The sequence below is a fragment of the Myotis lucifugus genome, unplaced genomic scaffold, assembly GCF_000147115.1.
Source record: "Myotis lucifugus unplaced genomic scaffold, Myoluc2.0 scaffold_221, whole genome shotgun sequence".
Classification (NCBI taxonomy): Eukaryota; Metazoa; Chordata; class Mammalia; order Chiroptera; family Vespertilionidae; genus Myotis; species Myotis lucifugus.
In genome coordinates this window covers 1,213,177-1,285,265 of record NW_005871269.1, presented here as the reverse complement: position 1 = coordinate 1,285,265, position 72,089 = coordinate 1,213,177, and the positions used below count along the sequence as shown (strand labels likewise).

The 72,089-nt window shown below is 40.0% G+C and overlaps 2 protein-coding genes across 2 annotated transcripts; both read left to right on the top strand.

Moving 5' to 3' along the window:
* The first annotated feature begins 4,931 nt into the window (after positions 1-4,931).
* On the top strand, positions 4,932-5,492 carry IFNB1 (interferon beta 1). The gene has a single exon (XM_014463771.2). The coding sequence runs from the start codon at positions 4,932-4,934 to the stop codon at positions 5,490-5,492; it is 561 nt and encodes a 186-aa protein (XP_014319257.1).
* A 21,700-nt stretch (positions 5,493-27,192) lies between these two features.
* On the top strand, positions 27,193-66,028 carry HACD4 (3-hydroxyacyl-CoA dehydratase 4). Its single transcript, XM_023761867.1, has 7 exons — positions 27,193-27,302; positions 28,619-28,722; positions 31,625-31,752; positions 41,539-41,651; positions 45,498-45,604; positions 63,951-64,076; positions 64,979-66,028. The coding sequence occupies exons 1-7, from the start codon at positions 27,274-27,276 to the stop codon at positions 65,059-65,061; spliced, it is 690 nt and encodes a 229-aa protein (XP_023617635.1). The 5' UTR covers positions 27,193-27,273; the 3' UTR covers positions 65,062-66,028.
* Positions 66,029-72,089: the final 6,061 nt, after the last annotated feature.

Sequence of the window (72,089 nt, the reverse complement as noted above, 5' to 3'; positions counted from 1 at the left end):
AAAGATATCTCAGGTATAGGTCCATTTCAGCTGACTTCCTACTTAACGTCTATGTAGTATTCTATTTGGGTCTGTATTATAATGTTACTTAACCAATTCCCTACCGATGGGTATTTAATTTGTATTTTTGCTATGATAGCATTGCCATGAACATTCATATATGTTTGTGTAACATGTAATGTGTAATATTCATACATACAGACAGACATATAAACATACTTCTGCAGGAATATCCATGGTAAATTTTGTAAGGACAATTCCATTGCTTGAAATTTACAATTTTGAAATACATTGCCAGTTTCTGTGAGGTCTCTCCCTGTGAGCTGTTTGGGGCGTTCTCACAGGTTCAGGGCAGCCAGACCATTCACATGGTGGCTGATGGCTTCAAGAGCAAGAACTCCAACTGCCATGGCAGACACAGCATCATCTTTCCCGAGGCAGCCTCAAAGTTATACACCGTCGCTCTCCCGCAGAATTTTGCCCGGATTCCAGGGGAGGCACACAGACCCCACCTTTTGATGGGCAGAGTCAAAGCTATGCTGAAATTATCACAGGGGATGGGAGATACTACATTTGAAAAAACAATCTTTCCCATGCTCCAAAAAGTTTGCATAAATGTATACTTTTATTGAGCGTGATTAGAATACCATTTCCCCACACCCTTTGCAAATGGTATTGGTGAAAGGTGGCTACCTCGTTACTGGTTTGATTTACATTTTTAGTAACATTGAACAGATTTTTATATCTTTATTGGCCCCTTATATTTCTTGTCCTGGTATCTGGCTATTTATAAACTTTTCTATTGGATAGTGTTCTATTAATTTTAGGAGCTCTTTGTAAGTGAAGAAAAGTATCCTTTCCTTATTGTGTGTTATAACTATAATTTTTTATATTGCTCTTTCTATTTGACTTTATGTTCTTGCCATAGTGAAATTTATAGCTTGTTTATAATCATATTAATACATATTTTCTATTATACTTCCTGGGTTTTATATCTTCCTTACTCCAATATTATTATTTTTTTAATCCCCAAGGTTGTTTTTTTTTCTGATTTTGTTCATCTTACCTTATAATCTACTCTATAATGTTATATGGGCCACACACTATTGAAAACATCCTAGTTTCCTGACAATAACTCCCTTGGTCAATATATACTTAAAAAAAAATTCTCACCTGAGGATATTTTTTCCATTGATTTCTAGGAAGAGTGGAAGGCAGAGAAGAGGGGGAGAGAGAGAGAGAGAAACATTGATTGGTTGCCTCCTGCATGCACCCTACCGGGGGTGAGGAACTTGCAACTGAGGTATATGTCCTTGACCAGGAATCAAACCCAGGACCCTTTGGTCCACAGGCCAACACTCTAACCCAGTGGTTCTCAACCTTCTGGCCCTTTAAATACAGTTCCTCATGTTGTGACCCAACCATAAAATTATTTTCATTGCTACTTCATAACTGTAATGTTGCTACTGTTATGAATCGTAATGTAAATATCTGATATGCAGGATGGTCTTAGGTGACCCCTGTGAAAGGGTCGTTCGACTGCCAAAGGGGTCGAGACCCACAGGTTGAGAACTGCTAACCACTGAGAAAACCGGCCATGGCTATACTATTTTTAATGTACTGTTGGATTCCAGGTGCTAATATTTTTCCACGGATAGGATACTAGTATTTCTCCAGTGCCAGAGTTCTCCCAGACTTCTCATTTCTTATGACTGTATCTTATTCAACAAAACTTAGAGTTTTTCTTTTATTTCTAATTATTTCCTACATATATTACTTCATTTCCAAGTTTGTATAATTCTGATTTATGCTGTTTTATATAACTTAAATACTAGTATTTTTAGACCCCTTTGTTAAATACTATGTTAACATTTTGATCTATTTTGTGTGTCACTGTATTCCTGGTATATTTTCATTATCTGTAGAGATATTGTTCTCCTTATTCTTCTTTTTCTAAAAATAACTTTACATGAGACTCAATGTTAATACCATTTTGTTTTGACTGAATAGGAGCTTCTTTTTCCTGATTGGCTCACAGTGGTCCGAGTGACTTTTCTAACACCCCAGAGCTCCCTCTTCTGTTGCTTTTGCGAAGTGTTCAAACACACGAACGCTTGCTTTCTGAGTGGCCCACCCCTACACTAGTCTGATCTTCTCTGTCCTTGTCCCTATTGTTTCTGTCCTGCTCAAGTTGGATTTCCCTTCTGGAAGTTTCTCCTCAGTGAAAGGTTCTTTCCTCTGTACCTTCTTTGTTTGAAAATTACTCAAGTCCTAGACTGTTTCAGTGCCTTTCGGAACTTACGAGGCCCTCACATTCACCTGCTATTGTACTGGGCCGACCCCCTTCCAGTTCCAGCTGCTATATTCTGATTGGCCTGGATGGCCTTCCAGTAAACGTTCTTGGCTATTTTGGGGTTCTCAGGTCCATTGCTTTCCTCTGCTTTCTCCCACATGGACGGTGCTACCAGGTACGTCTTATGGCAATTGGTGGTTTGTCTTTACCTGCTTGCCTTTGTGGCTTATGTCGCCCAGTTGTATGTTAAAGGGGGCTTTGGTTTCTATCTATTTGCAGTGTCTGGTTTTCTGTGGGGACTGAGGGAAATTAAAAACTGCCACCATGGCCATCTTCCTAGAATCTCCTCCCAATATATTAGGATTGTGTGCTACATTTTCCAACTCTTTTTTGTGTGTGACTTAAACAAATAGGGGTTTGTTTTTCTCACTAAAGGAGAAATCCAAACCGTTGTTCAAAGGTACACTTTCAACTCTTAATGCTCGTCGCCCATTTGAATGAATGACACTGATATCTTTCCCACACCCCCAGTTCAGAAGGAAGATAAATTGCTTCTTTTGTACCCCAATCAGGAGACGTTGTATCAGCACTATTCAAGCACAAGTAGGTTTTGAGAAATACCTCATACATTACCAATGGATGGTCATTCCTGGGGAGAGCTGATCCCATACAACCAATGAAGAGGAAGGAATAGGAATGGAGGGCTATTCAGGAGATAATGCTGAGCATATTGTAAAGATGAGAAGATAGGACCTCTATTGATGATGGGAAGCCTGGAGCTCAGGGTTGCTCCAGGTTTATAAATCCACACTGACCCATATACTCCAACCTCCACTGCACTTTGGTACAAATAGAAGTAATGCCCCTCTATATTTAACCATGTTGAAATAATCACAACCAATAAAACCGATGCAGCTATCTGTAAAATGATGGCGAATTTCTTCAAGCGTTTGAATCTGGGTGGTCAGGAAATGAAAGAATTCACATAACTGAATTCATCTTTTTCTACCATGAACTCCCTGGTCTAAAATATTGATAAATACCTTAAACTGTTCTGTCTGTACTTATTCTCTTTTCCCTCTATTACTTATTGGTTCTTGTAGAGAGAATATTCCCCCATCCCCCAAACCAAACCAAATCCACTCACCTAAAGTCCTTCTATGGCTTCCACTGGTCTTAGGATACAGAAAAACTTAACATGGCCTCACAATCCCTTTGCTAACTGGCTCCCACATGCCCTCTGGCCCCGTCTTACCAGTCTCTGACTTGAAGGTTAATCACAGTGGCCTTCAGTCCTGTCCTTTGCCCTTATCATGCATTCTCTGACCACAGGGCCTTTGCACAGGCAGTCCATCTACCTTCCTTCTAATTTTAGCTCCAGTGTCACTACCTCAGGTCAGTCTTCTCTGACCTCTCCTACTACATCATGTTCCCACACAACCACAAACCTCTTCTCTGCACTTGTCACCGTTGCATATTACATTTGTGCATTTCTTTACTACTCTTTTCTCTAATTAATTACATGATCTGTGAGAGCGAGGATTACAGTCTGCAGCAGTTCATGCTATAGTTTCTTGCACATAGTGGGGTTTGAATTTAGGTTGAAAAAGAATGCAAGCTTTTCTGAAAACTGAAAATTAGTACCTTATATCATAATTATTATTATAATTTTATGTTTGTATTAAAATCTTTAAAAATATATCATGTCTCCCTGTTTATATAAGCACAATATAAAATTGTAATTAGATTTTTAAATTATACCTCTTATGAAAATTAGTTACTACAGTCTAACAAAAAAAATGGTCTCAGGAATATTGAGATAGGACCATTTACAGATGGCCAACAAGCATATAAAATAATGCTCAACATTACTAACCATCAGAGAAATGCAAATTAAAAGCACAATGAGATATCACCTCCACCTGTCAGAATCGCTATGATCAATAAATCAACAAACTGTAAGAGTTGGTGAGGTTTTGGAGAAGGGGGCACCCTTGTACACTGTTGGTACGATTGTAAGTTGGTACAGCCACTATGGAAAACAGTGTGGAGGTTCCTTGAAAATTTAAAAAATAGAACTACCATATGACCCAGCAATTCCACTTCTGGGTATCAATTTAAAAAAATCTAAAACACCAATTCGAAAAGATCACTCCCCTATTTTATTGCAGCATTATTTACAATAGCCCAAATTTGGAAATAATCCAAGTGACTTTACATATTTGAGTGAATAAGAAGTATTACTCAGCCATGAAAACAAATGAAATCTGGCCATTTGTGACAATATGGGTGGATTCAGATAGAAGGTATTATGTTAAGTGAAATAAGTCAGACAGAGAAAGACAAATACCATATAATTTCACTTATATGTAGAATCTAAAAAACAAAATCAATAAACACATGTCTAATCACTATGTTGTACACCTGAAACTACCATAATATTGTATGTCAACTCTAATTGAAACAATCTCAAGGAAAAATGTAAATGACAAAAGAAAACAGAAAGGAGAACTGAAATTGGGAATTTCCTGTGAACTAGAAAGATGGCCTTATAAATAGGCCCTACTCCTGGAGAGAAGGCATTCGCACTGCAAGCCCCGAAGCCTCTGCCTCGGACAGCACTGCTCCCCTTGCCATCATGACCAACAGGTGCACCCTCCAGCTCACTGTCCTGCTGTGTCTCACCGGGGCCGCGCTCTCCATGAACTATGGCACGCTCCGCTTCCAGCAGAGTAGCAGCAATTCAGCCTGTCAGAAGCTCCTGTGGCAGTTAATTACAAGCCCTCAGCATTGCCTGGACGACAGGATGGACTTCCAGATCCCCAGGGAGGTTGAACAACCACAGCAGGTCCGGAAGGAGGAAGCCATGGTGGTCATGCACGAGATGCTCCAGCAGATCTTCAGCATTTTCAGAAGAGGTTTCTCCAACGCTGGCTGGAATGAGACCATTGTTGAGAACCTTCTGGAGGAGCTCGATGGGCAGATGGACCGCCTGGAGACAGCCCTGGAGGAAATCACCAAGGAGGGAAAGTTCCCCTGGGAAAACAGGACCGTGCTGCGCCTGAAGACCTATTACTTAGGCATCTTCCAGTACCTGAAGGGCAAGTCCTACAGCAGATGTGCCTGGACAGTAGTCCAAGCGGAAATCCTCAGGAACTTTTCCTTCCTTAATCGACTTATAGGTGCCCTCCAGGACTGAAGGTCTCCCTGCCTGCGCCTCTGGGAACGAACAACCCTGACGGTGACTGCAGGCTTCTTCAACCAGTCACTCTGGAACTCCTCACAGCGAATGCACTGCCTTTGAAGGGACAGTTGAAGACTTGTAAATGTTAAATTATATATTAAGTTATTGTTTTAATTTATTTATTCTTTTACCTTGGAAAATAAATTTTTTTGAAACAAAGTCAACATGGCAGTTTGTATTTCAACTTGATTTCTAGAACCACCCAAGTTAAAAAAATGACAGGGCACCTATTAGCTGTTCTTTCTGAAACCTGCCTGCAGATAGTGCTGGCCCTCATCTTCAAGGAATTTAAAACTCAAGGAAGCCACAGGTAAGAGACAATAAGGGGGGCTGTATCTTAGTTGGGAACAAACGTGGCTTGAGCCTCTACAGAATGTAAATGGGAGAGGCAGGCAGGTGGAACCAAACCGGGGTCCCTACTGCTGCTCTGCAACCCGGCTCTGGCCCTCTAGTGTTAGAATTTGACTGGCTCTCGGGTTCACCATAGGAATATCTCAGCTCAGTGTTCACCCTTAGACTCATCCCTGTTATCTGGGGATGCCCTGCTCACCACCCCAGCCCTGCAGGGCATATCTATGTGCCTCCCACCAAGCCCACAGGCGAGACATCCCAGGCACTTCTGTAACACTATTAAGTAGCAGTTCCTTACTCTTCACGGACGGCCTGTGGGTTTCTTAAGGGAGTTGTGGTCTCTGTCTGTTCCCAGGGCACAGAACCACAGAGAGGAAAAACTCTGCTTTATAACCTGGCCATCTGGCTAGGTCCCCTGGCCCCTTTTTATAAAAGAGAAGCAAGTCTGTTCCTGGTCTCCCCTGCCTTGTTTATACAGAATTTCAGGAAAATTCTACATGATTTTCCTGCTGCTCTGCATCTCTGGATGCACATTCTCCCTGGAGCCAGTCCCAGGCAGCGCCCCCCCCCCCAACACCCCCCCCCCCTAGTGTGTCAGGGCAAGTGAAACAACAGGGTGCCTGGGGGAAAGGGAACTCAGCTGGGGTGGAGAGGGCTCGGACTTTTCCCAGGGCGCACACTGGGAACACCAAGTTTTCCTGGGAGCTCTTTGGCACAGGGCCAGCGTGGCTGGGCTTCTGGTTTGTGCTGAACCCCTTGGGTCCTTGGACTGTTGGCTCCTGGTAGGAGCAGTTGCCATCCGGGTGGTGTGCTGAGCTCTCTGCATGCCATTGGGTTGAGTCCTCTTCACAGGCACCCCTCAGGCAGCACAATTACATTATGGCTGTTTGCAGCTCGGGAAACTAAGTCTCAGAGAGGTTTAGTAGCTGCCCAAGGTTGCATAGCTAGTGAGTGGAGGTCTAAAAAGTTTCAAAGAATCACATGGGACTGTGTTTGTATCTAGGCACGTTCTCCTAGAGCAGACCGAAGTCTGACTTCCCTTTACGAGAGTCTGTGAGACTCTTCAGTCGCAGTTTCGAAGACACTAAGTATTGTGCAGACAGTGAACTCGGGGCTCCCCCTTCTGACTTCAGGTGGTAACACGCTGGCTGTGGAACCCCAAAGCGCCATCCTGGTGGGCCTGCTGCCATAATCCCCAGCCAGCCAAGGTCCCTTAAACCTTCCCTTTCCCTCCAACCCTCACTCTTTATGACCTCACACCGTGCTCCCTTCTGCTTGGGAGTCAAAGCCAGGACTAGACATGGAAATGCAAGGGAACAGGCGGAGGCTAGAACAAGAGGTGCTAACCAAGGTCTCTGCAATGGGCTTCTACTGCCCACCGCCTGCTCTGGGCCAAGCAGCTGAACTGGCCCAGAAACCGAGAGGCTGGGGCAGCTCTGGAAAGGCCCTGATGGACACAGGAGAGACTCTGAGGAATTATAGATAATTGTGCCACAGCTGAGCATGTCGACCCATCCAGAATACCAGGAGTATGTTCTTCACTCATAGTGGGTAAGTGTATGTGTATGTGTATTTGCACATGCTAAACGGAGAGCTGCATATGAAGGTGTAATTGATTAAATTATTCTGGAACCAGCATATCTTGCAAGGAGAGCACTCATTGCTTAGAAAAATATCGAATGTTGTAGGTGTAGCCACACAAAAGACAGTACAACACCAATGGCTTGTTTTTTGTGTAAAGAGAGAGAGAAGCTCAGCAGGTGGTCTGGAGTGGAATGCTCCGTGGGAAAGGACAGCAGCCATCCTGGTCGAGTTTTCTATGTGATACACCTGCGATCTACCCAGCAGAGAAGGCAGGGCCCCTCGCTGGGAGACAGACAGAGAGAGCCAGCAGTAGGCAGTGGAGTTGGAAGGTGGATGGCACCCAGAGTCAGACCTTGGCAATTGCAGGCATTTTCTCTAAATCTGTTGTACCAATGCTCATTGGGCCTAAAAATCTAACAATTTTATAAATGTATTCTTTTGTTTTCAATGTAAACTGTTACTTTTAAGCATCAGTTTAATTGTCTAAAGTCTGTGATTGGACTAGAATTGCCAACGCAGAAGCATACTCTCTCCTGCTTTAGTGGGACCAAGTTAATCACTTAATTGGTTAATTGACTTGATGGGGAGCACCCCAGAGACTTGTTCACATCAAATAAGTACCACCAAATCCAAAAATTCTGCTTCAGTTGGCATTCTGTTTCAAAATTCCTGCTTTGCTTTATTATTATTTTTATTTTTTTTAAAATATATTTTATTGATTTTTTACAGAGAGGAAGGGAGAGGGATAGAGAGTTAGAAACATCGATGAGAGAAAACATCGATCAGCTGCCTCCTGCACACCCCCTACCAGGGATGAGCCCGAAACCCAGGTACATGCCCTTGACCGGAATTGAACCTGGGACCCTTCAGTCTGCAGGCCGACGCTCTATCCACTGAACCAGACCGGTTAGGGCCCTGCTTTGCTTTATAATTCCCTGAGTAGGGTAGGTGTAGGAAACCCAAAATGCATTATTTGAACTATATCCCCAACAATTAACTTAGGAACAAGAAAAAATGGAGCTCACTTCAGAAGACCCTCTTTAGAAAATGAAAAGACATGTCATAGACTGGGAGAATATATTTGCAAGGCACATATCTCACAAAGGACTTATGTCAATACATAAAGAACTCTCAAAACTCAATAATGTCAAAACAACCCAATGAAAGGTGGACAAAAGATCTGAACACACACCTCACCAATGAAGAGACACAGATGGCTAATAGGACAGGAGAATATGATCACCATTATTAGTCATTAAGGAAATTCAAGTTAAAACCACAGTGAGATATCACTACAGGCATATTAGGATGGCTAAAGTTAAAACGACTGACCATATCAGGCATTGGCAAGGATGTGAAGCAACTGAAACTTTGATACAGTTGGAAGTAAAACATGCTACAACCACTTTGGAAAACTCTTGCAATTTCTTAAAAAGGTAAACTACGCCTTCTATGTGACCCAGCCACTTGGTTATTTACCCAAAAGAGAGAGAATAAGTAAAGCAGATTCTCATGCACAGACTTGTATATGAATCTTTGTAGGAACTTTATTTGTTATATCCCCAAGTTGGAAACAACTGAAATGTCCATCACAGAACGATTAAAGAAATTGTCATACATTTATGTAATGAAATATTGTTCAGTAATAAAAAGAAATGAATCCCCGATACACACAATGACATGGATGAGTCTCAAAATAATTATGCTGAATATAAGCAAACAGATAAAAAAAAGAGCACATTCTGTATTGTCCCATTTATATAAAATTCTAGAAAGAAAAACTAGACTATAATGACAGAAAGCAGATCAGTGGTTACCTGGGGTTAGGGACAGTGGTAGTGAGGAATGAATTGGAGAGATAAATTATAAAGGGACGCAAGGCCACTTTTGACAGAATATGAATATGTTCACTATCTTGATTGTGCTGATGGTTTCAGATGTGTACACATATGCCAAAACTTATCAAAGTGTTAACTTTAAGTATGTGCAGTTTACTGTATGCAAATTATACTTCATTAAAACTCTATATCCAGCTATCTATCTTTCTATCTCTCTCTCTCTCTTTCTACCTATCTCTCTATCTACCTATACGTAAAATGAAATCAAAGTATCTTATGTTCAGAATCAACATATTTTTTGATGTCCTAAGATCTATAATAATAATAAAAGCATAATATGCTAATTAGACCAGACAGCAAAACGACCTTCCGGACGTCCTTCTGAATGACCTTCTGGACCAAGCCGGGGCTGTGAGGGCTGAGCCCCTTGCATGAATTTTGTGCACCAGGCCTCTAGTTTCTTTATAAAATTCCAAGATAAAATTAAATCAATAGACCCTTAGGAAGAAAAAAATTATCTTATGGTTGAAGTTAATCATTGTCAGCAGTTGGATTGTTAGAGATTTTTGTCACATTTGCAATAGTTTTTCATATTGTAAAAGGTTGCCCAAGAAATTGATCAACATTGTCACGTGCTAAAACTATGAAAAAAGCCCAGAGCACTTTATACATTGCACACCAGCACCAGCTGCATTTCAAATGGTAGAATACAACGCCCAGTGCACAAGAAAACTATTTTTTATTTTTTATATTGTAGTAAAATATATGTAACAGCAAATCCAACATTTTAACCATTTTTACTTATACAGTTGTGTGGAATTAAGTACATTGCACATTTGTACAACCATCACCGCCATCCATCTCCAGAATATCTTTATCTTCCCCAACTGAGGTTTCACACACATTTCCCCCTCCCTCCAACCCCTGGAAACCACCACTCTACTTTCTGTCTCTATGTATTTAACCATTCTATGTACCTCACATAAGTGAAATCATGCAGTATTTGTCCCTTTGTGACTGGCTTATTTCACTTACCATAATTTCATCAAGTGTCATCCATGTTGTAGCATGTGTAAAAATGTCCTCCTTTTTTCTTAAGCTGAATAATATTCCATTGTATATGTATATTACATTTTATCCATTGATGGACATTTGAGTTGCTTCCATATTTTGGCTGTTGTAAATAATGCTGCTCTGGCTATAGGTGTAAGAATACCTGTTTGAGTTCCAGTTCTCACTTCTTTTCAGTCTACATCCAGAAGTGAAATGTCAGGATCCTATGATAATTCTACATTAAAATTTTGAGGCATGATCAAAGCAACTATTTTAAGCCATGTCTTCATAGTACAAATATTTGTGATCATAGCATAATGCAAACACAACAGCTACATTTCTTAAGGACATACGTTCTGCAAGGGACTCTGCTAAGTGTGTTATAATTATACTAGAGGCCCAATGCACGAAATTCAGCACCTGAGGCGCCTGGCTTCATCTGGAAGGTCATCTGGACGTTGTTCCGCTGTTCAGCCATATGGTCTAATTAGCATATTAGGCTTTTATTATTATAGATACCATATTATTTAATCTTCCTAAGAACCCTGGGATTAAAGTATTACTATCTCTATTCTATACATAATAAAAATTAGGCTCAGTAAAGTTAAGTATATTTCCATTGCCAAGCCTACAGTTGGTAAAGGGCAGAGAGCACACTCCCAGCTACCTGTAGGCATCGGCCAGCTCCCACGAGTTACTTTCATCCACCTGCACGGCACGGATACAGTGACTGAGAGGGAGCAAGAGGCTCTCCCTGAGCACCTTCTGCAGGAGGGGCTCTCCTCACCCGACCACTTCGTTTCCCTTCCACTCCCATTCGGAACAGGACTGCCCCCGTTTCTCTACAGAGATTAGGAAATTCCCATCTGCTCTCTTGCCAGACTCCACAGAGAATATTTTCTCTCGAGGGTTTTAGAGGCACTGCCTGGACCATGACTCACCGTTCTCCCTGGCCAGGCTGCATTTCCTCCTCCCGACCACTGTGCTCTTATCCCCAACGAGGTCTGCGTGCAGTTTCCTTTTCAAGTTGGCCCCAGCTGCTTTCGTTCTCTCCTAGGAATGTTCTCTCCTCGGAACCAAATGGCCTGCATTTTTAAATAATTAACACAAACAGTTTTTTATCTTTCCCATCGCTTTTAAATTTCTTGGCTCCATTTCATTTTTCTTTTTCTTTTTGTAAAAACCCAGAGGTAAAACAAATAGTTTTCAGAACCAAAAGTGACTTACTAATTCCAAATGCACAAGTTAGAAATCTGTGAACTTAAAGGTCCTAATATTAAAAAAATAAAGTTTACTATTTTTCTTAAAAAAAAATAAAGGACATGGAGTTATACAAACCTGAGAGCTAATGTGGGATTCTGCCATTTTTAAGTGTCTGATCTTAGGCAAGTCATATAAATTGAAGATAATCATACCTCAAATTCTTGAAGAATAAATGGACTATATGCTGTGGTCCAGCACAGGACCTTGCCTATGGTGATACCCAATACTTAATTTAGTTTAAAGTGAATAAACATTTTACACTTTTATTATTATAGACATCATATTATTTAATCTTCCTGAGAACCCTGGGATTGAAGTATTACTATCTCCTTTCTACACATAATAAAAATGAGGCTCAGTAAAGTTAGGTGTGCTTCTGGGGCACCCTTTCCAAAATCTCATACAAAAAGCAAATGTTACAAAGAAGGACCTGGCAATTCTGAAGAAATACAAAATGCTAATCTGAAAAGACATGCGCACCCATCTATTCACTGCAGAACTATTTACAACTAGAGGCCCGGTACATAAAATTCGTGCACAGGTAGGGTCCCTTGGCCTGGCCAGTGATCAGGGCCGATCTGTGAGGCGACTGGTAGGGCTATCAGGATCCCTCCCTGGCGCCTGCCTTGGCCTGGCACCGCCTGCTCACCTGCTCCACCATCCCGCTGTGGTTTCACTCTCGTCAGGGCCCGTCAGGGCCCTTCAGGACTGGCAGCGCCTCCATTGCTGCCCGCTGCCAGCACCGCATCACCGACACCCGCCATGTTCCATGCCGCCCAACTCCTGGTCTGTTGAACTCCTGCTCGTGGGGGAAAATTTTCATATTAGCCTTTTATTATATAGGGTAGTCTGTTGCTCTCCAGTTATGCGTCTGAACTGTGCTCTGCTGTTGCTGTATTACACTGGGCCTCTGCTGCTGCTGTGGGAGTGGATGCCTGACCCAGGCTGGGCTGCTGAGAGCGCTGGCATCTCAGGGCCACAGTGGCTGCTCAGAGGAGATAAGTGACTCACGCAGAGGCCATGAGCATAACAAGCAGAACTTGGCTGGAATGCTGGGGGGAGAGGAAGGGTTCTGTCTGTGGTGCAGGTGTCTTGGTCCACGGTGAGACTGGAGCCAGGGCAGCCACAGCCGGCTGCACAGCTTATGTTCTGAACTTGGTAAGTTGAGCCTGACATGCTCCACATTGGAAGAAATGTTTAAAAATAGAGCCAACTCAAAGGACAGCAAAGAAAGATAGACAAACACACATTCTTGCCCTGGCCAGTGTGGCTTATTTGGTAGGAGCGCTGTTCCATAAACAGAAAGGTTGCAGGTTCGAGGTCAGGGCACGTACTTAGGTTGTAGATTTGATCCCTGGGGCATGTGCTGGAGGCAACCAATCAATGGTTGTCTCTCTCTCTCCCTTCCTCTTTCTCCCTTTCTCTTTTTCTTTCTTTCATTCTTTTTATTTTTAAAATATATTTTATTGATTTTTTACAGAGAGGAAGGGAGAGCAATAGAGAGTTAGAAACATCAATGAGAGAAAAACATCGATCAGCCGCCTCCTACACACCCCCTACTGGGGATGTGCCCGAAACCAAGGTACATGCCCTTGACCGGAATCGAACCAGTCAGCAGGCCAACGCTCTATCCACTAAGCCAAACCGGTTAGGGCACCCTTTCTCTTTTTCTAAAATCAATAAGCATATCCTCAGGTGAGGATTAAAAAAAAAAAAGACACATTCTTGACAATATTGTTTCAGCCATGACTGAAGCCAGGTGAACTCCTAAAATGTTTGTTTTCTGAGCCATGAAATAGTGCTAGAGGGGACTGGAAAATCAACTAAAACTCACTCACCTTTTGAAGCAACCCATCTGTACTTCCTTCTCCTTAAATTTTGTGAAGTGTGCTCCAGTTAGGTCTGCCCATCCTTAGAAGCATGTGTGTGTGCATGTGTGTGGTACTCACAGCCCATGCCTGACTGGCTTTTCCTTGCTCTTCATTGTAACATGATGTTTATGTACTAGTCAAAGCCAGCGCTTTATACAGCTGCCTACAAGCTCACCACTGAATGCTTTAGATTGGGGTTTGGCTAAGCCTTTACAGGAAGATAGCCAGGGCTTCAGAGTTCAACTGCCCTCTCATTTCTATTTAAAAGCTGTGTCTTCTCAGAGACACATTGTTTTGTCCTTCGGTTCAGTTCAGCAAACATTTCCCAAATGTCCAATGCATACCAGGCACTGTGCTAAGCGCTGGGTTTATGCAGACAAACACAATACAGGCATTATCCTCAAGAGGCTCATTTTCAAGGGAAGGAAACAGATACGTATATGACTGAAAACGATAGCGTGATGATAAATGTCATTCTAACATAATGAACAGTTTCCTAGAGAAGCCCAGATGTGCTCTCTGTCTGACAGGATTTGAGCAGCCTTCACAGCGAAGATATCTGAGCATGGGTTTGAGGTGATAGCAGCATTTTTTCAAATGAAAAGAATGGGATAGAGGGCATTTTAAAAGAAAGAGCTATCTTAACAACAGAACCTCTCCTCAGCTCACAAGAAGGCTGGTGAGGGGTCTCTAAGCCAGAAAACATGCACAACTGCTTAGGCACAGAAGATCACTTGGAGAGATTAGCATCCTCTACTGACATGCAGGGTGTAAATGAATGTGTGTACGAGACAGAATACTGTTCCTGTCTGATTGTATTTCAACTGCTTTTCCTGGGAGCGCTTCGAAGGCTTTCCCATTCAGAGGGAGGTGTTGCCAGTCCTTCAGCTGCCTGGGTAGGGTGTGTGCCCTGCTCTCTGGCTCATTCAGCAAAGCCATGACAATTCTACTCAGTGTCCCCTCTCTCATCTGCAGGTGACAGTCTCATAACCCTGGTGAAATCCAGACTTTGCCAGCAGGGTGTAGTGGTTGGTTAGGGCTGCTGTACCAAAGCACCACAAACTGGGTGGCTAAGACAACAGAAATGTAGTGTCTTACACTCTGAAGGCCAGAAGTCCAAGATCAAGTTGTCAATAGAGTTGGTTCCTTCTGAGAGCTGTGAGGCAGAATCTGTCCCAGGCCTCTCTCCTGGCTTTGGTGGTCTGCAGGAATCTTTGGCTTCTGCTACATCTCCCTAATCTTTGCCTTTATCTGCACAAGGCATCCTTCCTGTGTCCATGTCTGTGTCCACATTTCCACTTTTTATAAGGACATCGGTCATATTGGGTTAGGGGGTCAACCCTACTCAGTATGACTTCATTCTAACTTAACTAATTACATCTACAACAACCCCATTTTCAAATAAGGTCACATCTGAGGTATTGTGGGTTAGGACTTCAACATACCAATTTGGTGGGGGTGGGGGATGGGGCACAATTCAACAAATAACATGGGGAAGATGAAGCACCCCTTTCTCTCCTCTCCACTACTTTGTGTGGAATGGGAGGAAATTTATCAACTCTTCTGTCGGGGTTTGCCTTGAAAGAGGGTCCCCCTCCCTACCTCAGGTCCTACCAGCTGCAGTAGACAGAAGCACAATTTCAACTGTCCTTCACATGCTGCTATGAAGCCTAAATGAAAACCAGTCAACGACATGCCACAGAAATCTTCAAAGGCTATTAAAATCATTCCTTCCATTTTATTTGCTGTAAACTTTATAAATAGTTTACAGGACAGGAATATATCTGTTGAATTGGCTTTAGAACAATTGGCCCCTGTTGGGCATGTGCGGACCTTAGCATCTGTGGAGGAAGGGGAGCCACTGAAAGAGTGGGGACAACATCTAACATGAGGTCCTTTCCCTCCAGGCTGCAACTTGAGCTCTCCTACAATTTAACATAGCTGAATCCCATGGGTTCATTTTCTATCATACACCCATCCCTGAAACAATAAATGTGGTCTGCCTGAGAGATTCATTTCCTTCCTGTTTACTTTTTTCTATTCTTTATGGCTCCATAACAGTGGATTTACTAAGTCAAGAGTGCTTAGCCTCTCTGGGCTACATAGTAATAGTTTCTATGCTAATCAAAAAAGCAAGTTCCACTTTCAGATTGCTTCATTCTAAACCATTGGTTTTACCCCAGGCTCTGTAGACTTGGGGAAGTCTGTGCGAAGGGACTGTGGCAGACAATTCCATTCTGTGCCCACCACCTGTGGAGGAGTTGTTCAGCACATGCCTGCATACAGTAAGACCTCAATAAATGGTGGCTGTTTTGTTTTTTTTTTGTCTTTATAGACAATTGCTATCTATTATTCTCTTGCTGAAATATAGGAGCCTCAGAATTTCATAAAATCTTAGATAGCTCAAACAAGAATTCTCTTCTATGTAGTTAAAAGGAACAACATGGTTATATAGTCGGCTTGCCAATAAGGCAGAACTTAGCATGAAGCCCATCATTATCTCAAATGTATTTTTAGAAATAAAAAGTAGACTGGACTCTTATCTTGTCTTATGCTGACTCCATGGTCAATACAGTTTCTGTCTCTCATTGTCCAGTTTCACAAACCCAGCCTCCCACTGGAAATCTCTTTAGGTTTGGTTCCTCATAATGGACTTCGAGGCTGACGCTCACTCCCCACTCACTGGGAGCCCAGCCATAAAAACCAAAATGAAAAAGATGACAAGAGCAACTTTCTATCTTTAGCTGTCTTGTCACAGGGGACTGTTGCTAGTCCCTTGTGAGCCTTCCCCCCTTACCCCCCATTCCCTGCTCCCCTTTTAAATCTAGCTTTCCTCTCTGATCCTCACTTGACAATGGAGGAACACAGACAACCTACAAACTGAGTCACCGGGGACACTCAGTCGGGGCCAAAGTCTCTGAGTAAGGATGGTAGACTGTCTAGCTATGATACTATGCAAGGAGACATCATCTCACTCATCAGTAATAAGTTTTCCACCAACAAGTGTAAGAACTTTCTTGAACATAAACACACACACACACACACACACACACACATACACACCACACAAAGAGCTTTCCTGATTGTTTTTCTTTTGACTTGTTGGAAGTGAAAACTGGTGATAACTCAAACAGAAAATAGTAGTGGAGGGAAGCAGTGGGAGAACAATTCACAATTCTGATTTGTTGGCCTTCATGAACTGCTGTCCTTGATCACCTTGGAGAAGACTGTCCCTGCGGACCCATAGTCTGACTGCACCTTGCTGTGATACTAAGTGCTCACCTACCTGGTTGTGTGTGAAACACAGTTCGCCTCCATTAGAACATGGCCCATTGGTAACCTTGCCCACCATTATCCAACCAGAAAAAGGAGGAAATATATTTTCATCGACTTTTCTCCAGGTTTGACCATGCCGTAATAAGGTTTGCATGAGCTCAAAAAAACAATAATCCTCAACTAGTTCTAATATTATTTCCCTCTTGGTTAAGACAACTAATCTAAGGGCACACCATCTAGTCACAATGGCTTCTGGGTGTGTCATATGTTTCTCAATATAGTATTTTAATTCCAAAAATTAGACTTGGCAAAAAGCAGAGGAGAGACCTGAGCATTGCCTTCCCTCCCCCGGCCTTCATTATTCCCACTCAACAATCCACATGCCCTCCGCAACAGATAAGGATTTCAGCAACAACCCTTGGGACTTTTTCAGCAGTGGTGAATGCCCTAGGGTCGGCAAACTGCGGCTCGCGAGCCACATGCGGCTCTTTGGCCCCTTGAGTGTGGCTCTTCCACAAAATACCAACCTCTGCGCATGGGCCACAAAGTTTCAATTGCACTGTACATGCACGCCCGCACATGGTATTTTGTGGAAGAGCCACACTCAAGGGGCCAAAGAGCCTCATGTGGCTCACGAGCCGCAGTTTGCCGACCACTGCCCTAGGGGAAAGGAAAGAACATGATAGGTCACGTGAAGCTTGATCCAATATACTTAAATATCAAAAAGAAATGTGAAGTTCCTGGTTCAAGATGGCAGACAACCTCCTTTTGTCCTCTTCCCATATGTCCTTGAAAATAATAGTAAACAAGTGTTTAGTCATGAGATATTCTCTAACATGAATGAAATAAGACATATCATTTAAGTATGTAATGTATACTCGTATTTATTCTCACAAGTATGTTATATTATGCTTACAAAGTCACCAATGAAGAATGAAAATAATATAATTTTTTCTGTTAACAATGTTTTCAGTAACATGTAAGCAAATCCTTATTAGCAGTAGCTTAAACAGAAAAGGCCTTATTATTCCCACCTACAATAGATCCAGAGATAGGCAGTCAGGGCAGGACAGATTTCAACAATGGTACCTGGGACTCAGGTGCACTATTTCTGCTCCATTGTTTTTATTGTCACTGATACATTTGTCACCTCATGGCTGTTGCACCTGAAGGCATTGCCTCCACACTTCAGCAAGAAGAAGCAGAGCCCTAGCTGGTTTGGTTCAGTGGATAAAGTATCGGCCTGTGGACTGAAGGGTCCCAGGTTTGATTCTGATCAAGGGCACATGTCCAGGTTGCAGGCTCGATCCCCAGTAGGGGGTGTGCAGAAGGCAGCTGATCAGTGATTTTCATCATTGATGTTTCTCTCTCTCTCTCTCTCTCTCTCTCTCTCTCTCTCTCTCTCTCTCCCTCTCTCTCTCTCTCATCAATAAAAATATATTTAAAAACAAAAAAAGAAGAAGAAGCAGAAATGGGTGTAACCTGACTCAGGAGAGCAGAAGCTTCCCCAGAATTCTTTATCTCCCAAATGGTCTGGGATGTGGTTGTCTTAGTTGGACATATTGCCTCTGTTAGGATGGCAAAAGAAGGGTTGGGAAATGGTAAAAATGTTTTAAAAAGTATAACTGCAACCCTATCTAACACAACCTAGAGAAAAGAAGTGGCAGTGATATAAACAAACTATCTTACTATATTTTAAGACATGATGTAAAAAGTTATAATCTAAATCAATCAATCAATAAGATTGCAGTACATTATTCAGAATTGCAGAGCTAATAAGTTGTAAAAGAAAATGAATAGAAAGCAGGTTGCCTCTGTAGTTCGGAAGTGGGGATGATACAGTGAGACGATATTTTTTCATTTAATTCCATTCTGTTTGAACCTTTTTTAAACTCTGTGCATGTGATACAGTTATAAGAACTATGAAGAGAGAGAAAAATGTGTGCTGATTTTGTACTTCAAGCAGGTGAAACAGAATAGATTGGTTATAAATATGCCTAATACCTAGCACAATGCCTACCTAGCCCATAGTATATGCTCAACAGATATCTTTAAATAAAAAATTGATTTTTAAAGTAAAATTAAATATTTATACACTCCAAAAATATCACAAAAGGATGACAAAAGTTAAGTTATATTATGCTCTTCAATTTGATGAGACAATGCCATTGTTTGCTTCAAGGATTTGTGGATTGGTTTAAATGCCCACAGCAAGCAAATATTTTAAGTGTGTGTACCTCAATGTGCATGCCCTTGGCCTCTACTTGAAATCAGCCTTTCATAAGCCCTAGAGAGAAACTGTGAAGGCACATGAAAGCTAGCAGAGGGATCACAGCCAAAGTGAAGAAAGGAGCCAGGAATTGAGCAGGCGTACAAACTCGATCTACAGCATGATTTTGTCAGCAGCAGAAAGGAGAGTCAAAAAATCGGGCGGGGGTGGGGGGGGAGGGAGGGGGGTATCTAAGCTGACTTTCTTCTCTTCCTGTCAAAGGAGAATAAGAATACTTACCTGAACTTTATTTTAGAAGGATTCTTTTAGAAAGGTGTGAGGAACTTTTTGTGCTGTGAATGTCAAACACCATCCATTGGGCTTGAAAAGAAACCAACAGTCACTGACTTCATGTTTGAAAAATAATAAATACCCAACATGAGTAAAAAGAAATGGGCATTGAACACAAATCAATACAACTTTCAGGTTATAATTTAGAATATTCAAATACTTAGTAACTGGTATGATAGTGGAGGGCAACAGAATACAATTGCTGAAAACCTTAAAAGTGTGTATGCCCTTTGGTTCAGCAATTGTTTCTAGAAAATTCTCCTAAGGAAATAATTAGACATATTTTGAAAATATCTAATTTTGCTATTTTCTTTTACAAGGATGTCTATTGGTTCAGACTTTGTAATACCTAACACTTGGGAGTAAATATAAATTTCTAACCATAGAAGATTAATTAAGTTATGCTATCATTTCAAAATGGAACACCATATAGCCATTAAAAACAATTAGGCTAGGTCACTATGTATTGACTTAGAAAGTATTCTATAGCCAATGTACTGTTAAGTGGCAAAGATACATTTTAAAACAATATACAAACTATAACCCCATTTTTATGAGAAAAAATATGTGTATACAAATGCATAGAAGAAAAGCCTAGAATGATGTAAGTAGTGAACTGTCAATGAAATAGTGAAGTAAGCACCTCTGAATGATAGGTTTATTTTTTTCTTTGCATTCTTTCTGAATGTTTAACACATTCAAAACATACCAGACAATGGCTTTTATAATTATTTAATAGTAATAAAGTGATCTCAGTTTTGAAGAGAAATCACATCGTCTCCAATCTTGTCACAACCCTAATGAGTCATCTGCTCTAGCTGTATCTTGACATTCCCTGTACTGCAGTGTCCCTGACAGCAAAGCAACCGATAACATGAAAACAAGCTCCGCTGGATACAGTTATAAGCTCCAGTTTAACTCCTGAGAATCACATAATGGTAGTTTTAAAAATGATGTAGTTTTAAAACATAATTTCCCACCCAAACTTTTATGATTGAATGTAAAGGACTTTTCCTGCTGGTTTTGAATATACCTAAAGCAAAATATATCTATATTTGAAACCTTGTATTTATAAATCAACACTCATTAAATTGTGGCCTTGAACACATTTCTTAACCTTTCTGAAGTTCAGCTTTATCACTTTAATATTGGCTAATAAAATGATCTATTTCTTAAGATTTAAGGTATGAGATTTTATGTCTAAACACCTGGCGCAATTCCTGATACAGAGACAAATGTTAGGTATTGTTATTGTTGGCTATGTTGGTTACTCTCCTGTACTCAGACATAGCTGAAGTTCTAGTAATAAGAGAATATGTAAGATTGAGAAGAAGAAAACTGAAGTTTTTATTAGTATATATCTAGATGTCTTCAATATGTTAAATACAAATAGATGTTCATGTTGATGCTAAGTAGGAAAGACGGAATTGATGGGAGAAATAAGACATGACTCTACAATCAGTTTCCTGGGTACCATCAAAGGAATTCTTAATATATAAGAACTTAAGAGTCATCTTTTCTTGTCATTAGTCAAAACAATGTGTTTTAAAGTGTTTAACAGTAACCACCAGTTAGAAAACTCTAATGAAGTCAGCTCACTTTTTAATAGTAGTTAAGCAATAATTTAATTAACATAGATTCTTTACCCATTTTCGTTCAAAAGTCTTCCTCAATAAATTGTATTTAAACAGTTTTAATACTCAGGCTTGCCCAAAGTTTGCCTGTGATTTTAGAAAAACACAGGGTGTGTTTTTTTTCTTCTTCTCTGTAAAACAGCACTTGAAAGTACTCTTGTAATTCAACTCCCAAATTCTGACTTTCAAATGGAGAGCAGGGGATTTACCAAGTATGCGATGAAGAATCATGTTTTTCATGTTCTTTCATTTTGGCAGGAACTCTTGTTTCAATTGAAAACACTCCCTTACCATTAAAGAAACCCAGAGGGCAATCATGAGTTAGACCTGGAAAATAAAACTGAGAGGAAAGACTGGAACAACATGTGGTTGTCATTTTCAAGGCAACAGAGAGGGGAAGTGGGTTTCCACTGCTAGCTAAGCAAAGGCAAGCCCACATACCGTGTTGTGTTAACAGTAGAGGGCAGCTAACATGCAAAGAGATGGTGGTTCCCCTTTTTCATTCATGGTGAAGCAGGTGCTGACTTGCCTGTAGTTAGGACTGCTTAGTTTAGGATCTTGATGTCATTTTATATTTGAGGTGAAGGTTTTCTATTTACGTGTGTGGTCTCTCACAATCCCTCTGAAAGATACTGCCATCCCCCACACACAGGCTCCTCCTCCACAAAGAGGAACCTTAGGAGTTGTGAGACTTCCCCAAAGGCCACAGTTAGAAGTTCAATAGGAAATCACTATCCCTAGTAATCTCACAGATTATTCCATCTGTCCAGGCCTAGAAAGGAAGAAGTTAGAAAGGAAGGAAGAAAAGGAGGGAAGGGAATGAGGGAGGGAGGGAGGGAAGGGAGGAAGGAAGGAAGAAAGGAAGGAAGGAAAGAAAGAAGGAAGGAAGGAAGGAAGGAAGGAAGGAAGGAAGGAAGGAAGGAAGGAAGGAAAAATCAAAGAAAGAAAACTGAAAGAGTGGTATTTTTGTTTCAAAAATATATTTACGACAGTAGATTATAAAAACAGTACTTGTAGAAATCATTATATAATTCTCCCTGCCTTCTTTATAGCTTGGGGCCACCTATCTTGTTTAACCTCCCTTCATACACCAGACTTAAAAACTGCTGCATCCATGCTCAAGCAAACAAGACACAGGCCTAAGATTTCATAATATTTACATGGGGATGGCAACTCCCCTCCCCCCTCGTGGCAATCATTGCTAGCTAACTACAGTACTCTGGCCACCTAACCTGGAGGAAGCCTGGATCCTTCTCACTCCAGACGACTAACATCAGTTGATTAGGGAAGAAACCTCTTTGTCATCTCCAGTTTAGAGCATAGTTCCTCAAATCTTGTAGCTCCTTCACCCAATAACATTGCCTCTGCCAGTTATGTGATCTTTGGTACTTTTAATCTTTCTGAGATTCCCCCCTCACCCATAGGATAAGGATCATATAATTATTCCACATTGAGTCTGTAATACAATAATGTATATAAAAACGCTATGCAAACATAGAAGAACTATTATTATCTTTAACATTATACAATGATTTTTTTCCACTCATTTTAATGGTTCCCATCATAATTCACTTTCTCCTTCAAAAAATGCTGGCCTCCCTTACATACAGTAGTGCATCAGCTAGCACAGTACCTGTATACTTGGTTCTCCATAAACGTTAGCCTGCCCACTGCCCATTCCTGACTCCTAGTAATGTTACTATTCACCAACTGTTGGTTTTCACAGTGTAATTGGCCTCGGTTAAACAGATTCCAAAGCATAATGTCTCAAAGAAAGATTTAAAAATATCATGACTGCCTTCACTACCCATTCACCCACAGGTCTCTACAACATACTTTAGCTCACAAAGGGGAAAACCCTAGAAAGGAGAATGCTATAGGGGCAACCAGCCCTCTCCTCCCGCCCCCCTCCCCCCCATAACAGTGTGATGATAGTGCTGCTGCTGCTAGTGATAGCAATAAACATTGAACATTTCCTGTCTGGTCACTAATCTTTACAACAACCATATGTGATAATATTATCTTCATGTTAGAGATTAGGAAATTGGCACAGAGAAGTTAACTTGCCAAGTTCATGAAACTATTAAGTTGGTGTAAGGGTTCTCCAGAGAAACAGAACCCATTGGAGATATAAATATAGATGTAGATGTAGGTAGATATAGATGTAAATGATATAGATATAGATAAAGAGATTTATTACAGGAATTGGCTCACTCAATGATGGAGGCCCTGAAGTCTCATTATCTGTCATCTGCAACCTGGAGAACCAGGAAAGCTGGAGATATAATTCAGTGTACATGCCTTTGGCCTCTCTACTTGGAACAGGATAGAGCAGAGGTTCTCAACCTGTGGGTCGCGACCCCTTTGGCGGTCGAACGACCCTTTCACAGGGGTCGCCTAAGACCATCCTGCATATCAGATATTTACATTACGATTCATAACAGTAGCAACATTACAGTTATGAAGTAGCAACAAAAATAATTTTATGGTTGGGTCACAACATGAGGAACTGTATTTAAAGGGCCAGAAGGTTGAGAACCACTGGGATAGAGGCTAGGTTGGGGAATAATGATGCAACAAGACAGTACTCAAGTCCAGGGTCTGATCCTCTTCTGAATGGAATAGTAAATGGGGAAGCTATTTAAAGGAACACTGGCTAAAGCTCTAGCAGGGAAGTAGAAGCAATGCTTTGGAAGAGAGTGACAATAGAGGCCAAGAGTATGTCTAGCCCAGGGGTGGGCAAACTTTTTGACTCGAGGGCCACAATGGGTTCTTAAACTGGACCGGAGGGCCGGAACAAAAGCATGGATGGAGTGTTTGTGTGAACTAATGTAAATTCAAAGTAAACATCATTACCGGAGGGCCGTAGTTTGCCCACGGCTGGTCTAGGCAAAGATGACAATAACTGACTATTGATGGCTAATTCCTGAGTGAAATAAGATAACAAGGCAAATATCCATGAAACTTTGCACAGTCCTGAGGAAAGAGATCTCAACCCAGTTTTAACTAGCTTTTTGGTGCCTGAGAAACAAGGAGATTGAACCACATACTCTCTAGGGTCCTGTATGGACCGGGCAGTCCGTGACATTTCCAATCTGTACTATGGGATTGGGAGGGGGAGGGGGTAGGGGAGGGGGAGGGGATTGTGATCCCTGAAAATTCCAGGTAGTTGAAATAAAAAAAATAAATCAAGCATTGAAAGTTATCAGAGTACAACTGGTTCCTTACGGAGCCATTTGTGGCGAATGGAAGGAAAAGGAGCAATGGCCACTTTCCCAGGATCTCTGCTCTCGCTGAATATCACATGAAGTACTGGTATTCAAAAATAAGATTGCCAGGGGATGGGAGAGAAAGAAATACAAAAACAGGACACAGGATAGATGGGTGGATAAGTGTCCAAAGTTAGGACATCCAACCATTGGATTTGATTTCTCTGCTGCTTTGGCTCAGTGGTTAGAGCGTCAGCCCAGGAACTGAAGGGTCTCGGGTTCGATTCCAATGAAGACCACCTACCTCAGTTGCAGGTTCAAACCCTGGCCTTGGTCAGGGCATTTGTGGGCGGCAACCAATTGATATGCCTCTCTCACATCGATGCTTCTCTCTCTGTGGCGCTCTCCCTCCCTTCCCCTCTTTCTAAAAATCAATGGGAAATATCCTTGTTGAGGTTTAACAACAACAAAAAAGAAAATGGAACACTAGTTATCAGCAGGGGATCTCAAAACGATGGAAGCAATAGATTTTGATTGGATGGGTAAACTTAATGATGACTCCCCAATTTTAAAACCAAATGCCTAGGACCATGGTGGTCTCCCTGTGGGAAATGAGACCATGACTTGGGAAGAAAGACAGTATGCTTATTTTAAATAGGTTCCATTGGAAGCTAGAATAGGATTTTCATGCAGAAATACCCAGAAGCTGTTGGGAGGCAGAGCTGGTGTTCATAAAGAAAGTAGGGGCTGGAGATATAATCAGCCAGTGTCTGCATGGACATACAGTCACAGTGGCAGGTGTTTGTGCTGAGGGATAACATGGTGGCAAGTGAAAAAGATTGCCCAGGGCAGACCTTTGAGGAAAAAGAACAGGAGAAGGGGGCCACTGAAAGAGAGAGGGAGGAAGAAAGAGGGAGAGAGAGAGAGAGAGAGAGAGCAGGCGGCAAGAGAAGTAGAACATGCGGAGTTGTGGGGGTGAAGGGAGGAGGTTGAGGATGTAGCTGCAGGGTCTGTGTTGGGTGATAAAGGGTCACTCCTGGGCTGACTTTCCTCCCTCTGCCTTCACCCCACTCCACGCCATCAGGACTTTCTTTTTTCTTTTTTTAAAAAAATATATTTTATTGATTTTGTACAGAGAGGAAGGGAAAGGGATAGAGAGTTAGAAACATCGATGAGAGAGAAACATCAATCAGCCGCCTCCTGCACACCCCCCACTGGGGATCTGCCCGCAACCAAGGTACATGCCCTTGACCGGAATTGAACCTGGGACCCTTCAGTCCGCAGGCCGATGCTCTATCCACTTAGCCAAACCAGTCAGGGCTCATCCGGGACTTTCTTGTCGATGCTTGGCCTGAGCACAGGTGACCCCGAGGACAGGTCAGCCACCAGTGTTTGCTTGCATATCACTTTCCCCTTTAGATCAAATGCTCCTGAATAGCCAGGACTGCGTGGGGCATGTGCACACGGAGTACAGGGTGGATGGAGAAATTAGGGCAGCTCCCTGAGAGAGCAGTTTCAGGAGTGCTGGGAAGGAAACCGCAAGGTGTTATAAAATAGGAAGATGGTTAAGAAATGAAAGAAGTAGCCCTAGCCGGTTTGGCTCAGTGGTTGGAGTGTCAGCCCTTGGACCAAAGGGTCAGGGGTTTGATTCCCAGTCAAGGGCATGTACCTCAGTTGCAGGCTCTGTCCCCCGCCTGGATCAGGGCTCCTGGGGGAAGCAACCAATGGATATGTCTCTCTCACATCCACGTTTCTCTCTCTCTCCCTACTCCCTCCCTTCCACTCTAAATAAAACACACAAAAAAACAATCAATGGAAAAATATCCTCAGGTGAGGATTTAAAAAAAATAAATGAAAGAAGCATCTGATCATGAGAGAGGGCAGTCAGGGAGTTATGGGAAAAGGACAGAGAAAATTATATCAAGAGAGGAAGCAGAAAGAATAAAAGGTTTAATTCTTGTGCAGGAGAGATCTGAGTATGTTGCTAAACTGTGGTGAAAGCCAGTGAAAAGGGAGGATGAAGATGAAGGAAGAGGCAGTGACAGGGTGATAACTGGTAAATGCAGGGCAGGGGGAACCCCTGACAGGGGGCAGGGGTGGGTGATGGAGCAGACAAATGTAGAGGCGAGAGGTGGGCTGTGAGGTGAGAGGACAGGGTGGACTATGAGGAAGGGGCCTGTGGCCTAATGGGGAAATCAACAACCAAACTCGACCTGGATGTTCTAATACTGCCCCTTACCAGTCATGTGACTTATGGCAAGTGACTTAACAATTGTCAAAGCCTCAACTTCCCTTTAGGTAAAATAGGGGTATTACCTTCCAACTCCCAATATGGTCTCACTTTCTTGCAAGTGCTTTCTTGGCTATTTCCTTATCTATCTATCTATCTATCTATCTATCTGGGGATGTTTCCCTTTGAGGGCATAGAACCTGGCAGATGGTCTGGATCTTAGCAAAGGATAAGGCGAAGGATAAGGAGATGAACACACATGAAAATGAATATGTAAAAGGATTTGCACCCATCAGTGAGACCCAGGGGAAATTAGAGGCCAGGATGCCTAATCGGAGGTGAAAATTAGGTGCTAGGGAAGATGTGGCCACAATGTTCCTGCCGAACCGCCCCACAGGTGAACCGCCTCACAGGTGCGGGCAGTGAGAGGCGCTCACCTGAGGCCCACGCCTCCCGGGAGGCTTTGGGAGGGCGTGGTTGCCTGCTTTTAAAGGCCAAGTGGGAGGGCCCTTTCATTGCCACGAGGCTGCGACGGATCCCTGAGACGAGGACGCCCTGAAAGGGGCTGCGAGAACCTGGGGAGCGCCGCCCGCGGGGGTGCCGGGCCGCCAGGCAGCTCCCTGGCTCAGCAGGAGGCGGGTCATCTGTGGTGCAGCGCTGGCCGCCGCCGCCACTTGAGGAACTTGGTTTGCAGCTCGAGCTCCTTGCACAACCTCGGGCCTTTTTTTTTTTTTGTAAATTGCTGATTGTGGAGAGGCCCCGCCCTTCCGCACGCGGGCCCCAGGAGGCCCCCTCCCGAGCTCCCGCCCGGGTGCTGCTTCCCCGGGTCGGGGCTGGAGGGCTGGTGGCGGCGGTCCCTCGGGGCCCATGGCGCTGCCCGCCTGGCTGCAGCCCAGGTAGGGCGCTCGGCGAGGCGGGAGGGGGGAATGGGGTGCGGGAGGGAGGGGGTGCGGGAGGCGGGGTCTCCGGGGCGGGTCTCCCCCGCCGCATCGACGGCTGGACAGGCACCAGCTGAGCAACGCAGCACATCCCTGAGCTGTGGACGGGCAGGAGCCGGCTCAGGACCCCGACAGTCCTGGAAAGCAGGCTCCGTTCTTCCCCCCGCTTTACAGACGAGGAAGCGGGAAGGACAGGCGGCCACCTCCGCATTTGAACTCTTGGCCAGTCCTCCTTTCCTCCCCCCCCCCCACCCCCCCGGTGCCCTTCCCTTGGCGTTCGCAGACGTAGTGCTGGAGGGTGCATTTCACACCCACCTGCTGCCGAAACCTCCGGCACGTGCATCTCCGAGGGCCCGGCCCAGGGAAAAGGACTCGGTGGGAGGCCCGCGGACCAGACTCCGAGTGATCGATCCCTTTGCAGGTTAAGGTGGCGTCCCTCGCCCTCCCCCTCCCCCCGTCAGCAGCTGCAGGGCGTCCCAGCAACACACAAAGCTACTCTGCATCTGCTTTCTAGCCCCCTTGCCTTACTTTTCAGAGGTCCCCCCATCCCCAAGGAGGAGGCAACCTTGTCTCCGCGGACAGGGCCACTCCCACTACCCTTCGGAACCCCCGGGAACACTTCACACAGCGCTTGTCTGGACGCCCTCAGGGGCTAATCTGCCAATCATCGCCGGGTCGTCTCTCCAGCAACGCAGCTTGACTTCCCTTTTCTGGCCCAGCCACCAAACTGCCTTCTATGTGTGTCTGAAGGAAACATCTGCTCTTGCCACATAGGAGCCAGTGGGGAGATACTGACCCTAATCACATAATGCACCCAAGTCAGGCGTGCCCAGTGACCGAATTACCCACCATGTGGGAATGCCGCCATCACTACTCCCCTCTGTAAGTGGAAACCAGTCATCTCTGCACTTACAACTCATATTGGCCAAGCACATCAACCCCTTCTCCGTATTCCCCCACCTCCCAAATATTCAAGGCAGCCATTGCAATGCTTACTGTTATCCCTTGGTGAGCAATAGGTTAGAACTTTATCAAAGATGAGGTGGATTTTGAAATAGAGCCATATTTCGCTTTAAGATACTCATTAGTGGACCTGTGTGCTATGGTCCTTTCGAAATCTGGTGTGCATTAGAGGGGTAACCAAATAAAAGACTGACGGAATAATTTCCTCTCGTTTGCTCAGGTTGGTCAGTAGGTTAGTTCAGTGTCATGTGTATTGTGTTGAAAGGATGATTATAAAGAAAGTGTTTAATGGTATTTTTCTGTATTTATAGGTACAGGAAGAATGTCTATCTTTTCATCTACTACTTAATCCAGTTCTGTGGCCACTCATGGATATTTACAAATATGACAGTCAGATTCTTTTCATTTGGAAAAGGTAAAACTCTAAGACACTTTTTGATTTTTTTTACCTTTTAATCCTTGTTTTTGCCTAGACTTATATTCATTTTTTGGTCTATGGGTTTACCTAAAATCCTCTACTCCTCTAAATTTAGTGACCACAGTTTTCAGAAAACATACTTCTTGCTTAGTACATAAAGCAAAACCGTTTTGGAGAAGAGGGTAAGATGAGGAAAAGGAATTTGGCTTCCCCCTGAGTGGGCAGTTTGCCCTGAAAATCTAGACCTGGCATTGGGGTGATGCCATCTCTCTCTTCCTTTTTGGTTCTGCACCAACCTTAGCAGATTTGGTGGGTTTGGAGAAAATATGTAACTACCAATACCTATAACATTTTGTGTAGAGAAATCAGGAATTAACCAAATTCTTCCCTTAGTCTTTATTCCCCAGGTTTAAGGTAACTCTACTAATAAACGAAAGAGAAGCTTTATATTCCTCAGGTCTTTATTTGGTCCCCTTAAGGATTAGTGTGTCCCTAAGAAAATGACACACTTGTAGGTGACTCATCACTTATATGGGAGTTGGCATTAATGGTTTAAATCATAAGCTTCTTCAGTTTCCTCAAAAGTAAAGATTTAAAAATAGCATTTCAATTTTCAAAAAAAAATGACTATGAAAATAACATTCATGTTCCATCCCCACATGGGTAAGTGTCATCACAGTTTACAACTGTTGGTTGACTTGACAAGTTGAGCAACTGCTCATTTCAGCTAAAAAAACAAACATGTAGACTGTATCTGGGAAAAGTCATGCTGTGCTCATCAATTCCAACTGCTGTATCATCAGGAAATTAACTTTTGAGGTACCATAAACTATTTTATGTTGCTTTTTTTTGTTATTGCAAATCTGCAGAAAAATTCTTGTCTTTCTTGTGGGAGGCAGCACGCACAGGTCTACACCCTATGCCACCTTCTTGGTTCTCCTTCTTGTCTTTCTTAAAAACTTCCAAAGGCTCAAATTTCAACTGAGTGCTGGGGGTCTGCAAGCAGAGGAAAACACAGGCAATGGGAAAACTCCCTGTTATTTTTAGAAACACACACACACACACACACACCCATCACTTCTAGGCCTTGGAAGTTGGCTGTGGCTGTGGCTTTGTGGGCATCTCACAGGCCATTCAGAGCACAAGTCGAAAGCAATGAACTTTTTCTTATGCTGCCTATTTATCATCAGCAGTCTATTTCTTAATTTTTATCCTGCCGTTATAATTATAAAAGCTACTTATTAAAGAAACATAACATATCCATATGGAAGGCAGACTGAAAACAACTGAGTGGGGGTTCAGTATAATTCTTGAATCAACATATAAATCAAGTAAGCAGCTTATAGTAATCTAATCACCCGAGCCAGCACCACCTGCTTCCTTCCTCCTCCGTGGAACCGTGTAATTGACGAGGCCATATCGTGGCAAGTGCAGGCTGGTGGGTACGAGAAGGACTGTCTCGGCCTCAGAACTCGCCTGTGAAATGGGGAGGATATGAACCGTGTCCACCTCATAGAGCTGCTGAGATGAGAAACCCTTTGTGCTCGATGATAATTTATGATCACTAGGCAGTAAAGAGAGCAGCATCTTCCGTAGAAGTTTCTTACTATGGCAGGATTTCATTTTAAAATTTAAACCAACATATTTGTCCTACTTAGAGGAACATTTTCCCCTCCCATTTCAGCCCTCTCCAAAATTGGTTTTTCATGTGGGCCCTCTGCAATGCATACTCCAAAGGTTCCCCCCAGAGGTCCGAGTTCTGGTGCTTAAACTAACAAAGGTTGAAGAGCAGTGGTCGGCAAACTCATTAGTCAACAGAGTCAAATATCAACAGTACGAATGAAATTTCTTTTGAGAGCCAAATTTTTTAAACTTAAACTATATAGGTAGGTACATTGTTATTAACTTAATTAGGGTACTCCTAAGGCTTAGGAAGAGCCACAGTCAAGGGGCCAAAGAGCCGCATGTGGCTCTCGAGCTGCAGTTTGCGGACCACGGGTAGGGGAAGGTTGAAGAGGGTAAAGGGGATCAAATATATGGTGACGGAAGGAGCTTAGACTTCAGTGGTGGCCACACTACAGGGTTGCCGGTATCATACTAGAAAGATGTACACCTGAACCTGATGTTCTTAACCAATGTCACCAAAATAAATGTAATAAAATAAAACCTAACAAAAATCCAGAGAACTTGCCCTAACTGGTTTGGCTCAGTGGATAAAGCGTCAGCCTGCGGACTTAAGGGTCCCGGGTTCGATTCCAGACAAGGGCATGTACCTTGGTTGCGGGCACATCCCCAGTAGGGAGTGTGCAGGAGGCAGCTGATCGATGTTTCTCTCTCATCGATGTTTCTAACTCTCTATCCCTTTCCCTTACTCTCTCTGTAAGAAATCAAAAAAATATATTTTTTTAAAAATCCAGAGAACATTAAGTATGAATAGGACATACATACTGGATATACATAGATGTTACCTGCTATCATGTCCTCATTAATGTCATTTCTACAAAGCTCCTCTGAAATCATATTTTTCCCATTTCTCATTTTCTTGTCAATGGAAAAGCTGTGAGCACAGCTGCTGCTTTAATAAGCTCACCTCCAACCAGTTTACATTTGATGTAGTCTCCTGTAGCTGGTTACTTTTATATATATGGGAGTTGCTTTCTAATCTCATACATGGGAAATAAATGCTATAGCTTTGGCCATGGAGCCAAACTTTTTCAAGTTTTACTTCTTTTTGGAAGAGAAGCCATTAAAATATAATATGAAGCACTTTCTTCAATTGCATAGTCTTAATAATGTAATAGTCTATTTGTAAAGAATCTCAATTTTATTTAAAAGTGCTGCAGAGATGTGTTGTGCTCTAATTTTGACCATATCTGTATTTTTAACTTCCCGGACACAGATTCGATGGTTGACACTTTCTATGCTATTGGACTTGTGATGCAGCTTTGCCAATCCATCTCCCTCTTGGAGTTGCTGCACATCTATGTTGGCATTGAATCAAACCATCTTCTCCCTCGGTTTCTGCAGGTAGGTTTTAATCACATTTTTATTGAATCAGTTTCATACTTACCTTGTTCTATTTATGGCCTCTCTTGACTTTATGGCAGTTAAAAAGCACACCCTTGCAAACTTGAAACCCAAATCACTAATAAGGAGAATTCCATGAAAAAATTACCTCATCCTCAAACACCGCACCTTTAGAAGAACCAGTTGGGAACATTTGGGGCAATGAGGCTGTTGCTCTCTGCGACACTGCAGTCTCCTCTCCTGGGGGGAGATTTCACTTCACTTCCCGTTCTGCCTCTGCCAGGGCCCTGGGCAGGGTGGGACTGAGGAGAGGCATTGGGTTGGAGAGACATTCAGACTTGGGTTTGATGCCTGGCTCCTCTACCTGCCATTAGAAGATCATATCACCCACAACCACTGGGCTGTTTGGGGGAAAGGACACCACTCACAATACCTGGCAAAGAATAGATGATCAAAAAAGAAATCTATTCTACACTTTTTGAGAAACCTCTGTACTATTTGCCATAAAGGCTGCACCAATTACATTCCCATCAGCAGTGTCTGAGGGTTCCTCTTTCCACATTCTTGCTGACACTTTTATTTGTCTTTTTTATAACAGCCATTCTAATGGGTGTGAGGTGGTATCCCATTGTGGTTTTGATGTGAATTTCCCTTATAACTAGTGATGTTAAACATCTTTTCACATGTCTGTGGGCCATCTGTATGTATTCCTTGCAAAAGGTCTATTCAGGCTCTCTTCCCAATTAAAAAAAATTGTTAAAAGTATTACAGATGTCCCCGTTTCCCCACCCATTGACTCCCTCCATCCTACTCCCATCCCCACAGGCCTTCACCACACTATTGCCTGTGTCCATGGGTTATGCATGTCTACATGTAAGTTCTTTGGTTAATCTGTTCCTGACCTACCCTCCCCCCATTCCTCTGAGATTCATCAGTCCATTCCATGCTTCCATGTCTCTGGATCTATTTTGTCAGTTTATTTTGTCCATTAGATTCCACATATAAGTGAGGTCATGTGATAAGTGTCTTTCTCTGAGTGGCTTATTTTGCTTAGCATAATACTCTCCAGGCCCCTCCATGCTATCTCAAAGGGTGAGATCCTTCTTTTTCACAGCTGCACTGATGGGCATTTACTGATGGGCACTTGGGCTGTTTACAGATCTTAGCTATTGGAGAAAAGGGAACCCTGGTGCACTGATGGTGACTATGGAAAACAGTATGGAGTTTCCTCAAAAAAGTAAAAATGGAACTGCCATTTGACCCAGTGATCCAACTTCTAGGAATATATCCTAAGAATCCCAAAACATCAATCAGAAATAATATATGCATCCCTATGTTCTCTTCCCAATTTTTAATCATATTGTTTTGTTGTTGTTGAGTTGTGTGAGCTCTTTATATATTTTGGATATTAGTCTCAGATGTTGAATTATAATCTTATACACCTGAAAATTATATATTATTAACCAATGTTACCCAACAAGTTTATTTTTTTTAAAAGTTCCTTTCATCCCTGTTCAGAGAAGAGAATATTTCCTAGTCATTTCTTATTTACTCTGCCACTTGTCCTGAATATAAATGGAGAGATCATTTATGGTTAACTAGCATAGTGTCTAAAAATAGATTTGGGGGATCTATCAGGCCTGGATTCAAATCCTAGTTCTACCTCTTAGTAGTTGTATGCATTTGAACAAGTCATATAGTTGTTCCAAATCTAATTTTCTCATGTGATGTGAAAATAATATGTATCTCATGAAGTAACTGAGAAAATGGGAAGGGATAAGTTCGCAGTACTTAGTTAAGATTACAATACTGACAGATATTGCTGTTATTTTAGCTTAGCTATTATGTGTTCTCTCTACCATGTCTCTAGCCCTAGTTGACCATGTTCGTTTTAAACGCAGGTTGAAGGAAGATGGGAAATTCAATGGTAGCAATTCAATAGCAGAATCATTGCTGGATTAAGGCAAAACAAAGAAAAACAGTGGTATTTTCCATTAAAAAAGGAGGGTTAGGTGACTATATGAATATATTTAGAATCTTCAGGAAAAGGCATTTACATGAGTATACTTTTAACGATGCACAAAATAAATTAGAAAAATGGATAAGCAGGTAAATTTGACAAATTGCATTGTAAAAGTAAAATGTCAGAATCTGATTATAGTGCCAGCACCTGGCAAAGTGCTCAGAACATGAACATACACCTTACATTTTTGTTGAATGAAGGAGTGGCGTAGATTAAATTTTGCTTTTATTAAAATTTATATTAAAATTTTCTTAAAATACCATGAAAATTGTAAAAGATGGAAATAGGAGTATATTATACCAAGGAGTCTAATAAGAACGATGTCGTATAAGTTTATGGGAGATTTTAAATTTTACTTATTAAATAAAAGTAGAGAAATAATATTCGTTAAGATGAGGACATTATAGGTATTGAAATATCAAATGTAAAATAAAAATCAGGGCACTCTATAGAGTATGAACTAATAACAGAGTAGTAGTGAGCTAACAGTCAGCTAGCCAAGACCTTGGTGGAATTCCCTTAAACATATTTCCTTATAAAAGAGGGGGAGGGGATACACATCTGTCCCAGAAGAAGCATATTATTGGGGAACAAGATTTATTGATGTTTATTATTTGTTAACGGCCAGAATGCATATAATCCCAGCATCCCGTGATGCTAATTTTAGAGAACAGAATTAACCACCCAGGTTAAATGAAAGTTGTGTTCTATGATATGATTTTTTTCATTTTTTGGAGCGTGGTCAAATTCACCTAAAATCTAAGCTATATTTTCTTTTGGTATATATTATTGGATTTTTTACTTTTGTAAGCTAAAATGGCTAATATTAATTTCAGCATTTTCAAAATTAAGAGTGGTGTTATTTTAGTTATTGCCAATGTAGGGAATGCAAGTGAGAAACAGGACAGTTAAAGTTGTAAGAAAGAAAATAGTGTGCTTTGAATATGCCTTGAAAATGGTGCACATTTTTCATGCTTTCCAAAATTATATAGGCTTGCCTAACAATATAAACTATTCTACAAGTTAGAAATATGATTTCTTAGAGTTCCAGAAATCCCAGAATATTAAAATATGACTTTAATCACTATTAATTGAAACTGTAATGGCTTGTAGAAATATCACTATAATCAAACTACATCCTGGTTTGGGAATTAAAAATAATGGCAAATATAGATTGAAACTTTTTATTCAAAGGTGAGGTTGCAGAGTCCACTATTAATGGGGCTCACATGATTTTTAAGTCTATTTTGTTGGTAGGGATAACAAGTGAGGGGTTACTACATTGAGGTTACTACATTCTCAGCCTGGGCTGATTATTATTAATTTTTGTTGTGATTATTTGGTTTCCTGTTTTTACCTTTTTGGAGATTTCATCTGTCCTCTATTTCTTTTATTCATTTACTATCTTTTCTATGGTGTTCAGAATAGACATGGAATTGGAGAAAGCTTCAAAAACACATATCATCATGTTCAAAGTTTCATTTTCTTCCCCTTCCTTTATTAGCATTCTGCAGACAATTAAAATTCCTTCATGTGAGATGCAGTGAGATGACTCTGAGGTCCCTGCTTTAAAATTACCAAACAAAACTCTAAGGTTGTGAAATTTTTCTTCACTTCCCTGTTTCCCCACTTTGAAGTGAAGAAAATGTAGTTAAGAATTACTGACACAGTAATTATAGCTGATTGCATATGGTGTCTTGAAAAATGCAAGGTGTCCGGTTTGGCTCAGTGGATAGAGCGTCGGCCTGTGGACTCAAGGGTCCCAGGTTCGATTCCGGTCAAGGGCATGTACCTTGGTTGCGGGCACATCCCCAGTGGGGAGTGTGCAGGAGGCAGCTGATCGATGTTTCTGACTCTCTATCCCTCTCCCTTCCTCTCTGTAAAAATCAATAAAATATATTAAAAAAAATGCAAGGTGTCCATAATTTCAAGTAGGCTGAAAACCATGTCCGCACATTTGTGATGTTATTTTGCTGTTACCTCTGTGAGGCTGCTAAGTCACTACTGAATTCTCTTTTTGGGAACTGGTCTTCCAAAATATCAAGATAAGTCATTCCAGTAAAACAGTAGGCATGATAAGCTAATCGAGCAGTTAAAATCACTTAGATTAAGTGGTGGTGGTGCGCATAGGGGATTTTTTTTTTTTTGTATTCTGTGCATTTTAAAATATTTTATAGACAATCTTTATTTTGACAGAGAATATACACAATTGCTAAAGGAAAAAGAAAAAACCACTTATAATAAGACTATAGTAATTTAACACAGATGTGTATTTTTATGTATGTATTTTTTTTTATTTTATTGTTGACAGCATTACCGATGTCTCCATTCCCCCCCAACCCTTACTCCCCTCCGCCCAGCCCAGACCCACCGCCCCAGGTCTTTACCACGCTTCTTGTCATATCCACGGGCCATGCATATAACATATTTTTATGTATTTAAAACAACACATTTTAGAGGAAAAGGGCAAAACTATAACATAAATAGTTGTTTATAGACATGTTTTTGGAAATAATTGCATGCCAGTTAAAGTTATATAAGGAAATAGAGTTAACTTGATATTTTAAATTTATAAAATGGGAAAGTAAAAGGGTCCCCAAAATGCATATATCTCTTATAGGAAATGATAATACAAGTGAAAACTAAGCATCTCACATTTCCAACCCCTTCCTCCCCAAAGAGCTTGCATATGTTATTAGCTTGGTAAAAAAAAAAAAGAGTTGAATTGATAAGTTAATTTCAGTAGGTTTAATAAAAGCAAGTTGGCTTTTACAGAGCAGAAATACTACCAACCCTGAAATATTGATTTTGAATGGCTTTGTTCTGACTTAGCTTGAGTGGAAGCCTGAGAAAGAGGTTTTTACTGCTAGACTTGAGGATGCTTCAACTCAAGGAGGGAAAATATCCACAAAACGAACCTTTGTGTCATTAGATTGGCATGTCTTCAGGAAGCCCTCAAAGTGATCCAGTTTATTCCTTTATCTTTTGAAAAATGCTCGAAATGCAAGGACTTCAAACATAACTGCATTAAGATGGCCAAATTCTGCATCCTTCCCTTTGCATCACAATAACACTGCTGCACATGTATTAATTTTACACAATTTTTAAAAATCTAGAAATAAAACAATAGAAATTATTACCCCAATATTACTGTGCCTCCAAAAATTCCATGTGGGAGCCCAAATGGCAAGAATCATCTTTAAATTTACCAACATCACTCTCGATTTCTGAAAGGCAAGCAAAACCACTCCAAAGATTTCACAGTCACAGAGGACAAATATAAGGGAAATCCCCAAAGACAGTGTTTTAAAATAAACCCTTTTAGGAAAACAGCCAAGTTGCACCCTAATTTCTTTTTAGCTATGAAGCAGGTACTTCGTTGCAGTGCCAGATTAAATACGCGTATTTTCCGTAAAATCATATAGATTTTCTGTCTAGTTTTGAGTTGGAAATAGGTTTGTATCATTAGAGATAAAACTAAAGATAGTGTCGAGCTATGAGATTCTCCTGGGAATGAATTACACATGCAAGGCACCCAGTAAGCAAGATTTTAGATGTCTCCTCTGTATTTTGCATTTGATTCATGGAGTTCTTCAGTGTGATAATTATAAAGTTATATTCACAGTATAATTTTAAAGATACTGAGATTAACATTTTATTCACTGATTGTCTTGATTATCTGTACAGAAAAAGTGTATTTTCCTATAAAATACTAATCACTGCATTAAATTAGGTTTTCTTAATAATAGCGTACATGTATAGGGCTTTGTATGTGCCACCAAATACTTTTCTAAGTTCTTCACATGTATTAACTCATTCAATATTCACAACTTTATCCTATATAGCTGCTATATAATACTGATTATTATCTCCAATATAATCACTGAACACAAAAGTTAAATAAAAGTACCCAAGATGACATAAATTGTGATTGGTGCAGGAAAAATCTGGATTTAGGCTATTTGTTCTGAACGCTTAACCATTATGCTACCTTTGTTTGCTGTCTCTTTCACTAAGTGGGATGTAAATACCATGAGGGCTGGGACTTGGTCTTGTTCATAGCTACCCTCCCCCAGGACCCAGAACAATACACTTAATAAATATCTATTGACTGATGAGTGAGTAAACAAAATATGAAAACTAGAATTACTTAAATGCTTTTTTCTTATAGGAGAAAGCAATTGGTGGTTTTTAAACAGATAAGGGTGTATATATGAAGTGCTCAACAAAAGTTCATAGGATGGAAAAAGTAAAATAGTCCTTGAGGCTAAAGCCAACTTATTTTTTAAGATTCTAGAAATTCTCCCTATAGTTGAAGTATCATTTTACCCCCTTCAACAGTTTATAGCTGAAGTTCTAGCTGCCATGTATAAAGTAATAGCGTAGGTTCAGTCATTGCTTAACCTGGAGTTTAAGATTCCCAAATAGAATATAAAAATGCAAAATATTTTTATTTTATAGTTACCATACTTTTGAGCAGAGTACATTACCACCATGCTTATTTGGGGCTAAGTTATAGAATTTTTTTATTATACCTGTTTGAGTTGCACTAAACATTATGAGACCATTCATTAGTAATCAGTGGTGTTCTCACAGGATTTGTTTTAAAATGACAAAGTGCTAAGTTCTCCCAAATGTAAAGCTCCAAATAACTGGTGAAATGATTGTATGCAAAGGACAGTAAAATATTTAAAGTCTGTTCCTCAAAATGGTTTTAGTGTTGATTTAGAAAATCAAAGTTCTTGTTTTCAGGTTTAACATTTGGGGAGAGGCTTTTTAAAAGAATAGACTATAACCTGGAGAATAGGCGCAGGGGTAGCCCATAAAATAACAAAGATGACATGTCTTAGTGTTTCAGAACTCGGGATTTAGAATCACATTGTCTAGATTATTTTTTTATTTTTTAAAAATATATTTTATTGATTTTACAGAGAGGAAGGGAGAGGGATAGAGAGTTAGAACCATCGATGGGAGAGAAACATCCATCAGCTGCCTCCTGCACACCTCCCACTGGGGATGTGCCCGCAACCAAGGTACATGCCTTTGACCGGAATCGAACCTGGGACCTTTCAGTCTGCAGGCCAATGCTCTATCCACTGAGCCAAACCAGTTAGGGCACATTGTCTAGATTTTGATTCCAGATCTTTAGGTAGGTCACTTTCATGTTATAAAATATAGAGGCAGATAATAATAATAGCACTTCTTAGGGTTGTTAGGGAGATTAAATGAGGTGATGTATAATTGGAACCTAGCATAAAGTAACCAATAAATGCTGACTTATCAATTTAAGAATATCTCCACTAAATTCTTCCATTGTATTGCCATTGAATGGTCATGTTAGAATAACCATCAGATACTTTGTTAATTAGACTGACATTGTAGGGGGGATCTTCACATATCTACATGTATGCACATGGTTTGCGTGCTTTTGGGGGCATGTTGATTGCTGATTTCTATGCAGTTGGGATTCTCTCACTTAACATGTCACAAACCCTCAAGTGATGATTTTGAACAGGGCAAATATCATTGTGCAGCTCCAGTCTCTCTTTTTGAAGATATTTTCTTCAGTAGTCAACCATGTAATTAGAAATATGTGTTTTTTGCCCTGGCCAGTGTCTCTAAGTGGTTAGAGCACTGGTTCCTGAACCAAAGAGTTGGGGATTAGATTCCTGGTCAAGGGCAGGTAACTGGGTTGTGGGTTCACTCCCCACTCCTGGTGGGGTGAGTGCAGGAGGCAACCAGTGGATATCTCTCTCTCATATCAATGTTTCTCTTTCTCTCCTCCTCTCCTCCTCCTCCCTCCCTTCCTCTCTCCCAGTCTCTCTGAAAAGCAATGGGAAAAATATCCTCAGGTGAGGATTAATAACAACAACAAAAAGAAATACGTGTTTTGTGTATTCATTCATGTTTGTGCATCTCGAGATTTTTATCAAAAAGTGGATGATTTTCCTAATTAGCAGGCACCAACTGAATGTAAGCTTAGGTAGTTCCTAAATTGTTTGCTGCTAAAGATCTTGTATCTGAAGGCTGCCAAGCTTGGGTCATTCAGTAATTATCATTGCAGTTAAATATAATTCATAGAACTGGAATTAAAATAAATCAAGAAACAAGAGGCTGACAGATGAACAGCTGTGTAGATCGCTCTAGTTGTTTGACTAAGGTTTGAATCATATCTAAATCCCATAGCTCAGCAAGGACCCTCTTGACTCACGGCTGTAGTCATAAACATTCTGATAGAGCTTCTACAAGTGGACTTCTGATCATGTGACCACTGTTGGCAAATCTTGGGTTTCTCTGCACTAAGTGACTTTCCAGGACTAACAGCCTATGATTCTAAGTCATAGCTTATCCCAGTCTTTTCTCCCTGAGTTGCTTTAACAATAGAGACAGCTACTGAAACCTATCAAGCAACCCTGCCCTTTCTTTTATCACTAATGTGCTCCCTCAGTTTCCAGTATATTTTCTTTTGACCATTGAAAGAAAAGTAAAATGTCCTATTAAAAACATAAAAATGCAGACTGTATAGGGGATATGACTACAACATAAAAAGGCACATCACACCTAGATTGGGGAAAAGGCGTGTATTTTTTGAGGCCAGTAATTAGAGCTAAGCCGTAAGTTGCAAATTCTCAATGATTTGTAAATGCTTACTGTCTTGAAGTAAACGAATATGTTGAATTCTTTTAATTTGCCACTAGCTTATGAGAGTGAGGATTGTACTACTTCCCCTTCTCCTCCTCCCCGCTAAAAAAATAGAGTTATGATGGCTCCCTTGTTGGATGAAATGGAAATTTCTCGGTCTGTCGTTCAAAACCCTTGACAACCCAACCCCCAACACAATTCAGTTTTATCTCCTGTTATTCCCTTCTGGGCACCCACTCCAGCCCCCAGGGGTCTCATTGCTCCCCAGGGCACCCTGAGTTTTCACATCTCTGCCTCTTTGAGGCTGCTCCCCTTGGCCTGGGATGGCCCTTTTCCGAGCTAGTCTACCTCAAAACTCCCATCTGTTCTTCAAGATCCAACTGAAATGTTGCCTTTCTTTATAAATCTGCATCCTTTCCCCAGACCGGCATCCTCACCTGTGCACCTGGACAGACCTCTTTGATTGATGGCGTTTGCTCACTCACACTGTGTTACAGTTGCTGCCTCACATTTTTTTTTAAATATATATTTTATTAATTTCTTACAGAGAGGAAGGGAGAGAGATAGAGAGTCAGAAACATCGATGAGAGAGAAACATCGACCAGCTGCCTCCTGCACACCTCCTACTGGGGATGTGCCCACAACCAAGGTACATGCCCTTGACCGGAATCAAACCCGGGACCTTTCAGTCCACAGGCCGACGCTCTATCCACTGAGCCAAACCAGTCAGGTCTGCTTCACATTCTCTTGATGCTGCTACCCTCTGGATCGAGGGCCGTGCTTTCATAATCTTAGCATCTAATACATAGCAGACACGCAATACAAGCCTGTCAAAGTGAATAAAAACATGTGTGCATGTATTACAGGAAGGGAAATATCCTGATTCAAATAAAATATGTTATCTTTTCATTTATTATATATGATTTGGAGAATACAGGGGGGAAAAAAGGAAATGAAATTCACCCGTAACCTACTCCTTCACAGGTCAAGTTAACAGCTTAGGATACATATTTCTAGTTAAAGCATACTTTTAAGAGGAACTCTGGTTTTTTTAATTAGAAAATTATATGCTTAATAGATGATCCTAATTCTTGACTCTGATGGTTTGTTGTTGTTCTTAGCTCACGGAGAGAATCATCATCCTGTTTGTGGTGATCACCAGTCAAGAGGAAGTCCAAGGGAAATACGTGGTGTGTGTGTTATTCATCTTCTGGAATCTACTGGACATGGTTAGGTAAGGAGGCAAAATAATCTCTTAAAGGAAGCCAGATTGCTTTCTTCAGTGAAACTATTAATAGCTGCTTAGGTTTGATTACTTGGAGTGAGAGAGAAAACAATTATTTTATCTTGATATTGAAATGTATTTTTATTGCCGTCCATAATGGGCATACCAAAGACATGAAAACCTACCGTGGTGTTACAAGAGCACATCAGTGCAGGTATCTAGCAGGAGAAGTGGCATAACACCAATTTGGAATAAACCTCACAGCTGTTTGCGAATGAAAGGCATTCCTTGCAGTTGCTCTGGTCCATGTTACTCTAATAAGCAAAGCAAGACTTTTATCATATCATAGTCAGAACTTAGAGTTGATTTCTGCGAATTCAAGAATGTTTTCAATATAGGCCCTCATCTCCCTGAGAAACACTGTACCTCCACATACATTTTTGTATGCAATTCCAGTGGGTTCACATGACTGAAGTTCTTTCGTGGACTCCTTGCGAACCCTTAGGCCTCAGGGTAAGAGCCCTTGCTTATAGATCATCTTGTTTCCTTCTAATTCTAAAACTTCGCAAGGAGATGAGCCTAGCTTATCTCTAGCAGCAGTGGGGTAAACCGTCTGCTCACGGGCTTCCTTTGAGGAGTTGTCCTAACCGCTACCTCAGCTTTCACAAATGAGAATTGCCCCTCCCGCTTGAAAGATCTGGACGTGGGCAGGTAACAAATTAGCTGAGGTCATGTAAATTCTTTATTACATTGTCAGTAACTTAGCTGAGTTAAAATACTTTTAAATAATGGGTTGAGCCCCAAAGTGAATGAGAATATTTTGTTGAATTAAAAATGACTGGAATTTTTGGTTTATAGAACTTAGCAAATCATTTCTTATTTTTAACTGATAAAGTTTTTTAGACTTGGGACAAAGTTCATGGACTTTCGTAGCCCATGACTTTCTTTTCATGAGACACAGAGCCTCATCTGGGCTTTCCAATGTATCATTCCCTGGTATGCCTGACTCTTTGTGAGCTGATTCAGGCTCAGATAAGCTCAGTAGACCATCACAGAAAGCAGTGACTTGTGCATTGGGAATGGCCTCATGCTGTCATGGAAAGACTTTGGACATAAAAGGAGAAGCTCTCAGGATGACCCCACTTCCACTATAACTTCCTCTATGATTTTAGGCAAGTCACTTAACCTTTTCTTTTTTAAAAATAACAGCATTGAGATAATTTACAGACCTTAAAATTCACCCTTTTAAAGTATAAAATTTGGTTTTTAATGTATTCAGAAACATATGCAACCATTGCCACTATCTAATTTGAGAACTTTTTCATCACCCCCCAAAAGAAACCCCAAACCCATTAGCAGTCACTCCCCATCCCCTCCTTCTCCCAGCTCCTAGCGTACTGTCTCTACAGATTTGCCTATTCTGGACATTTCAGATAAATAGTCATATAATATGTGGCCTTTTTGTGAAGGGCTCCTTTTACTTAGCATAATATCTTCAAGGTTCAACCATGTTGTAACATCTATCAGTACTTTATTCCTTTTTATGGCTGAATAATATTCCCTCGTATTGATATATCGCACTTTATCCATTTGGATTGTTACTGCATGAATGTTCATGTGCAAGATTTGTGTGCACATATTTTCATTTCTCTTAACATTGGAGTAAAATTCCAGAGTATCTAACCTTTTTGAAATTATTTTTTTTCCTCTATAAAATGGGGTATAATTATCTTCCCAACTTATCCTAGAATGACTTTTTAAAAAGCAAGACCAGGGAAACTTCTCAACCTCACAGCTAACATGATGGTTAATGATGAAAGACTGATGCTTTCATCCCAAGATCAGGAACAAACAAACATATCTACTCTAGCCACTTCTATTCACCATTGTTCTAACCATGACGATTAGGCAAGAAAATGATGTAAAAGGCATCCATATTGGAAAGGAAGGAGGAAAACTGTTTTTATTAGCAGATGACATCTTTCTTACATATATATAAATTATAAGGAATCCACTAAAAATATTAAAACTAATAAACTAGTTTGGCAAGTTTGTAGAATACAAAATCAATATACAAAAATCAATTATATTCTATACACTTGCAATGACCTAGAGTAACATTAAGAAAATAATTTCATTTACAATAACATCAAAAAAATAAAGTAGGAGTAAATTTACCAAAAGACGTACAGAATATTTACACCAAAAACTATAAAACGGTGTTGAGAGAAGTTAAGATAAAAATAAATGGAAAGATATCCCATGTTTGTGTTTTGAAGACTTAATATTGTTAGACAGCAACACTCTCCCAGTAGATCTACAGATTTAGTGCATCCGAATCCCAGTTGGCTTCTTTTCAGAAATTGAGAAGCTGATCCTAAAGATCATATGGAAACTCAAAATCCAGCATAGTCAAAACAATCTTGAAAAAGAAAAAAACATAGTTGGAGGACTCACACTTCCCAATTTTAAAACTTACTACAAAGCAACAATAATTAAGAGTGTGATACTGGCATAAGGATATATCATGAAATGGAATGGATAGTCCAAGGATAGCCGTCAAAGATATGGTCAGTTGATTTTTGACAAGGGTGCCAAGACCATTCAATAGTCTTTTCAACAAGATGTTGGGACAACTGGATATCCACATGCAAAGGAATGAAGTCAGACCCTTACCTCATACCATATATAAAAAATTAACTCAAAATAGTTAAAAAAAACTAAATGTATGAGCTAAAACTATAAGGCCTTCGAAAATATAGGGGTAAATCTTTGTGATCTTGGATTTGGTAATGGATTCTTAGATATGACACCAAAAACACAAGCAACAAAAGAAAAAAAGCTACTGGACCTCATCAAAGTAGCTGCTAAACATACCTACTCTTGTAATTTAAAAAAAGGTAGTTAGATACAATTTTCACTTAGATTGGCACAGATAAGAAAGCTTGATAATATGCCATGTTTAGTGAGGACTTGCAGTATTGGTATATGGTATATATAATACATATACACAAAGAGAAGCAAATGCAAAACATATTTCTGAAAGACTACATAAGAAACTGGCATTGGTCATTGCCTTTGAGGAGTGGAATAGGGTCCTGGAATGAGGGAAAGATTTACTTTTCACCATGCTTTTCAAGGTTTTGGATTTTGTTTGGGCATATGTATTCACTACCTATTCCAGTAGTTCTCAACCAGTGGCCTCAGCCACTGGAATTTGTTCGTAACAAATTCTCAGGCTCTACCTTGCACCCGCTGCATCTGACACTTTGGGAACGGGGCCTTAGAAAGCCCACTGGGTGATTCTGATGTTTGCTTAAACTTGAGCAAAACTGGCCTATTCAGAGAACAGGGAAATACAAAGATCTAGACCACTTTACCTGTTACATCATAAAAGCAGGTTTTAAACTACCTACACTAACCCAAACAAACTCCTCAGGACAGTTCTTTAAGATGGCACAATTACATAAGCACAGGGATGCCAATAGAACTTGGAAGTCATATTTTTATTTGTAAAAGTCATTCCCTAGTATATACAAGTTTTGTTTGTGGAGAAAAGCAAGCAAACAAACAACCTAGCTGCCTGTTGCATACAGTGGGCTTGGCTTCTGAGTGAAAGTGAAGTCACTAATCAGACTTGATTGTTTGCGATCCACCTCATGACATAAGCCAGACTGACATGGTTCCCCTTCCCCCATTTTTAAAACCTCTTCTGCTTAAGTAACAGGAAATAAAGTATGGACTCTATACTCATTCCAGTTTTATCTGTGTATTTAATGACATAATAAAGTATTTCATTCTTTTATTTCCCAGACATCAGCAAATGATGCTTATAAGTTCCTTGTCTCCTTTCAGGTACACGAATAGCATGTTATCAGTCATAGGAATTTCCTATGCTTTCCTGACATGGCTCAGTCAGACACTATGGATGCCGATTTATCCTTTGTGTGTTCTTGCTGAAGGTAAGAAAAGCGTGACTTGCTCTATTGCTCACTGACAAAAGCCATCTAGTTATAAGGGTTCACTAAATGTTTTGATGATTAAATTACTATTTTCGGCACTGCTTAGCTGACTCAATGTTTCTTTCCTAGCATACTTCCCTTGAAAAGGGAAAGCATGAAGAAGCAAAGTTACAGGGGGAAGTAGCTCTGCACAGTAGACAAAATACTGGATAAGGAATAAAAACTTGAATCTACGCCCTTAACTTCATTAACTCACTGTATGAGTTTTGTATAAATCACTTAACCTAAGTCTGGTTTACTCATCCAAAAGGGGTTTCAAACTTAGTGACCCAGCGATGACTTTTCCCCCAATTAAAAAAATATTTTAAATTATAGTTGACATACAATATTAGTTTCAGGTATACAACGCAGTGGTTCAACATTTATATACCTTACAAAGTGGTCACCACAATACCATTTGTCACCATACATAGTTCTTACAATATTATTGACCCTATTCCCTGTGCTGCACATTACATCCTGTGACTTATTTTTAACTGCAAATTTGTATTTCTTTTTTTTTATTGTTTAAAGTTTTACATAAGTCTCCTTTTCCCCCAACTGATCCTCCCCCCGCAACCATTCCCACCCCGGGCAAGCCCCCACCGCCCCAGTGTCTGTGTCCATTGGTTATGCTAATATGCATGCATACAAGTCCTTTGGTTGCTCTCTCGCCTCTCCTCTCCTGCCATTTGTCTCTGGATCTATTTTTGTTCATCAGTTTATGTTGTTCATTATATCCCACATATGAGTGAGATCATGTGATATTTATCTTTCTCTGACTGGCTTATTTCGCTTAGCAGGATGCTCTTCCAGTTCCATCCATGCTGTTGCAAATGGCAAGAGTTCCTTCTTTTTTATAGTGGCGTAGTATTCCATTATGTAGATGTACCAAAGTTTTTAATCCACTCATCTGGTGATGGGCACTTAGGCTGTTTCCAAATCTTAGCTATGGTAAATTGTGCTGCTATGAGCATAGGGGTGCATACATCCTTTCTGATTGGTGTTTCTGGTTTCTTGGGATATATTCCTAAAAGCGGGATTACTGGGTCAAATGGGAGTTCTATTTTTAACTTTTTGAGGAAACTCCATACTGTCTTTCACAGTGGCTGTACCAGTCTGCATTTCCACCAGCAGTGCACGAGTGTTCCTTTTTCTTCACATCCTGGCCAGCACTTGTCATTTGTGGATGATAGCCATTCTGACAGGTGTGAGATGGTATCTCATTGTTGTTTTGATTTGCATCTCTCGGATGATTAGTGACTTTGAGCATGTTTTCTTTTTTTTAATTTTATTTTTCTTTAATTTCTTTATTGGTTAAGGTATTACAAATGTGTCCTCATCCCCCCATTAACCCCCAACCTCCTCTCCACTCATGCTCTCATCCCCCTGTTGTCTGTGTCCATTGGTTTGGCTTATATGCATGCATACAAGTCCTTTGGTTGATCTCTTCCCCTTACCCCCACCCTCCCCTACTTTCCCTCCGGGAATTGACAGTCTGATCACTGTTTCTCCATCTCTGGATCTGTCCCTGTTCATCAGTCTATGTTGTTCTCTATATTCCACAAATGATTGAGATCATGTGGTATTTATCTTTCTCTGACTGGCTTATTTCACTTAGCATAATGCTCTCCAGTTCCATCCATGCTGTTGCAAATGGCAAGAGTTCCTTCTTTTTTACCGCAGCATAGTATTCCATCGTGTAGATGTACCATAGTTTTCTAATCCATTCATCTGCTGATGGGCACTTAGGCTGTTTCCAAATCTTAGCTATGGTGAATTGTGCTGCTATGAACATAGGGGTGCATATATCCTTTCTGATTGGTGTTTCTGGCTTCTTGGGATATATTCCTAGAAGTGGGATCACTGGGTCAAATGGGAGTTCCATTTTTAGTTTTTTGAGGAAACTCCATACTGTTCTCCACAGTGGCTGCACCAGTCTGCATTCCCACCAGCAGTGCAGAAGGGTTCCTTTTTCTCCACATCCTCTCCAACACTTGTTGTTTGTTGATTTGTTGATGATAGCCATTCTGACAGGTGTGAGATGATACCGCATTGTTGTTTTGATTTGCATCTCTCGGATGATTAGTGACTTTGAGCATGTTTTCATATGTCTTTCGGCCTTCTGTAGGTCCTCTTTTGAAAGGTGTCTATTTAGGTCCTTGGCCCATTTTTTGATTGGATTGTTTATCTTCCTTTTGTTAAGTTGTATGAGTTCCCTGTAAATGTTGGAGATTAAACCCTTATCGGTGATATCATTGGCAAATATGTTCTCCCATGCAGTGGGCTTTCTTGTTGTTTGTTGATGGTTTTCTTTGCTGTGCAAAAGCTTTTTATTTTGATGTAGTCCCATTTGTTTATTTTCTCTCTAGTTTCCATTGCCCTAGGAGCTGTATTATAGAAGAAATTCCTTCAGCATATGTTTGCGATTTCACTGCCTGTGGATTCCTCTAGTATTTTTATGGTTTCCCATCTTACGTTTAAGTCTTTTATCCATTTTGAATTTATTTTTGTGTATGGTGTGATTTGGTGGTCTAGTTTCATCTTTTTGCAAGTATCTGTCCAATTTTCCCAACACCATTTATTGAAGAGACTGTCTTGACTCCATTGTATGCTCTTGCCTCCTTTGTCGAATATTAATTGGGCATAGTGGTTTGGGTCAATTTCTGGGTTCTCTATTCTATTCCATTGATCTATATGTCTGCTCTTGTGCCAGTACCAAGCTGTTTTAAGAACAGTGGCTTTGTAATACAGCTTGATATCTGGTATTGAGATCCCACCTACTTTGTTGTTCTTTCTCAGGATTGCTGCAGCTGGCCTATAATTCTCTTTCATCATGTTGTCTCTATCTGGTTTTGGTATTAGGGTGATGCTGGCTTCATAGAATGAGCTGGGAAGTGTTCCTTCCTCTTGATTTTTTTTATTCCAGATGAATTTTTGGAACGTTCGTTCTAGATCTGTGAAATATGCCGTTGGTATTTTAATGGGGATTGCATTGAATCTATAGATTGCTTTGGGTAGTATGGACATTTTGATGATGTTGATTCTACCAATCCATGAACACGGTATGTTCTTCCATCTGTTTATGTCTTCCTCTATCTCTTTTTTCAGTGTCCTATAGTTTTTCGCATATAAGTCTTTTACCTCCTTAGTTAAGTTTATTCCTAGGTATCTTAATTTTTTTGGTGCGATGGTAAATGGGATTGCTTTTTTAGTCTCACTTTCTGTAGGTTCACTATTGGTGTAAAGAAATGCCTTAGATTTCTTGGCATTAATTTTGTATCCTGCTACATTGATGAATTCATTTATTAAGTCTAGTAATTTTTTGATGGAGTCTTTAGGGTTTTCTATGTACAGTATCATGTCATCTGCAAATAAGGACAGTTTTATTTCTTCTTTTCCAATTTGGATGCCGTTTATTTCTTCTTCGTCTGATTGCAATGGCTAGTACTTCCAGTACTATGTTGAACAGGAGTGGTGAGAGGGGGCATCCCTGTCTTGTTCCTGTTCTTAGGGGAAATGGTTTTAGTTTATGACCATTGAGTATGATGTTGGCTGTGGGTTTGCCATATATGGCTTTTATTATGTTGAGGTATGATCCTTTTATTCCTACCTTGCTGAGAGTTTTTATCAAGAAAGGGTGTTGGATTTTGTCAAATGCATTTTCTGCATCAATTGATATGACTATGTGATTTTTATCTCTCAATTTGTTTATGTGATGTATCACGTTTATTGATTTGCGGATATTGTACCATCCTTGCATCCCCGGGATAAATCCTACTTGGTCATGGTGTATGATCTTTCTGATGTATTGCTGGATCCGATTTGCTAGAATTTTGTTGAGTATTTTGGCATCTATGTTCATGAGGGATATTGGCCTATAATTCTCTTTCATTGTGTTGTCTCTATCTGGTTTTGGTATTAGGGTGATGCTGGCTTCATAGAATGAGCTGGGAAGTGTTCCTTCCTCTTGATTTTTTTGGAATAGTATGAGGAGGATAGGTTTTAGTTCTTCCTTGAATGTTTGGTAAAACTCCCCTGTAAGCCATCTGGCCCTGGGCTTTTGTTTGCTGGGAGCTTTTTGATGACTGCTTCAATTTCTTCCATAGTTATTGGCCTATTGAGATTTTTAGAATCTTCTGGATTGAGTTTTGGAAGATTGTATTTTTCTAGGAATATGTCCATTTCCTCCAGGTTGTCTAGTTTGTTGGAGTAGAGTTGTTCATAGTATTTTTTTTTTTAACAATTCTTTGAATTTCTGTGGGTCTGTTGTTATTTTGCCTCTTTCATTTTTGATTTTGTTTATTTGAGTCCTCTCTCTTTGCTTCTTGGTGAGCCTGCCTAGAAGCTCATCAATCTTGTTTATCCTTTCAAAGAACCAGCTCTTGGTTTCATTGATCTTTTGTATTGTTGTTGTTTTTTTTGGTCTCTATGTCATTTATTTATGCTCTGATCTTTATTATCTCCTTCCTTCTGCTCACTCTGGGCTTTTCTTGTTGATCTCTTTCTAATTCTTTGAGTTGTAGAGTTAGAGGATTTACTATCATTTTTTCTTGGTTTTTGAGGTAGGCCTGTAGAGATATAAACTTCCCTCTCAGAACTGCTTTCATTATGTCCCATAGATTTTGGATTGTTGTGCTTTTATTGTCATTAGCTTCCAGGGTGTTTTTAATTTCTTCTTTGATCTCATTGGTAACCCAATCATTATTTAGTAGCATGCTATTCAGCTTCCAAGTGTTTGAGTTTTTTGGATTGTTTTTATTGTAGTTTATTTCTAATATTATGCCATTGTGGTCTGAGAAGATGCTTGGTATGATTTCAATCTTCTTGAATTTGGGGAGACTTTGCTTGTGACCCAATATGTGGTCTATTTTTGAAAATGTCCCATGTGCACTTGAGAAGAACATATATTCTGTCGCCTTGGGGTGAAATGTTCTGAAGATGCCAATTAAGTCCATCTGATCTAGTGAGTCATTTAGGATTGCTGTTTCTATGCTGATTTTTTGTCTAGAGGATTTATCCAATGATGTCAGTGGTGTGTTTAAGTCTCCTAATATGATTGTATTGTTGTCAATTTCTCCCTTGATATCTTCCAGGAGTTTTTTATGTATTTGGGTGCTCCTGCATTGGGTGCATATATGTTTATCAGGGTTATATCCTCTTGTTGTGTAGATCCCTTTAGTATTATGAAGTGGCCTTCCTTATCTCTTGTTATGGCTTTCACTTTGAGGTCTATTTTGTCAGATATAAGTATTGCCACCCCAGCTTTTTTTCATTTCCATTTGCCTGAAAGATATTTTTCCATCCCTTCACTTTCAGTCTGTGTGAGTCCCTTGTTCTGAGATGGGTCTCTTGTAGACAGCATATATATGGGTCATGTCTTTTTATCCACACGATGTCTTTTGATTGGAGCATTTAGTCCGTTTACGTTTAAAGTTATTATTGAAAGGTACTTGTTTGTAGTCATTTCTATTTTTGTGCCTGTGTCCTTTCTTACCTTTTTATTTCTTCTTTTTATAGCATTCCCTTTAGCATTTCTTGCATTGCTGGCTTGGTAGTGATAAACTCCCTTAGCCCTTTTTTGTCTGCGAAGCTCCTGATTTCCCCTTCAATTTTGATTGATAGTCTTGCTGGACAGAGTATTCTTGGATTCAGTCCTTTGCTTTGCAACACTTTGTATACCTCCTTCCATTCCCTTCTAGCTTGATGTGTTTCTGTTGAGAAATCATTTGATAATCTGATGGGGGATCCTTTGTAGGTAACTCTCTGTCTCTCTCTTGCAGCCTTTAAGATTCTCTTTTTGTCGTGTACATTTGCCATCATTATTATGACATGTCTTGGTGTAGGTCTTTTGGGGTTCATCTTGCTTGGGACTCTCTGCACTTGTGCAACTTTTTTCTTCCCCATATCTGGGAAGTTTTCTGTCATTATTTCTTCAAATCCTTGCTGCTCTTCTTGTCCTTCTGGCAGCCCTATTATGCGTATGTTACTTCGTTTCATGTGTCCCAGAGCTCCCTTAGGCTCTCCTCCTGCTTTTTAATTTTTTTCTCCAGTTGCTGTTCAGATTGAGCTTGTTTCTCTACTTTATCTTCTAACTTACTAATTCGGTCCTCTGCTTCTAATAGTCTACTGTTGAAACCTTCCATGATGTTTTTGATTGTAGCTATATCATTTTCATTTCTTCCTGGTTCTTGCATAGGTTGTTGATTTTCTCATCCATCTGGTGAATGAATTGTACAACCATTACTCTGAATTCTTTTTCTGTCATGTTGCATGCTTCAATTTCATTAATTTCCTTTCTTGGTGACTCCTCATTTTCTTTCCTCTGGGGATTGTGTCGTCTTCCCATTCTGACTATTTCCAGATGGTTCAAACGTCGAGTTGCATGTTGCGTGGGCCTGGGCCGTGTGCAGTGGGAGCTTTGCACCACCCTAGTATCACTGAAGAGCTCTGACACTAAGATGTGTGGTTGTGGTGGGTTGGTGGGAACCAGGCTCGCTCAGAGTCAGCGTTACCAGCGCTCAATGGCCTCGTGTGTGCACTTAGAATCAGGGACCCCGCCTGCACCGTGCTGAAACAGAGACCCCCCTGGAGTGTGTTGAAAATCAGAGCCCCGTAGCGTGCGCCAGGAGTCAGAGTTCCCCAAGAATTCAGTATCAGAGTCTCTGTTGTTTCGCTCGGCCTCGCATTGAGAATCAGGGTCCCTGTGTGCACATGCACCAAGAATTGGAGTCACTGGCTCTTAGTGTGAATGCACAGGAGATCAGGGGTCCCAGGCGCAGGTGATAAGAAACACGGTCAGGTCACTGGTGCTTGGTGCTGCCTCCCGCCAGGAGAATCGGGGTCCTGGAGCCCCTGCTGCTGGGAACAAGCCCCCAGTGTTCGCACACTTCCAGGCCAAGACTCCTGCAGCCTGTGCTGCGGGGAGCAAATTCCCAGTGTTCACGCACTTCCAGGCTAAGACTCCTGTAGCAGCACTGAGGCCTGGGTGAGGGGTGGGTCTATCAGTTACTCTGGTGCTGCCTGCGAGCCTGCAGGGAGGGGGATGGGCTCTGTTACTCACAGAGATCTGCCGCTGGGATGTCTGGATTCTTGGTGTCCCTGGGTCTGTAGCTGTGGTCGCAGGTCTCTGTCCCCAGTGCCTGCAGTGTCCTGGTTTGTGTCTGAGACCAGACTGGGTGGTGCTGAGGCCAGAATCTTAGTCTCAAGCAGCTCTGTTTCTCAAGATGGCGTGGTCTCTGTGCCCGCGCTGGCCACCCAGGAGTGTCCGCGCTGGAGCGAGCGGGGCTCCGCCATCTAAGACTGCCCGGTTTAGCAGCCCCTTAGAAGACCTGCAGAATCTAACTGTCCCTAGCTCATACACACGAACACCACACACGTCCTCGCGCTCTCACACTCTCTCCCTCCCTACCTTCCTGCCAGTCGCCATCCTGAGCATGTTTTCTTATGTCTCTGGGCCTTCTATATGTCCTCTTTCGAAAAGTGTCTATTTAGATTCTTTGCCCATTTATTGAATGGATCATTTATCTTCCTTTTGTTAAGTTGTATGAGTTCTCTGTAAATTTTGGAGATTAAACCCCTATGGGAAATATCATTGGCAAATATGTTCTCCCATGCAGTGGGCTTTCTTGTTGTTTTGTTGATGGTTTCTTTTGCTGTGCAGAAGCTTTTTATTTTGATGTAGTCCCATTTGTTCATTTTCTCCTTAGTCTCCATTGCCCTAGGAGCTGTGTCTGTAAAGATATTGTTACGACATATGTCTGCTATTTTGCTGCCTATGGAGTCTTGTAGGATTTTTCAAGTTTGTATTTCTTAATCCCCTTCTCCTTTTTCACCCAGCCCTGCCCCTCTGGCAACCATCAGCCTGTTCTCTGTATTTATGAGTTTGTTTCTGTTTTGTTTTTTAGATTCTACATATAAATGAAATCATACAGTTTTTATCTTGACTTATTTTACTTAATGTAATACTCTCTACCTGGGTCCATCTATGCCAAGATTTCTTTCTTTTCTTAAAAATAGCTGAGTACTGGTACCCAGAAGTCACTGATTGTCTCTTCCTTGCCTCCCTCTTCCCCCCTCCCCATCTCACCTCCACTCTGCACAGAGGTCTTTGGTCATTTCATGTGTATATTTTGTTCTCAAATAGGTGGTAAACTCTTTGCGAGAGAGAATTTTGGCATCCCTCATGGCTTCCAATTTGGTGCCCTTTCCCTTCCCCCTGCCCTATACTAAGGTTTTCTTGAACGGTGTCTATAATTCTCTGCATGGGATAGATTTCCTCAAACCATTTTTAACCTTCACCTTGGTTATTTCAACTTAGCTTCTGATCCAATATTGCTGTTATAGTTGGATTTTATTCAAATTTTAATTCCACATTTCATCTCAAAATGTAGATTAAATTGTTAGTTTTGGTTATATATTTTTTCTTTTCTTTAACCAAGTGAATTTCTAAGTATTTTAAGACTAAATCCGAATCGAGTATTTGTGATGATGTAATTGTATATGATAGGAATCCATCTTGAACAGCTAAATTACAATCTGAGAAGAGCCATTCAGTCACCATTAGGTCATCTAGACGTACTTAGCAATACTTTACCTCGACCTCTTCTCCTTGACTTGTTTAATTGTGCAATTAGTTGATTAATGATGACATTATGTTAGATTGATTAAAGTTTCTCCTTGAAAAGGAAATTTAAGGTTTTTACTATTCCCTTATGTGAGGAGAGATGCAGCATATACTATTTACATCACCTTAAATATAGAAAGTGGGAAACTATATATAAAAAGGCCTGACATTTTTAATTGATTTTTATCTGGAAACTAGAGAAAAATTCAGTAATCCTAGTTTGGCGCATTATTTATTCAGGCCTCACCCATTAAATTTCACTTCCATTTTGACCAACTGATCAAAATTGGTCTGATTATGTATTGCATTTAAATTTTTTAAAATGTTCAATTATAGTTGACATATAATATATTTGTGTAAGGTGTATAACGTAGTGGTTAGACATTTATATACCTACTAGAGGCTCAATGCACGAAATTTGTGCAGGAGGCTTGGCCCTTGCAGCCCCGGCTTTGTCCAGAAGGACATCCAGAAGGTTGTTTGGCTGTCTGGTCTAATTAGCATATTACGCTTTTATTATTATAGATGTAGTGGTCACCACAATAGGCCTCGTACCCATCTGGCAACATAGTTATTGCAATATTATTGTATGTATTCCCTATGCTGTATTATATCACATTCTCATGACTACTTTTATAACTGGCAATTCATACTTCTTAATCCTTTTCACCTTTTCTCCTCACCACCCCAATTCCCCTCTCATGTGGCAAGCATCAGTTTGTTCTGCGCATCTATGCATTTGTTTCTGTTTTATTTATTTTGATTTTTAGATTCCACATGTAAGTGAAATCATACAGTAGTTGTTTTTCTCTGACTTATGACTTAGCATAATTCTATCTAGATCCATTCATGTTGTTGCAAATGGCAAGATTTCATTCTTTTTATGGCTAATATCCCCTTGTATATGTATGTACAAAATCTTCTTTATTCATTTGTCTATTGATGGATGCCTAGGTTGCTTCCATCTTGGCTATTGAAATTATTGCTGCAATGAACATAGGGGTGCATCTATCTTTTTGAATTAGTGTTTTGGCTTTCTTTGGATACATACTAGAAAGTGTAATTGCTGGGTCATTAAGTCTATTTTTAATTTTTTGAGGAGCCTCCATGCTGTTTTCCATAGTGGCTGCACAAATTTGAAGTCCCACCAATAGTGCACCTGGGTTTCTTTTTCTCCACATCCTTGCCAACAACTGTTTGTTGACTTGGTAACAGCCAGTCAGACAGGTGCAAGGTGGTATCTCATTGGAGTTTTCATTGGCATTTCCCTTATGATTAGTGATGTTGAGCATCATTTCATGTATCTGCTAGCCATTTGTATGCCCTCTTCGGAGAAGTGTCTATACATGTTCTCTGCCCATTTTTAAATGGAATTATTTATTTTTTAAAAATTATGTTTATTGTTGAAAGTATTACAGATATCCCCTCCCCATTTCCCCTATGACTCCTCTTCATCTCTTACTACCCCCCCCCGCCCCACCCCAGGCCTTCACTGATCGCACTATTGTCTGGGTCCATGGGTTGTGCATACATGCATATAAATTCTTTGGTTAATCTCTCCCCCCCTCCCCCCTCCCTCTTCCCTCTGAGATTTGTCAATCTGTGGCATGCTTCTGTGTCTCTGGATATATTTTGTTCATCAGTTTATTTTGGTTATTCCACATATGAGTAAGATCATGTGATACTTACGTTTCTCTGACTGGCTTATTTCGCTTAGCATAATACTCTCCAGGTCCCTCCATGCTGTCTCAAAGGGTAAGAGATCATTCTTTTTTACTGCTGCATAGTGTTCCATTGTGTAAATGTACCACAACTTTTATATCCACTCATCGACTAATGGGCACTTGGGCTGTTTCCTGATCTTAGCTATTGTACATAGTGCTGCTATGAACATCAGGGTGCATATATTCATTATGATTGGTGTTTTGAATTTCTTAGGATATATTCCTAGAAGTGGGATCAGTGGGTCAAATGGCAGTTCCATTTTTAATTTCTTGAAGAAACTCCATACTGTTTTCCATTGTCTGCATTCCCACCAGCAGTGTACTAGGGTTTCGTTTTCTCCCCATCCTCACCATAAGTTGTGAAACCATGAAAATCCTGGAAGAAACCATAGGCAGCAAAATCTTAGACATGTCTCTTAGCAATATAATTGCTGAGACATCTCTGAGGGCAAAGGAAACCAAAGGAGAAAATAAACAAATGGCATTACACAAACATAAAAAGCTTCTGCACGGCAAAAGAAACCAACAAAATGAAAAAAGAGCCCACTATATGGGAGAACATATTTGCCAATGATACATCTGATAAGGGGTTAATTTTCCAAAATATATAAAGAACTCATACAACTTAAAAGGAAGACAATCCAATTAAACAATGGACAGAGGACCTAAATAGACACTTCTCCAAAGAGGACATACAGATGAACAAGAGACATATGAAAAAATGCTCCAACTCACTATTTATCAGAGAGATGCAAATTAAAAGGACAATGAGGTATCATCTCACACCTGCCAGAATGGCTACCATCAACAAATGGATTATTTTTTTATGTTAAGGTGTATGAGGTCTTTATATATTGTGGGTATTAACCCTTAACAGATACATCATTTGCAAATATCTTCTCCCATTTAGTAGGTTGCCCTTTAGTTTTGTTGGTTTCCTTTGCAATGTAGAAGCTTATTAGCTTAATTTAATCCTATTTATTGTTTTTCTTTTTGTTGTCTTTGCCCTAGAAGACATATCTAAAAAAATATTGCTAAGGCCAGTGTCAAAGAGTTTATTGCCTATGTTTTCTTCGAGGAGTTTTATGGTTTCAGGACTTATAGTTAAGTCTTTAATTCATTTTATTTTTGTATGTGATATAAGAAAGTGGTCTAGTTAATTTTGTACGCCTGTCCAGTTGCCATCATCATTTATTGAAGAGACTGTCTTTATCCCGTTGTAAATTCTTGCCTCCTTTGTTGTATGCTAATTGACCATATAAGCATAGACTTATTTATGGGCTATTTTATTGCATTGGTCTATGTGTCTGTTTTTATGCCAGTGCAGGTATCATGCTGTTTGATCACTATAGCCTTATAGTATAGTTTGCTATCAGGTAGTGTGATACCTTAACTTTGTTCTTTCTCAATATTGCTTTGGCTATTTGGGGTCTTTGTTGGTCCCATATAAATTTTAGGATTATTTCTTCTGGTCATGTTAAAAATGTCATTGATATTTTGATAAGAATTGTATAAAATCTGTAGATTGCTTTGGGTGATATGGACATTTTAACGATGTTAATTATTCCTATCCATGAGCACGGTGTATGCTTCCATTTGTGTCTTCTTCAATTTATTTGCAATGTCTTCGTTTTCTGAGTACAAATCTTTTACATCCTTGGCTAAATTTATTCCTAGATATTTTATTCTTTTTGATGCAATAGTAAATGGGATTGTTTTCTTAATTTCTCTTTCTGTTAGTTTGATATTGGTGTATAAAATGCAATCAATTTTTGAGTATTCATTTTGTATCCTGCAACTTCATTGAATTTATTAGTTCTAATAGTTTTTTTTGGTGAATTCTTCAGAGTTGTCTAAATATAGTACCAGGTATTGTGCGAATAATGAGTTTTACTTCTTCCTTTCCAATTTGGATGCCTGTTATTTTTCTTGTCTGATTTGTATGGCTAGGACTTGCAATCCTGTGTCAAATAGAAGAGGTGAACGGGGACATCCTTGTTTTAGTCCTGATCTTAAAGCTTTCAGCTTTCCACTGTTGATATGATATCAGCTATATTTTGTTATATATGGTGGCCTTGATTATGTTGAGGTACATTTCCTCTGTACCTACTTTGCTGAGTTTTTAATCATGATTGGATGTTGGATTTTGTCAAATGCTTTTTCTGCATCTATCAATATGATCATATGATTTTATCCTTCATTTAGTTTATGTGTCATGCTAATTGATTTGTAGACACTGAACCAGCCTTGCATCCTAGGAATAAATCCCACTTGATCATGGTGTATAGTCTTTTTAATGTATTGCCAAATTTGATTTGCTAACATTGTGTTGAGGATTTTTGCAGCTAAAGTCATCAGGGATATTGGCCTGAAATTTTACTTTTTTGTGTTCTTTGTCTGGCTTTGATATCAGGGTAATGCTGGCCTCATAAAGTAAGTTTGGGAGCTTTCCCTCCTCTTCAATTTTTTGTAATAGTTTGAGGACAGGGATTAATTATTCTTTGAATATTTGGTAGAATTCACGTGTGAAGCCATCTGGTCCAGACTTTTGTTTGTTGGTGTGTTATTTTTATTAGTGATTCAGTTTTGTTATTAGTAATTGGTCTATTCAGATTTCCTATTTCTTCCTGATTCAGTCTTGAAAGGTTGTGTGTTTATAGGAATTTATCCATGTTTTCTAGGTTGTCTAATTTGTTAGCATATAATTGTTTTCAGCATTTTCTTATAATTCCTTGTATTTCTGTGGTTTCTGTTGTCATTTCTCTTTCATTTTTTATTTTATTTGGGCCCTCTTTTTTTCTTGATGAGTCTGGTGAAAGGTTTATCAATTTTATTTATCTTTTCAAAGAACTTGCTGTTGGTTTCATTGATCGTTTCTAGTGTGTGTGTGTGTGTGTGTGTGTGTGTGTGTGTGTGTGTGTGTGTTTAGTCTCATTTATTTCCCCTCTGATTTTTATTATCTTCCTTCTGTTCATTTTGGGCTTTGTTAAGGTTAGATTATTTGAGATTTTTTTTGTTTCTTTAGGTAGATGTATGAATTGCTCTTTTAAAACTGCTTTTGCTGTATTCCATTTTTGGTCATTGTGTTTGCATCTCATTTGTTTTAAGCTACCTTTTGATTTCCTACTTGATCTCATTGTTAACTCATTCATCATTTAGTAGCATGTTGTTTAGCCTCCGTGTGTGTGGGTCCCCTCCCCCCCAATTTTCTTCTTGTAATTGATTTCTAATTTCATACTGTTTTGATCAGAGAAGATGCTTGATGGGATTTCTACTTATTAAATTTATTGAGACTTGTTTTGTGGCCTATTCTAGATGTTCCACTGCACTTGAAAATGTATATTCTGCTGTTTTTGAATGAAATGTCCTATAAATGTCTATTAAATTCATCCATTCTAATGTTTCATTCAGGTCACTTTCCTCATTGATTTTGCCTGGGTTATCTATCCATTGATGTAAGTGGGGTGCTAATATCCCCTACTATTACTGTATTACTGTGGATCTCTCCCTTTATGTCTGACAATATCTGCATAAAATATTTAGGTGCACCTACATTGGGTGTTTAGATGTTTATGAGTTATGTTCTCTTGTTGGATTGATCTGTTTATCATTATAAAATGTTCTTCTTTGTCCCTTATTATAGCCTTTGAGTCTATTTTGTCTGATATAAATATTGCTATTCCAGCTTTTAAATTTCCATTTGTATAAAATATCATTTTTCATTTGTTTAGTTTATCTCTGTGTGTCTTTTGATCTGAGGTATAGGAGCATGTGTGTAGGTCTTATTTTATCTACTTAGCTACCCAATGTCTTTTGATTAAAGCATTTAGTCAATTTACATTTAATTATTGATAGGTATGTAATTATTGCCATTTTATTAATTTTTTGTTTTTTTTGTGGTTCTTCTGTTCCTTTCTTCTCCTGCTCTCTTTTATATATTTACGACTTTGTATAGTATTATGTTTGGATTCTTTTCTATTTTTTGTGTATCTCATAGATTTTTGGTTTGTGGTTACCATGTGCTTAATATAGAACAGGATGCTTTAAGTCAGTGGTTCTCAACCTTGGCTGTACATTAGAATCACCTGGGAATCTTTTTTAAAATCCTTTATTTCTGGGCCTCATCCTCTGGAAATCTGTTTCTTTGGTAACTAATTGTTGTGGGCCCAACCCATAACAAAGAAATAGAATTTCCGGAGGATGAGGCCCAGAAATCAGGATTTTAAAAAGATTCCCAGGTGATTCTAATGTGCAGCCAAGGTTGAGAACCACTGCTTTAAGTTGATGGTTGCTTTTAGAACACATTCTAAAAAGGCATTTTTTTTCTGATACTCCATTTGTTTTGTCATTTTTTTACCTCTTTTATATGTGTTTGTGTGTATCCCTTAATTTATTATTGTATTTGTGCATATTCTTCCTACTTTTGCCTTTAATCTTCATTCTAGCTTTATAATAGGTTGATCCACTACCTTTACTAAGTATTTGTCTTTGTCAGTGAGATTTTTCATTTCCTGTATTTTCTTTTTAGTTTTGACCTTTTCTACTTAAAGAAGTCCCTTTAATATTTCTTGTAATGTTGGTTTAGTAGTGATGAAATCCTTTAGCTTTTGCTTGTCTGGAAAACGTTCTCTCTCTTTCGATTCTAAATTATAACCTTGCTGAGTAGAGTAATCTTGGTTGTAAATTGTCCCCCGTTCATCACTTTGAATGTTTTACGCTATTTCCTTCTGGCCTGAAAAGTCTATTGAAAAATCTGCTAGTTTTCCTATGGGAGCTCCCTTGCATATAACTAGCTGCATTTCTCCTGATACTGTTAAGATTCTCTGTCTTTAACCTTTGGCATTTTATTGTTAATTTTTATTGATTTCAGAGAGGGAGAGGGAGAGAGAGGTAGAAACATTAATGATGAGAGAGAATCATTGATCAGCTGCCTCCTGCATGCCCCTACTAAGGATCAAGCCTGCAACCTGGGCATGTGCGCTTGACTGGAGTCTAAAACCCAGGACTTTTCTGTCTCCAGGCTGATGCTCTATCCACTGAACCAAATCAGCTAGGGCTAACCTTTGGCATTTTAATCATGATTTATCTTGGTGTCAGCCTCTTTGGGACTTTTTGTGCTTCCTGGACTTGTGTGTATTTTTCCTTCACCACATGAATGAAATTTTCTGTCATCATTTCTTCAAGTAGGTTTTCAATCTTGGTGTCTCTCTCTTCTCCTTCTGGGCGCCCTGTGATGTGAATGTTGATGTGCTCTATGTCGTCCCAGAGGTCCCTTAAACTATCCTTTTTCTAAAATTCTTTCTTTTAGATCTTCTGATTGGATGTGTTCTACTACCTTGTCTTTCAGGTAGCTGATTTGATCCTCTGCTTCATCTAATCTGATGCTTATTTATTCTAGTCTAGTTTTCATTTCACTTATTACTTTCTTCAGTTCTAAAAGGTACTTTAAAAATATTTTTTATCTCTTTGTTGACGTTCTCTTTATCTGGTATCATGCTCATCTCCATTTCATTTAGCACCTTTACTGGAGTTTTGTCCAGTTCTTTCATTTTTTTTTTTCAGTTCTTTCATTTTGAACAAGTTTCTCTGTCTCCTCATTTTGGCTGACACTGTTTTTTTTTTGTTTTTAATTAATTGGGGTTACATTGATTAATAACTTTATATAAATTTTGGTTGTACAAATATTGGGTGTACAACTTTATGACATCTGTATACTCTATTGTGTGCTCACCTACCCCCGAGTCTAGCCTCCTTCCATTACCATATATTTGACTCCATTTAACCTCTTTGTCATCCCACCCCCCCTCCTCCTTCTGGTAACTACCATTCTGTTATCAGTATCTGTGAGTATGGCTTTTTAAAATTTTTTATTTTATATCCCACAAATGAGTAAATCACATTTCCTGTCATTTTTACATCTCACTTTTCACTTAGCACAATATTCTCAAGATCCATCATTGTCACAAATGGTAGTATTTCACCTTTTATGAATGAATACTATTCCATTGTATAGATGTACCATATCTTCTTTATCTAATTATCCATTGAAGGACACTTAGGTTGTTTACCTGTCTTGACTATTGTGAATAATGCTACAATGAATGTAGGGGTATGTATGGTTATAAATGTTTTCAAAAATTTCAGGTAGATTCCCAGAAGAGGGATTGATAAGGTAGCTATCAATTTCTTTTAGGAACTGTCATACTGTTTTCCACAGTGGCTGCACCAATTTACATTCCCATCAGCAGTGTATAAATTTTCCTTTTCTCCATCTCTAACACTCGTTATTTCTAACAGGTATGAGGTGGCATCTCATTGTAGTTTTGATTTTCATTTCCTTTATAACTAGTGATGTTGAGCATCACTAGCAAATGGATTTTTAAATTTCTCCTTCTGATTGTTATTAGTGTATAGAAACATGACAAATTTCTGTACATTCATTTTGTATCCTGCTTCTTAATTCATTCTATTAATTTTTCAATGGATTCTTTAGGGTTTTCTATATTTATAGCATCATGTCATCTGTAAATAGTGAGTTTTACTTCTTCCTTTCCAACTTGGATGCCTTTTATTTCCTTTTCTTGTCAGAGTACTAGGATTTCCAATATATATTGAATAACAGTGGTGAGAGTGGGCATCCTTGTCTTTTTTCTGATCTTAGATTTTTCACTCATGTATGATGTTAGCTGTGGCCTTGCCCTATATAGCCTTTCTATACTCACTTTGAGATTTTTTTTCATAAATGGATGTTGGATTTTGTCAAATTCATTTTCTGCATTTATTGATAATCATATGACTTTTATCTTTGGTTTTATTGATGTTTTTGTGATATTGAACCTTTCATTCCTGGTATAAACCCTACTTGATCATGGTGTATAATCTTTTTATTATTGAATTCAGTTTGCTAATATTTTGAGAATTTTCGTATGCATTTCATCAGGGATATTGGCCTGTAATTTTTTGTAATTTGTGTGTGTGTGGTTTTAATATCGGTTATGCTGGCTTTGTAGAATGATTTTGGAAACATTTTTTCATCTTTTGGTAGGGCACATGTGCTAGTGCTGCAGTGCCCTGCTAGTTCTGCACGTTCTCCAGGTAGGGCAGCCCTGCCAATGGGCTCTCTAATGCTTGTTTAGTTATATACTTTCTCTGGGTTGGGGAGCCCCACACACATGTGTAGCCCAGTGGTTGCATGTAGCAGTGCCTTACAGTATTTGCTAGATTAATTTGTCCTGTACATGGCACCCTTCTGTTCCTGCCGGAGCTAGCTCCAAAGGGACGGCTGGGGACCTGCTACAGCAGCTCCACAAGTTGGCCAGAACTCCCACCCACTGTCCAAGTCAGGGAAACAAACTGGTGCCTCCAGTCCTGGGTTGTCCCCCAACCTTCTCTCTGTGGTCTCTTACTAGTTGTGCAATTGGCCCTCAGCTGACTCTCAGGAGAAATTGTTCTAAATGTAGGTGTAATTCGATGTGTTCTTGGGAGCGGGTGAGCTTAGTATCCTCTTATGAGGTCATCTTGGGCTGCTTCTGAAACCAGTTACCTTATTGCAAAACTTTTCAGAATCTCTCCTATACTAAGGTGTGTTGTTTTCCTCTACGAGGAAAACATATGCTGCATTTTCTGTTTGTTCATCTGTCACCCACCCTTACTTGTGGCTAAAGGGACAGGTATTTTGAGGTACCATTTGAAGAAACACTGTAAATTATCTCAAGTATAAGATGGACAAAAATTCAACAAGTCATACTGCTGTCATGGTCTTGCCAGTTTAATCATTCAGCATATTTCTATATTAAACTGTAGCTTTAGCTAAAAGATTCAGCAATCAGCACAAAACTGTCATTATCAAATTCAAAATATCCTTCCATTGTGCAGACACATCTACCTATACATACGTATTTCTAAAGCAAGCTAAGCAGAGAAACCTCCATGATTCCTTCTTTTTTTCTTTAAACAGCATTTGCCGTCTATCAGTCGCTGCCTTACTTTGAATCATTTGGCACTTACTCCACAAAGCTGCCCTTTGACCTGTCCATCTACTTCCCATATGTGCTGAAAATATATCTCATGATGCTCTTTATAGGTAAGTGGCGTTTCTGTTTTGTGCTGCCATCAACCTTAACAGAAAGGTCTACAAACATGGGACAGAACAAAGAGGAAGCCTGACACAATGAGTTAGACCTTGTTAGTAAAGCACCTACAAATTATAATACTCTTTTCAAGATCAAATGAACCAGAACAGTTTTACTAGCAGAAAATGAAACTGCATTATATTATATATGAAATATAGAAGTTTCTACTATAGACACAAGTATCTAAAAAAATATAGATGTCAAAATAAGCAGTCCTATTTCTGATTTTTCCATTTACAGTGGGGCCTTGACTTATGAGTTTAATTCGATCTGAGACCGAGCTCGTTAAGGAGCTCGTTAACTCAAATTACTCTGTCAACTCAATGCAAAAAATCGGCCGAGAGACAGCTGGTATCTCAAAAAACTCGTTAGTCAGAACACTCGTAAGTCAAGGCCCCACTGTATATCTATTATCTGTTTCTTTCCTAGCAAGTAAGAAAAATGTAACAAAAACTTACAGTTGAAAAAATTTGGTCAATTTCCCAGGAAATAGGGAAAAAGACTTCCATTATTAAATTTTAGCTTCCCCAGCTCTCACCATCACAAATCCCCAAGAATAGTGATTATCACTAGAAGGTAACAACTATCAAATATATAAGAACAATACACAAAAGAGAAGACAAATGTGAAACATTAGGGGACGTGGAGAGCTCCCTTAAAGGGAAAAATGAATTCCTTTCAATAAACGGTGAGGTGGAGGGGTTTGCTTTACTTTCCCTTCTGCGAATCTCTCCTGCCAAGTCTGAGCCCTGGCCTCCCAGGCAGCGCTCTAACTGTATTTTAAAACTATGGTTTGTTCCAAAGAAATGGTTAATCACTCTTACTAACTTTTACCATTTCCTTCTCACGATAGGTATGTATTTTACCTACAGTCATCTTTACTCAGAAAGAAGAGACGTCCTCAGCGTCTTTCCCATCAAAAAGAAGAAACTGTGAGCAGCATTCTGCTGTGACATAAGGAAAAACAGGCTGTGAATTCCGCTGCAGAAACACCACAGGAAGCATGCTGGTGGGGGAAGACCGAGCGTGTGACAGAAATCCATGAATGACCTCCTCCCCGGACACCTCACAGCAGCCTGTTTTGAAAATATAACGTGTGAGACCCACAGACTCTGAACCACCTGTTTCTCCAAAGCTGTGGATTTCATACAAGTTAAGTTTATATTGTATGAAGCCTGATAGTTTCCTGTAAGGGTAATGAGAAGTAGATTAACTGGCGTAGATTCAATTAACCTGAGAGACCAACGTTGTTAAACCACATCTATTTCTTTTCACTTCCGAATTCCCCTGTAGCAGCAGATCCACAGGAGGGAGCGCTGTGAAGTATGGTCTGCAGTGTCCACAGTAACATTTTGTAGATGTCACCGTTCCCAGAGGTAACACTCGTCAGACACACTTACAAAAGGAAACCATTTTCCCAACCCCGAAAGACCATTAGTATTACACAAGTTATCTGGGCTTTGATGCTGTAAAGCAGGACCCTGATGCAAACAATAAACCTTTGATAAATACACAAATAATGCCCCATATTCCTTTAAAAAAACAGGTCACATATACCTTACACAGATAAAAGCTAAGAAAATTAAGAACTAGTCATGTTTCATATCATTTATTACTGAATTACTATTATTAATTACTCTAACGTTATAAGTCATCACTTATAGCTTTGAAAATTGATCCTTTGAAGATTTAAAATATAACTGATTAATGGAATAATTTCTGAATCACTGGAATATCATTTGCTTTTCTTGGAAGAATTATAGAATCTTATTATCCAGCAACTATATAAAAAGGGTACTTAATATTTTGTTACATAAAAACCAGGTAGTAAAAATGTATTTACAAAAAAATAATAATTTTACACCATTAAATAAAACAATCAAGCATTAAAAGATAACTTGATATCTTTAAGTATTAAGACTATCCTTTTAAAGCTACATTTATTTTGCTTTTAAAGTTGCTTATTTTACTTCTAAATTAAAAGTTCCTGAAAACTTTAGTGTGCAAATATTCTCTTTACAAACTGTAGGTGACTTAGTCTAGCTCCCTCCCAATAAAGATGGCCACATATATTGCTGAAATATACATCTAGAATCACTAAAATGAAGATAAAGAACTAGCGAAACTATACTTTATTGGGTCATTACAAGAAATTAAAATTTCATTACTAAATAACACTTTAATTTTTAACGCAAATTATCTGAAGAACCTTCCTACTTCTTAAAACAGAAGACCAAAAAGAAACAAGTAAATTTATAATTATGGTAATTTTTAAACAGAAATAAGGATTGACAATAATTTGAGATATCTGCAGCATTTGTAACATAAAAAGATTTGTAACATACTGTAATTTCCTATGGTGACAATTGTTAGTATTATTGTGGTTGGTTACTTATATTAAAATTGAAATACTGAATTTCACTAGAGATTAGTGAAAATAAGGATGTGCTTTCTTCTTCCACTCAAGCTCATGTTCCCCAGGTTAAGAAACCAAGAGAGTAACCATCTAATTAATTGGCTGTTATCAAGATTGAGAAGTTTTAACTGTGTCCATCAAATCTCCATTGTGTTTTGTTCAGTGTGGTGAAAGAGTTTCTCTAATGTAAGAACCATTTGGTATTTTGAAAGCATAAGATATGACTTCTAAATGATCTTTGGAGTTTCAAATGCCAAGTGAATTACCTGAAGTTCTAATAACTTAAGCAAAGAAATAGTAATCACAACAACAGTGTCTCTGGTGCCAAAAAACCAACAATAAAACTACCCCCCAATCACACTGTTGTGGAGAATTTACTCCATCACTCAGCAAACAGTCTGCTAAAATATACAAGGGAAACCCACACACCCTCGCACGGAATATCAGAGTCCTCAACTTTTCCTTCATCAAAGTAGTTGTATACAAAGCAATAACAAACTTCTTCCCAACATCTTCGTTCAGTTTCATCTTACTGTAGTCTGCTTGTCAAGAAGCACTCCTATCCTGGTCTTAGCTTTTGATTCTATAAACAGGTGCACCTTAGTAGAGTGAGTTGATCCTGAGTCGGCTGTGTACACATGCCTACGTACACTCAAGAAACACTCATATTGTGCCTACAATGTACCAGTCACAGGTCAACACGATAAAACCTTTACCAAGTTTGTTTTTAAAGAAGGTACCACATCTCACTGAAGTCCCTAAGAGAGGTGGTAACTTTTTTTTTTTTTTTTTTACTATACCAGACTCTGCCTATGAAGAGCAAATTGTCACATAAAAGAATCTTTTTTCCAGAAGTGTCTAAAGTAGCTATAACATCAAGATCTAAATATTTATCTGGAGAAACGTACATTTATTTAAAATTTATGTGCAAAGACAACACAGTTACATTTTGTTTCATTGTGCTAAAGTATTGAAGTGATTTAAACAAAAATGACCTTACCTTTTGCCCAACATCTTCCTCTCATTTGTTTATTTCTGTCATTTTACTTTCTTCTTCTGGACCTAAGTGATATATAATTTTGATTTGGCACTTTTCTCTAGGTCAGTGGTCGGCAAACTGTGGCTCGCGAGCCACATGCGGCTCTTTGGCCCCTTGAGTGTGGCTCTTCCACAAAATACCATGTGCGGACGCGCACGTACAGTGTGATTGAAACTTCGTGGCCCATGCGCAGAAGTCGGTTTTCCGCCTGGGCGAGTCTATTTTGAAGAAGTGGCGTTAGAAGAAGTGGGGGGGTGGACATATAGAGGATGAATGAAAGGAGATAGACGAAACAAGTATACAAGATGAGTGTGGATGGGACAGTTGGAAGGGGTCGACCTCAGCAAACGTACCTCAATCAGATTGATGACTTTTTTTTTTTTTTAAATATATTTTATTGATTTTTTACAGAGAGGAAGGGAGAGAGAGAGTTAGAAACATTGATGAGAGAGAACCATCGATCAGCCGCCTCCTGCACATCTCCTACTGGGGATGTGCCCGCAACTCAGGTACATGCCCTTGACCGGAATCGAACCCGAGACCTTTCAGTCCGCAGGCCGACGCTCTATCCACTGAGCCAAACCAGTTTCGGCATATTGATGACTTTTTAGCAAAGGCCAGCTTAGGAGTACCCCAATTAAGTTAATAACAATGTACCTACGTATATAGTTTAAGTTTAAAAAATTTGGCTCTTAAAAGAAATTTCAATCGTTGTACTGTTGATATTTGGCTCTGTTGACTAATGAGTTTGCCGACCACTGCTCTAGGTCATTTATTCGAAGTAATTCCAGGGAGCAATGGTCACAGAGTTAACCAGAGGGCGTGTTTGGAATGCAGATCCCCTGGTTTCCCCTAGAGATCTGCTGAATCAGAGCCATTGGTAATGGCCCAGGAACCTGCATGTTGACAGGCCCCTCAAATGAGCCTCACGCTGCAGTTTGAGAACCACTGCTATTGAGTCTAATGTACTGCAGCTCTGGACGGAAAACTGCTAATAACTATTTAAATAAAAGTCAACATACAATGTTCTGTTTTTAAAACAGATGATGACATTCATTTGTTAATCCTCACCTGAGGATATTTTTTCAGAGAGTGAAAGGAAGGTAAGGGGAAGGGGAAGGGGGAGAGGGAGGGAGGGAAAGAGAGAGAGAGAGAGAGAGAGAGAGAGAGAGAGAGAGAGAGGGAGAGAGATACATACATCAGTGTGAAGAGAGACACATAGACTGGTTGCCTCCTACATGCTCCTTGACCAGGGGCAGGGAGCAAACTGGCAACCCAGGTATGTGCCCTTGACCCGGAATTGAACGAGACCCTTCAGTGTGCTCTAACCACTTAGCACACCAGCTCAGGCTAACATTCATTTTTGTTCTTATGCTTATCTAGTTTTTAAACATATTAAATTATGCTTATCTAGTTTTTAAACATATTAAATAAGAATTGTTAACTATATATTTGCTAAGGGTAGCTGGTGTTTTAAATATAACAAGGTTAGTCAATTCTATATGAAAATCAATTCGTAAAACATATCCCTTAATTCATGAGATACTCATAGGTGCCCGTTGTGTACTCACTTTGTGGTATTCAGCTGAACTGTGGGGTCCTGTGAGGGAGGTGTAGTCCGGAGGTAGAACTGGCCTGGATTTGAAATCCTGCTCCAATATTTACTACCCTTCAGGCCTGCATTCAAGCACCACAGCTGCTATTTATTTTCAGTGAAACATATAAAAGGGGTAGCATCTCCACTGCAATTTAGAATTTATAAAGCATTTTTGTATTCTTTCTCTTAACCCCCTACAACTACTTTGGATTAAAGGAATACCCTAAGTCAGGGAGCCATCACTGTCATTTTCATTCAGTTGCATATTCAGTCATTTAGCTGGACATCACTTCACCAGTGCTCTAAGTCTGACAAGAACTGAATAACCTCTCTAAACTGCAATTTTAAAAAATGTACTGTTTGTGAAGATTAATCCATTACATGCCAACTTAAGCACTTAATAATGACCCGTATCATACATTTTAAAAGAACTCCCAGATTCTGAATAAAGTATTTCCTTCCAGGAAATATAAGAGCATATTACCTTGTCCTAGGCCAGAGCAACGATGATATGCATTTATACATGAAGGTGATGCATGAAGGTGATGCTGTGGGGGGGTTTCCACACGAGAGACGAGGGATGTGAACCGTCCCATCCGCGTTCAGTCCCGTGGTTCCAGGTGAAATCCTGCAGCTAAGAATAGGCTGGTTTCGCCATGCTGGTGTGGCTCAGTGACCGAGCGTCGACCTATGAACCAGGAGGTTACTGGTTTGATTCCCTGATTCGATTCCTGGTCAGGGCAAATGCCTGGGTTGCAGGCTCAATCCCAAGTAGGGGCATGTAGGAGGCAGCCGATCAATGATTCTCTCTCATAATGGATGTTTTTATCTTTCTCTCTCCCTTTCCTTTCCTCTTCGGAATCAATTAAAAATAAAAAAAGAATAGGCTGGTTTGTGTCACAGATACAAACTGATCAGAGATGTAGCCTACAACTCGGGCTTTAAGGAAGGCCCGTCTTCTTAACCAAATGTTCTGATTTCTAAAACAGCAATTTACCAAAATATTTACCAGAAATCTAAAACTACTGCTTACTTTCAAAGCGACTAAGTTATTTCAAGATACTAGTTGAGCCCTTAAAGTCTTATTCCTTATACCATCACAATATCAATATCTTTGGTTAAAAGCCTTGAGAAAAGTTAACTCTGGCAATTAACTTTAAAAAAATGGTTATTCACAGCCTATTAGTTACCATGGAGCCATCGCATTACAAATAAAACACAAAGGTTTCAGGCACTTACATGAATCCCGACATCTGCTCCAAGCATACACTTTTCAAATCAAGAACCAGGGTGTTGGGACATTTCGGAGACACCTGGCTTTAACCCCACACGTTAATGTGTTAATCCGTCCCAGCATACGACTTGTCTTGGCAACTTACGACTTCAAAAACTAACCGGAGATGGCCTGTAAGGAAACTTTTCCTTTTGGATATATTTGGGACACCTGGTCTAAAAAAGCAGAGGCTTCTGGTTTCTAGAGAACGAAGTGAAATATCCTAAGAGGATAATTTAATTCTTACCTGAGGTCCGGCGGGGAACCGAGTGACCTATTCTGGTGACCTATATGTTAGAAGGCTGAGATTTTAGAACTTCTAAGATTATCAAATTTACAATCTTCCATTTTAGACTCTTTAGAGGTTCCCATGAGTGGGAAAATCCCATACATTTTTTGCTCTAGGCTGCTGGAGACAAAAACAGGGAGCCAGGGAGGAGTGGACTAAGGTCTATCTTACCCGCTTTGTACTCTTCTGTTTTGTCAAAGCCAGGGGCAGGGACAAAGTTTGAATGGGAGGAGACTGGGCTGAACCAAAAAAGGAAGTGGGGTTTAGATTCTTCACTCTTTCCGTGGGCATCGGTGAGCTCTCTCTCAGGGGGAAATGCAGAGCAGTTCTTCAGAGTGTTACACAGTGAAACACCAGTGTGTGAAACCTGCAAACTGCTCTTTACTGCCGCCCAGGTTAGCAACCTGTTCTGGGAATCTCAAATCCTTCAATCCACGAAGGACCTGTTCCTTTGCACCGTAGCTCCTAAATGTCCCAATTCCAGAGACTTACTCACGGGAGGCAGGATTGCTTCTTCGATCTGATTACAGAAATCTACAGTAATCATATTAAGCCATCGGTTTAATAAAGCACATTAAACCATAAGCACATGAATACCAAGGTGTAATCCTTGGTGGGAATTTTCATCTTAAAGTGAGTGTTGATGAGCCTGAGGCAGTGGAAAGAGCACTGGACCTGCGGTTCTAGGAGCTTGGTTCTAGGCATAGCTCTGCTGCTTATTGGATGTGCCTTCTCCATTTAAAAATAGAAAATAAGGCCTCGTCACAGTATTGCTGCAAGAGTTAAATAAGATCATACAAGTGAAAGCTCTAGCGCACTAACAGTCCGGCATCTAACAATAAATATTAGATAAATTTCAACCTCTCATTGGAGGAGATTTAAGAAAATGTATGTAGGTGGGAAAAAGAGGGAGGCTGGCTTCTAACATAAACTTTCTACCTCTCTGCTTCCTTCAAATTCATTTCCCTCTAGCCCAGGCTCTAAAGAAGATTATCCATGAAATATGGGCAATGCAGGTCAATAGTACCTGGGAGCTCGCCTTCCCTTCTGTAGGCATCTCAGCACCCTGTGGAGTTCAGCAAAAGAAAGAACTGTGACCTGGTAACAGAGTATAAGTTACACAGTGAGACACAACTGTTGGAAACCTGCAAACATAAACCCAGCTATTTGAAAAACAAAACCAGTAGATCTATTTTTAACCTAAGTGGTAGGTAGGTACACTTGGTGACACCATCAAGGGACTGTCCCATGGGAATACTGAACGTTCCGCGTGCCTGTAAAGCAGCAGGCACTGCGCCATAGCATGCTGGACACAAAGTCCATTACCCAAACATTTCTCCCCGGCGATCC

What these genes read in the sequence shown, in the direction of transcription:
- IFNB1 (XM_014463771.2), top strand. Translation starts at nt 4,932, where the DNA reads ATGACCAACAGGTGCACCCTCCAGCTCACTGTCCTGCTGTGTCTCACC.
- HACD4 (XM_023761867.1), top strand. Translation starts at nt 27,274, where the DNA reads ATGGCGCTGCCCGCCTGGCTGCAGCCCAG. An exon ending in ATTCTTTTCATTTGGAAAAG is followed by an intron (nt 28,723 to 31,624) that starts GTAAAACTCTAA and finishes TCCCGGACACAG; the next exon opens with ATTCGATGGTTGACACTTTC. An exon ending in TTCTCCCTCGGTTTCTGCAG is followed by an intron (nt 31,753 to 41,538) that starts GTAGGTTTTAAT and finishes TGTTGTTCTTAG; the next exon opens with CTCACGGAGAGAATCATCAT.